General features: G+C 43.2%; 2 long non-coding RNA genes across 2 annotated transcripts; one reads left to right on the top strand and one right to left on the bottom strand.

Annotated features, from left to right (window-relative positions):
• Positions 1 to 8353: 8353 nt before the first annotated feature.
• Positions 8354 to 31890, bottom strand: LOC140704129 (uncharacterized). Its single transcript, XR_012083252.2, has 3 exons — positions 31709 to 31890; positions 17469 to 17574; positions 8354 to 16136 (listed from the first exon to the last, which is right to left on the bottom strand). It is a non-coding gene; the product is annotated as an uncharacterized LOC140704129 (long non-coding RNA).
• LOC140704130 (uncharacterized) lies at positions 22433 to 40505 on the top strand. Its single transcript, XR_012083253.2, has 2 exons — positions 22433 to 24380; positions 40130 to 40505. It is a non-coding gene; the product is annotated as an uncharacterized LOC140704130 (long non-coding RNA).
• Positions 40506 to 55680: the final 15175 nt, after the last annotated feature.

Raw genomic sequence — 55680 nt, 5'->3', positions numbered from 1 at the left:
GCTTTTTCTGAGCGCTGAGATATCCAGACAGAAAAGAAACTGCTGATGGATGTTGTGAAGTGATCTGTTGAAAATATTTTGTTTGACTGTGATAAGTGTTACTACTTAAACCAAAAAATTTTAGTCTCTCTTTTCTGCTACAATACTTCAGCCAACCGTGGATGAGTTTTCAGGCTAGACATTCAGATAATTTTTCTGTGTGCTCAATGGGGTAAGACACGGACAATGATAAATAATGGGTGTGCTAGAATCTGTGGACAGCAATGCCTAGAAAAGCTGGTTAGAGTAAAAATGGCACCAGATTTCCAGAACAGAAAACACTGATCAAGATTTCAGTCTGATCAGTTGTAAACATGTTTTAATCATGTTTTAATATAGCCTTGATAGTGTTTTGAGTCACCTATGAAACAGAAACGAGACTTCATTCTTTCAGCTCAAATGAGTTTAGTATTCGCCCAGAGTAGAAATATTCTAGATGGGTGGTATATAAATATATATATTGGCCATTACAAAATATGAAATAGCTGATAAGCCTTAGATAAAGGTTGTACAGTGGTACCTCGGCTTACAAACTCCTCGGTTAACATAATTTTCAGTTTACAAATGAAAATCCATTGAAAATAATGCCTCAGTTTACAATTTTTTTCCGCAATATGAAGCAAGTTTGCATTGTGGCTGGGAGGTTTATAGTGCTGCCCCTGTGCATGCATTCCCATGGGAAACTGCATTTCAGTTTGCAAATTTTTCACATTACGCAACGTTCGAGGTATGCCTGTACAAAGAATTCTGAAAAATAAATAGTATTGCAACTTTGCAAACAGTGGATGGGGACTTTTCCGTCTCTCATACAAGTGCGGGGTTTATCTAATAAACTTGCTTGATGGGCAATTCTGGATGAATAACACATGTGATTGTTGTTGTTTGCTTTCAAATACCATCTGACTTATAGAGGTTCTCTTTTTCCAAGGTATGCAAAATATTTAAGCAGTGGTTTTTACAAGTGTCACCTAATGTTTCCATGGCTGAGCATGCATTTCAACCCAAGTCTCCTGATCCGAGTCTGCCACTCTATTCACTATACCACACCAGCTCTTATATAACACAGCATGTAACAACTCTGGACACATCGTGTTTGTTTGAAATCTGTACATTTATAATGTGCCAGGTATATAGATTCATAATAAATGCTTTCCCCAATGTGCAGGACGAGACATGAAATGAGATTAAATCAACCACAGGCTTCAAGGGAAATTGGCAGCTACAGGTATTGGCTCCACCAAGTGCTGCAAACAAGACAGGAAGATGTTCATGCCAACTGCCATAGTAGTCTTTCTGGCCCAGGAAGGGTAGGCTCAAACTGTTATCCAAAGCCTCTTATAGTAAAACAGATCTGCAGTTCTCTCCCAAAATGATAGGTACTGTTATCACACAAGTAGTGGCCTTATCTCCTGCCAACCTAGCAGTTCGAAAGCATGCAAATGTGAGTAGATAAATAGGTACCACCATGGTGGGAAGGTAACAGTGTTCCATGTCTAGTCACGCTGGCCACGTGACCACAGAAACTGTCTTCGGACAAAACGCTGGCTCTATGGCTTAGAAATGGGGATGAGCACCACCCCCTAAAGTCGGACACGATTGGACAAATTGTCAAGAGGAATCTTTATCTTTTTAGTGGTCTTATACACACTGTTCTGGGAGGAAGCCATGCTGAATGTAAGGTACAGTTGAGTATCGCTTGTGAGTAGATACACAGACTGCCCTATCATTTTGTCTACAGCAAGTGTGAAGGGCCATTTTCCAGTCAAGACTCCAATCCTTGAGGGGAAATGGTGATTTGTGGTGAATGGACCCAAAGTCAAAAGTAGGTGAGGGCAAAGCTAAAAAGTGGCTTGTGTCAACTGTCACACATGGCTTGTGACCAAAGCAGGTGGGTAGCTGGACCCCTTACCCTGAAGTGGCAGACTGAGTCTTCACTACACACATCCCTCCATCCATCCCCCATTAACACTCTACCCATTGGCACAATCCCCATAATTGACACACCCATCAATGCAGGTGCATTCATGTGTACACACCATTTACCATTCGTATCCATGGCTTCCACAGTGGATTCTCAGAAAGTAGAACCTCCCTCTCTTAGCCTCTGCCATGCAGATGCAGCCAGTAGAGCTGCCAATGCAAAAAAAAAAAAAAAAGAAAGAGGTATTGATTCTTAAAATGAATATTAATGCAAGATAAGGCTAGAATTGTTGACTTGGAGCAGAACTCTGAAACTGCACTCTCCCTTCCATGCAATACCCACTGAGCAGTAAAGCTCTTGTGCTCCACAGAGCTGAGTAGTGGGGAAAATTGGGACTGAAGAAAGTTGACACAGGACCAATTGGTTTTGGACAGGAAAAGAACAAGGGCCGTATCTCCCCTTCCCACAGTTGCATTTCTGTCATCAGGAAGGCTGGCTTTTCTTCCAAAAGCCACAGGTTCTGCTCTAGCACAGGGAACTCAGTGCCTCAGTGGCAAAAAAAAACCATTTAATTTCCAGAGCAATTTGGCTTTGGGCAACACAACAAACAAAACACCTGATCTCAGCAATCGCTGCCCACTGTGATGGTATCTCTAGCAGCCCTGGCTTTGCTAATCTGCGTAAAATGCAATTCAGTGCCTGGAGCAGCAGGGCTCAAAAGGAAAGGGAGAAGGGTTGTTTGCTGGCAATGTTTTGATTTGTTTTATTTATTCTGTGGCCTTTCCCCCCCCCCCATGGATCCTTTCCCTGCTTCACAGTGATAAGCCATTCTCTCTTTGCTCTATCCTGCTCCTGCTGGCTTTTGTCAGTCGAGTTTCAGCTTGGCCTCCCTGATTAGAATGCTGACTGCATTATGAGATGCAGGGGGGCTTGCAAACACCATCTCTCACCGTCCATAACTAAGCCCACAGTTATCCTGCATAAATGTGTCCCTTGGAGACAGTGCTGGAGAACCACAGGCCATCGGGGGAGCCTACCCAGCATTCTGTTCCAATAAGATGCCCAAGAGAAGCCCACAAGGAGAACATGAGCTCAGTGGCATTATCATCTTAGTGTTCCTCATGAAATGATTGGCAATGACTGATAGGCGTGGTCATCTTTTCCATCATGAACCTGCCTGGTCTACTTTTAAAGCTGCCCACATTCTGGAACAGAGCTTGTCATGGTTTGCCCACCATGTGAAGAAGGACATCCTGAATCTCCTACCCAACAACTGTACTGCATGGCGTCCACTTGGAGTATTATGAGAAAAGCATGAAATGTTTCCACCCCCCTTATCTGTTTACTCCACTTACTTCTCCCCATCCCCTCACTGATCATGCCTTCCCTTACCAACCTCTTTTATATGCTACAAGGCCCAAAGTTGTAACCTTTACCTGTCTAGAAATCACTCTGGCCTTTTAACCATTTGGCCGTTTTTCAGGCTTTACACTGCCCTTTTTGAAACACAGTAACCAAATGGTGGGCAAAATAAAGGATTACCTCCAATTAAGCAGAATGGATTTATTGATTTATTATTTATTTATTTAACTGATATGCCACCCACACTACCCAAACGTCTCTGGGCGGCTTATGACAATTAAAATACAGTTAAAAAAGATAAAATAATTAAAATACAATTAAAATATATACTCTAAAAATTGCCATCAAGACCCACAGTTAATATTATTTCAATTAAAAGCCTTCTGGAACAGGAAGGTTTTGACCTGGCACTGAAATGTCATCAGCGTTGGTGCCTGTCGAATCTCAACTGGGAGGGCATTCCATAGTCTGGGGGCAGCTGCCGAAAAGGCCCTTTGTCTACAAGCCGTCCCTCTTACCTCCATGAGGGATGGTTCTTTCAAAAGGGCCCCCTGGCTAGATCCTAACTGCTGAGTAGGTTCATATGGAAGGAGGGAGTCCTTCGGGTATCCAGGGCCCAAGCCATTTAGGGCTTTATATGTCAAAACAAGCACTTTGAATTGGGCCCGGGCAGCAACTGGTAGCCAAAGTAATTTAAACAGAATTGGCTTGATATGTCCCCTAGCAGGCCCACCACTCACCAGCCGCGCAGTTCGATTCTGGACCAGTTGCAGTCACCAGACTATCTTCAAAGGCAGCCCCACATAGACCACATTGCAGTAATCTATACAAGATGTTACCAGTGCATGTGTAACTGTCATGAGACTCCGCTCATCTAGGTAGGGTTGTAGCTGGTATAATTTCCACAGCTGAAGGAAAGCACCCCAGCCACTGAGTCCACCTGGGCTTCCAGAGTTAGACTGGGGTCCAGGAGCACCCCCAGGCTGTGGACCCTGTCCTTAGGGGGAGTGTAACCCCATTCAGGGCAGGGAAATGGCCCTCCAGCCTATCCGGTGAAGCACCCACTAAGAGCACTTTCGTCTTGTCTGGATTGAGTTTCAATTTATTAACCCTCATCCAGTCCATTATCAGGTCTAGTCACGAGTTCAGCACAGAAACCGCCTCACCTGGATTGGTGGAAAATGAGAGGTAGAGCTGAGTGTCATCAGCATATTGCTGATTCCTCAGCCCAAGCCTCCTGATGACCTCTCCCAGTGGTTCCATGCAGATGTTAAGCAGCATGGGGGACAGTATCAAGCCCTGAGTAGCTCCATGACATAAACATCATGGGGCAGAGCAACTCTCCCCCACCATCACCCTCTGGACACAGTCAGCCAGGAAGGAATGGAACCACCGTAAAGTGGTGCCCCCAACTCCCAACCCAGTCTTCCTATCGAGAAAGACACCATGGTTGATGGTGTCAAAAGCTGCTGAGAGGTCCAGAAGTATCAACAGGGTCACACTCCCCCTGTCTCTCTCCCAGCAAAGGTCATCATACAGGGCAACCAAGGCTGTCTCCATGCCAAAACCCAGCCTGAAACCCATTTCATCCAGCAGTGCCTGGAGTTGCCCGGCCACAATCCGCTGCAATACTTTGCCCAAATAAGGGAGGTTCGCCACTGGTTGGTAGTTAACCACCAGCCTTGGGTCCAGATTAGGCTTCTTTAGAAGTGGCCGAATTACCACCTCTTTCAAGGTGGTAGGGACCACTCCCTCTCTCAAAGAGGCATTTACGGCCTCCTGGACCCAGGTGCGAATTCCCCTGGCAGATCTTCCAATTAGCCAAGATGGGCAAGGGTCGAGCGGAGTGGTGGTAGAACGGACAGATCCAAGCACCCTGTCCACATCCTCAGGTCTCAACAATTGAAACTCATCCATTAATACTTGACCTAAGCATGGCACACTGGACACATCCTCTGATTCTGCAGTAACGGTGGAGTCCAACCCACTGCGAATCTGAATGATTTTTCCCTCAGAATGAATGGCAAACTCATCACAGTGAGCTGATGAGCAGTCTGGGACCTCCACCAGAATTCCCGGTTGAAGAAGATCCTGGACCACCCGAAACAGCTCTGCTGGACGACATTCTGAGGGCAGATCATCTTAATAGATTTCCCACCCTTGCAGAGGGGAGAAGGAGCTAATAGACTAAACTTGACCAGGAAGTAGTCTGACCATGACAATGGGGTCAAAACCAGCCCCTCCACATCCAACCCACTATCTTCCAGTCCTGTTGATAAAACCAGGTCCAAGGTATGGCCCTTCTCATGTGTTGGGCCGATGACACATTGAGACAGACCCATGGTTGTCATGGTGGCCATGAAGTCCTGAGCTGCCCCAATCAAGGCAGCCTCGGCGTAGATGTTGAGGCCCCACAGCACCAACAACCTGGGAGTCCTCAACACCAGGTCCGAGACTACCTCCGTCAGCTCAGGCAGGGGACTGTTGGTACGCAGCAGGGTGGACGATACACCAACAGAATCCCCAGTCTGTCTCGCAAGCCCAACACACAATACAGGCCCTCAAGACCTCCTCTCAAAGGGATAGGAAGCCTGGTCAAGGAGGTAGAACTCCTACAGACTATAGCAACTTCCCCTCCCCAACCCTCCGAGCGACATTGCTGCTGGACCGAGTACCCAGGCGGACACAGCTGGGAGAGAAGAATACCACCCTCCTCTCCCACACAGGTCTCAGTAATGCACACCAGGTCAGCACCCTCATCCAGAATTACATCCTGAATAAGGGCAGTCTTATTTTGTACTGACCTGGCGTTCATCAACAGCACCATGTGGCTCGAGGGTTTGCTGATATGGTCACCTGACACCATCTGGTTGGGAGTAGGACTAGAAGAGGGGATAGATGTAAGATATCTAACCTCTCTTCTCCTACGCAAGCATGTTCTACCCCCACCGCCATTCCTTCCCCTACCCAGCACTACCTCAATGGCTGCCCCCTCCAACACCCTCCCCCCTTCCTGTTCCCTCAGATCCACTGTGGGTCTCTAGGTATGTAACCCCATGGCAATTGATAATCACAATAAAATCCCCTTCTTCCCCCGAGCCAGGTGGCTGATGTTGAGGAGAGGGTGGGGCAGGCAGAGGCAGCAAGGGCCCAGCCCTGCAAGGCCGAGGGAGTCCAAGCCAAACTCTCCCTGGAAGGCTGGCAACCAGCAGCAGCACAGCCACACGGTCTCCCACTCAGGGCCTGAGGGAGGGCAGATGATGGAGACTCCCCTGAAAGCAGGAATGTTGGTCCGAATTTACTGTCCTCTAAACACATCCAATAAATTTCACAGTCAAGTCCAGTTTCAGGACTAGCCTTTCTATCAGCCCCAGCTACAGCCATTACTCAACAATTGATTGTCACCTCAGCAAGCAAGATTTAAGTCCTATTCAATCATTGACAAGTGTGGTAAGTACTCAGGCATAGAAAAGAGCACTCTAGTATTGCTACCTGTCAACACCTTTGGTGCTCTCTTACATATGGAAAACAACTAGTAAACAGAGGGGAAACATCTGCTGTCCCTGAGGTCTCTCTACATGAGCCAGAGCTCTGGAAAATCAGACTCCCAGCTCACAAGGAGAACCCTCACAGATAGCACAGCTCTCCTTCTTCGTATTAGTCACCCTGCAAGGATGGAGGCAATGGGGCTAAAGCATTCTCCTCCCTGTCCACTATACAATTAAACAACTGAATAGGGCTACAGAAGGGAGAAAAAAACATTGGGTAGCATCTTTTTGTCTAAACATGGAGGGGAAAAGAAATCTGGCAGGCTCCTTTTCCATGAGGAGTTGTGCAATCATTGTGAGGATAGTCTTGTGACAAGGAGTGCACCAGAGAGAGAAGGGAGGCACTAATGTGATTTCCCTTCTACTCTGCAACAGGATACTGACCTATGTTCCTTACAATGTATTTGTTAGATGAAAGCCACAATTTCCATGAACTCCTGGTGTTTATTAACCCAGGCAAACATAGTACCATGTTGTACTGGGGCAAAGGCTCACCCTGTCAAAGCAGCAAGACCTTTTCATTAGCAGAGACAGTGCTGTCATCTGACACATGCCCCTCAGGCTACCCTGTTTCATGTAAACTTATCTGCAATCCTGCTCTTAGCTGGAGGGGAAGTGCATTATGATCTCACCCTCGCTCTGCCCCCCCCCTCTGTTTCATATATAAATGCCATAAATCTCTCTCACAGAGAGACGTGAACCAATGCATCTGACATGATCGGTGAGCTCCTTCTGAGGAGGTACTGTGGGGACCGCCATGAAATGCACCTGCACTTCAGAATATGCCACTGCCCCAGTGGTGATGGATCCATGGCGACAGAAGTGTACAAAAGTACTTATTCCATAATAAATGCTTTTTATGGATTATATTGCTTTATGTCCCCTGAATGGCTGAAAAGTTTCAGGGACAACCTTTTGTACAGGTGAAAGAATGAGAAGAAATAAAGTACAGACCATTCCTGACAAAGAGAAAGTGGCGTCTTTCTAGTTTCTACCTAATTCCCGAAGAAACAGTATCTAGTTCTAGTATCTACCTAGAATCCTTGAATCCTAGAGGTTAGTTTCACTCACATAGATGCAATGACAGAAACTGTAATGGCGCTCCTAGTTAACCAGTCACCTTTTCCAGCCCTTGCCTCACATCAGTCATACAAAGTGGGGAATGATAAAAAATGCAAGGAGTGACTCATTAACTACCACCAATGTGCTACTGTAATTTGTGCCCTTACACGTGAGCCAGTGTAAAGAACCGATAGGATTCTGGCCATTATTTCAATGGAAGAAGTAAGGAAGCACCGTTGATGTTGTCCCAAGATCAGCCTACCCTCTCTCACACTGAAGGCCCTGAGCAATGGTAAACTCGCAGCTTCTCGATATCGCTTCTTTCCAATTGGCGCATTGTGATTTGTGTATCTGCACGGTCCTGATCTACTTCTGCCCATCTTTTCTCAGCCAGATAAAGGAAATGCTTTCAATGAATGAGTTTTTCATTGGTGAAGGAAATAGCTTCTCTCATGCCAAACCACCACCAGCATTTCCCAATAGGTCTTCCCTTGCCAGAGGATGGCAAGACAGCTCAGCCACTCTTGGCAAAGAGCTCCACAGCCTGAAAGAAAAAAGCAAAAAAAAAAAAAAAAAAAAAAAAAAAAAAGCCCTGGGTGGCTTTCTTGTTATGTACCATATAGTGACAAACATGGTGCTATGCTTATCTCTCATCATTATTTGCACCTGCATGCCCTTTGCCTACTTGGACATTCACATAAAAGGACTGAGGCCATCCCTAAATCTAGTTGTGTGGCAATGGCTACTGTTCTTAAAGAGGCCCGGGTTCCTGAAAACATGAATTAACACAGAGAAGAGGACAGAAGGCAGGCATCTGCTGGAACTCAGCTCGGAGCAGTGTGTCCTTCTCACAAGAAACACCACAAGCAACAGCAATGGGAAGAGGCAGAGAATGGTTCTTCAAAAAGAAGTGGGTGGGCAGCGGCGGCGGCAGCAGCGATAACATAATAACTCTTCTCCAGAATGCCTCATAGTTGTGCCTCAAGATCTGCTTAAAATGACCCGAAGCAAATGCCAACTATTTTGTAGCTCTTATTGATCAAGTGAGTGTCTTAGCAAAAGTTTGAAGTTTTGTATAAATCAAGTTTATAGGCAGCCTGGCACCCCTTCTCCCCCCTTCCCCACCAAGTGGGTAGCAAAATATAGCATTTCTCTTTCTCTCTGCTTGCCCCCCACGCAGGCACACACGCCGTTCTTCCTTCAACTCAATCATGCCTGCTTTTGTGTTCTCAGCTCAGAGCTGACAGTACAAGTACTTTGGTTTCAATAGAGAGGAAAAATGGTGTTCTTCATACTCTGCAGTCCACCCACTCCCCCTTCTGGTAAATAAGAGCTAAACAATCAAAGTATATTACATCTTCCGCACAAGAGACAAAGAAAAATCAAAGAAAAAGACTGACACTGCACTCCATCAACCACAATGGATTTAAATAAAAGAACAGAAAGAAAATCATCTTGTTGCCTCAATTAGATTTACATAATGTAAAATCTATGTGACTGCTGCCTACCTGCTTCCCTGATTATGAGTTATGATCATAGCATCTACGCATTTAATTCTTTCCACATTCTGGTTGAAACTGAACCAAGAGCTATAATCCCATGAAAATGAACATCATGCAGAAATGGTTCTGAATTGAGGTGCTTCCACACATAGACCTCCTAGAACTGCTAATCAGAGGCATTGTGGAGCAATTCTATCTTTTCTTTGCTAATATTGTGGTTATTTTAATGGTAAGAACGATGTGATATTTTCTTTCTGTTTATGGTATTGTCTAGTGTTTATCTCCTGCCAACCTAGCAGTTTGAAAGCATGTAAAATGTAAGTAGATAAACAGGTACCACTTCAGTAGGAAAGTAACGGCATTCCGTGTCTAGTCACGCTGGCCACGTGACCATGGAAACTGTCTTCGGACAAAATGCTGGCTCTGTGGCTTGGAAACAGGGATGAGCACTGCGCCCTAGAGTCGTACACAACTGGACTAAATGTCAAGGGGAACCTTTACCTTTACCTAGTGTTTATATTAACTATATAATTTATGTTGCATATTTTTGTGGTGCACTACCCAGAGAAGCAATTGGTTAGATGGGTGATATATAAATCAAATAAATAAGAAGGGAGGGGGGAGGATGATAGAAGTAGTGGCAAAAGAGGGCTTGCAAATTCATGGCCATGGTAATATCTGGAGCCTCCTTCTGGTTGCCATATTTGTAAATGTTCCTGCACAGAAATTTATTTTCTCAGAACATACTCCCATAAACTTTCACAAATGCACACATGTGTTGCCTGAGAGGAACCACTAGCAGACCTTTAAACTGGTACTAGTGATCTCATTTATATGATATCACTCATACCTAGTGCTGATATGGAGGTACTTCATCCATTCCCATTAATCTATGTGTTGAGTCCCTTACAGATGTTCTACTGCTTCTGCAGAGTCCTTCTCAGACAGGAATTAGCTTGGGCATCAACATAAGTAATATTGCATGATTCCCGTAATGCCTCCATAGGTGGCCAGAACTGCCTGATGATTGTAATTAAAACTGCTAGCTAAGCTGGGACACTGACATTTTCAGAATCAGCATATATGGACAAAGGTGCACATCCAATGTGTCGTAGTTTAGCAATGTAATGTGGGAAGCGTCTCTGAAAGGTCTGGGTCCCTTTTCCAGACAAACTCCCATGTTGGAAATAGTACATATGCTGTATAGCCACATTGATCCCCTACTCAGCCAGTGTTGGGGTGAGATGTGCATCTGTAGTCTATGGGTTCACACAGTAGAAATCCATTGTGCTGCTCCAGCCTATGTTCTATCTCCATATTTAAACTATGCAGACTGCCTCTATAGTCTGCAACAAAGTACCCACAGCGGCAAGTCTTTAGAACTGCTACATGGCTTGAAGATTCACATCTCCAAGTGCCCCAGCCATTGAGACAGTGTTTACATTTGTTAAAACATATGGGTTGTTTGAATTTGAAGGTATCCATTTTATAGATCTACAATGTCTGGCATCATTTTCCATGGTAGCATGTCTGATTCGTAATTCTGCCTTCAAAGAAAATGACAGTAATGACTTAGGAATGAAGCTTCCTAATTATTGGTCTGATTCCAGAAACAATGTAAGCCTTCGACTACCAGTTTGAATTCAGATTTTTATCACACTTACAGTAGACCCATTGGCCTACATTTACTATATTATGCAAGCAGAGTGAAAATGGTTGTTGTGGGTTTTTCGGGCTCTTTGGGCGTGTTCTGAAGGTTGTTCTTCCTAACGTTTCGCCAGTCTCTGTGGCCGGCATCTTCAGAGGACAGCACTCTGTGACAATGCCCACTACTACAATTGCATTGGTTTGATTAAGTAAGCATGCGTGTAAACTCTGGCACAAGTTCATACCTGCTTGCACAGAATTGCACTGGATACCCTTTCACTAGTTCTAAAAATATAGAGCCACTATCACAAGTATGTATTGTTTTAGTGCAATAACATCATTAGATCTAAGTTATTGGAATTAGTGGGATTTAAGTCAGGCACACCTACCTTACGTCTTTGAAGTAAAGGGCAGCCATGTGGTCCAAACTAAATTAAGTCCAAGTGCCTTTATAGACCACAAAAAAAATTACACAATAAACCAAGTTTTCAAAATCCACGAAAGCTCAGTATGTTGTGTGGTAATTTTTTTTAGGGTCTATAAAGGAATTGCCTATTTTTACCTTAAGTCCTGTTGCTTTCAATCAATCTGTTTTAAGCATATTTGTCTACTCCATTCCACTGAACAGAGTAGGCAAATAGAACGGAGTAGGCAAATCAAAGGGCTGATCTGGGGATCTCTTCACACATTACACTTTCAGAGTCTCTTAGGTGTCCATCTAAACAAGTGAAGTATGACTGCAAGAGAGAGTGTCTCTAAGTTATAGTGACCCTACAAATTAATGACTTCCTGTCATTAACTCCCAGAATCAAATGGACTATCATTAATTCTCAGAGGTACTATCATTAACTTCCTTGTGGACTTCACAAGGAAACATGGACATGGATGGCCTTTGCATAAACTCAGGTAGGTTTCAGAATAGCAACATACAACTGCAATATTGCAAGCTGCAGTTACAAATCAAAAGCTGTTCAGAACATGGCATGGGGAGGTGCTCTTGGAAAAACAGATATCAAAAACACAACTGGGTTCGTAAAACAAATTGAGTAGGGGTTTTTTTTTGGATTAGGTTTCTTAGAAAGGCAAAACAATGCAGTGTTGTCAGGAAAACACATAAAGTGAGGTGTTTTGTGGTCTAAAGCAGGGTTAGGAATCTCTCCTGCTGGATTTTGGGATGAGGGGTCTTCCATGCTGGGATCATGGGCTGCCTATATATAGGGAAGAAATTTTGGTGTTTTTTTTGCAATAGAAAAATGAATGTGACTAGATTTTCTTTTCTGTCTTTTTATATTGTAGCACAGTACAGGCAGTTGAAGAGAGAGAAGCGAAACATCTTGTACTTGCCCTGGGATTTTTTTAAAAAACAGTCCCATGATGTGTGAAATTATTACTAATTATGCAATTATTTTGTTCCCTAGCATTTTGCAAGAAAAGGACTTGGAGAGCTTTCAGCAATTGGTGATGTGGAGAAAATGATACGTTGCTTTTAAAATCATAGCTTTTTGTTTCTTTTATTTTTAGACTGCGGTTTTATTTTATTACTGTGTTCTCCTTATATGTGAAACAGGACCCCACCCCCACCCTTTCTCATCAGTAATCTGACCGACAGATTTTCTTAAAAAGAAAAAAACCCTACCAAGAATCCTTACACACAGAGAGAAACACACACACAATGAGCCGTGGTCTCTATAAACTTACTTGTTTGTGTATTGTGGTTGGAAATTGTGGTGTCCACCCAGGTCATGAATATGAATATATTATCTGCATGGACCAATGAGAGTGCTGGAGAGGCCAAGTCACAAGAGTCTCTGCAGGGGGAGGAGAGAGCTAGATTGAAAGCTGGAGATTAGAGGGAGATTGGAGAGTCTAAGTTTTGGAATTTGGAGTTGAGAGACAGTTTGGGGAGGTGGTACAGAATAGAAAGGAAGATTGTTTTAGTTGAGACTTAACAACCAAGGGACAGGCAGGAACATGACAGAAATATACAAGTGGGGTGCTATAATGAGGCCCCTTGATGTGCACGTGTCATTTTAACCCCATGATGGTTAGGACTGTAAAAATAAAATTTGGTATCAAAGGCAGGAATCACTTATTTAAGTATTATTTTCTGTAAATGTCTTATTTCTTTATTTTCTTGAGGAGAAGGACAACAGGTACTTCATTTATAAATTCAAGTCTGCAAACACATCACTGGGACACACGGCTTCCATATGCTACTGAATGTATCATTTGGCTTGAGAGGAAGCAATTTAATTAAACTGACCTCTGCTGAAGCCTGACAAGTGTAGGGGATTTCTGTTGGGGAATGAAAACCCTACTACAGACATGTGATATTAGCAGTGGACAGCTGTGCAAAGCTCCTGGAAGGCACTGTCTATTTTCATAGCCCTCCTGGCTACAACACAGAAATGAAACTGAACTACATACAAGCTTGCTGTATCCTGGTCTTTCAGCCATGATCAGCCATGGTTTAAGCAAGGTGAGCCTCACGACAGTACTTATATTCTGTAGCTACTGAGCTTGCTTAGTCATCCTTAGGCTCTTGTGGGGAACAGGATGCTCCTCACCCCTGGTGGTTTTAACACCAGCCCTTCTGTACACCTTGATGCTGCCCTGAGCTTGCCTCTTGACACCTACTTCTTGTGGTTCCCTAAGGTGGGAGCCATTAGCTGGCTTGCTGTCTAGCTGGTTAGAGGCCTGGGGTGGAATTCTAAGGCTAAGAGATGGTGGACCCTTGCAAATGATGGGATGTAACCAGAGCTGGAAAACATTGCCTGCTTAGATTACAACTCCCAGAATCCCCCCCCCAACAGCACAGATGCTACTTGTGCTTAAAGCAGATGATACTGGGTGAGACTTTGTCATGAAAGAGGGTACCCTTTTGATGTAAAACTCAAGCCTGGATCTTATCTCTCTCCAAACAGCTATTATGGACAATGTTGCTCCAGCCTGACTCATTCCCATTTCGAAATCAGGTGAGGAAGAGACATCCAGGTGGCTAAGAGTGGGAACGAGTCTAAGAGAGGAGGAGCGTACAGCTAGCCTCGTAACATACTGTATCTTTATCTCTCTTCAAGCATGCACTTTTCAGGTTGCCTCTGAGTATATGTTGATGGGGAACCATCACACAAAGGAAGGTGCTGCCGGTGAGCTTCTCTGGGGCATTTGGTTCACCACTATGAGAAACAGGATGCCTGGTTACGGCTAGATGGACCTACAGGGTGAGCCACCAAGGCTTTTCCCACATTCACCTTCATGTGCATGTTTAATATCAAACCTACCATTACAAATAATGAGTTACTTATCATTAGTTCCTTTTTTCAATGAGTAAGTTTTATTATGACAGGAGCTTCATGACTCCCCCCTTCATGAGCACCAACATACATTGCAGAGTAAGGATGTAATCACACGGGAATCTAGTTCACCTTTCAAACCACTTGTGGCACAGTCCAGGGTGAGCCATTTCCCAGCAATCACATGATGTGTGTGCAATGGTGCTCTTGCCCAACTCCAGCCCATGCCCAAGCTGGACCTTTTGGGGTGGAGCAAGCTGGGGCAATTCCCTGAGGGACAGAAGGGTCACTTTAAAGGAGATCACTCCCAACAAAGTGACCCTTTTGGGTGTGATCCAGCACACATTTCCCTTGCCATCTGACCACACCCTAAGTGTAACTGTAACAGTTACTCTTGTAATAACAGGAATCACTCCTTAGCTGTAGAGTATTTTATACCGTAAGGCAGCAGCATGTAGCATTCTGGTGGGGAGTCCCCCCACCCCAGGTATCTGCTTTATATGAGAATAGGGAATAAGTCTAGCTGCTGTGATCACGCCAGCTATAGTTGACCCAAAGAGACAACAATAGTGCAAATGCCAGAAAGAAACATGGTCACTTCAGAGAAGTGAACTGCTTGTTGTTTGCTTTTGCAGGGGCATTCCTCCTCATGTTGTCACCTTCTCTGGAACGTTTCACTTCAGGCCAGCATTGACGTTCTTCTCCACCCATGCCCCCAGGCTGTGCATACAGCTGGTAGAATGCAGAAGAGTCAGAAAGGGTCTGAAGGAAGGGAGCCCTCTTCTTTCCTGACACAGCAGGTAATTGCAGATGTTTTGAAAGCAAACCTCTGGAGACCATGGGAGGGAAGACCTGTTTGCACTACCTGTTTGCTGCTCTTTTGAGCTTGTGTGATCAATCCACTGGGATTGGAGAAGAGAAGCAGTGTGTGGTATATGAAGGGGCATCATTCTACACAGCATTCATAAAAACTAGGATTTTTTCCTTGAAAAAGAAATTACACCAAACCTATCGTACTTTGCAGAGAGACTCGGTCAGCTAAAGAAACTGTAGGAATAGAGGTTTGGAGAAAAGTTACATAATTCTCCAGAGGAATAGACAGCCTGAACAGGTGTAGGTGTCAATTCTCCCCTCCTGTATAGAACTCACCATGCTTCCCCCACCCCCAACTACAATGCCTTCTCTTGTTTCCAAGCCACAGAGATCATCTGAAGCAACTAGCAGATGCTCCTTTTAATGTCTTTTCCCCATTTTACTGACTAATATCAGTGTCATGATTTGGAGGCCTCAGAGAGATCTGGGCCATCAAAAAATAAAAATTAAAAAAAATTAAAAAATTTAAAAAGGCCTTGGAAGCAGTATGTAGCTCATGAGGTATAAATTGCTCAGTTCCAAATTATAAAGTATATTGCTTTCACCCCACCCACCTATGCAGATCAAATGATGGCATCTACATTGCCCACAACCTCTGAAAAATAAAAATAAAAAACTGTGCTTCAAAGCAGCTTTATTAGGAAGTAAGCCCTACAGAACTTCTGAGTAAATATACCTTGTATTCCACTGTTCATCAGTTTAGAAGGAGCCATGTTAACCTGGCCTTTAGAAATATTTCCTGCATCCACAATTTTCTAGCAAATAATATTGTTACACTATCCATACTTCCCATTGCAACAAGGAGTTTGTGAGGCAGGACCTGCTCAGGCTTGGGTTATTCTTGAAGAGAGATCGCTGAAGACATATGGCTGCATTATCATTTTCATCACTAGTAATACAAAAGAGAAGAAAAAGGAAAAAGGTAGAGGTAAGCAACGTGGGCATTTCTACAAATACCAGATCCATTAGCAAAGCTAAGAGCCCTAGTCTTTATGTCTAGAATCCTATTGCCCTATAGGGATCTCATAAGAGTGATTGCACAAGCTTATCTACCTCATTTGCAGGCCATCTGTCATGCTCCCCCTCACCCATGGTTAGCACAAATGACAGCATGCCTAGTCACACACCTGGCAACATGGTAGGCAGCAAACGGGGAAACCATTCACGTGAATGCCCTTATAGTCATGGTTTTCCCCAACAGGATTTTGGCCTGTGGGATTTAATTTCTAAGGCATTTCCTAAAGAATAATTCCCAGGAAGAGACATTCATTACACATCAGTGACACTATCTGGCCATTTTCCTGACAAAATGCATGGCCTAGCTGCCACTATTAGCAGTATTATAGTAGCTCTCCTGGAAATACTGTAAATAGTTATTGTTTATTTAAATTATCTCTTTTTCCTCTCTCTCAGTTGTTCTGTATAAAGCTTCATGCCAATGTGAAACTTGATCTATATAGTTTGGGGGTTGGAAATTATAATAATATTTTATAATATTATAATATATAATATTATAAATTATAATAATATTTTATTATAATTTCCAACCCCCAAACAATATAGATCAAGTTTCACATTCACATTTTTTAAAATAAATAAAATATTATTATATATTTCTGAGAAAAGGAGCTGAAGGTTCTCTGGATAAATTATTGCCCTATAGGAATCTCATAAGAATCTCATAAGAGTGACTGCACAAGCCCATATAATAGTGAGAAAGCTATTTTGTTAATAGTAAGGCAAAGCATGACTCGTTCGGACAGCTGTAAATATAATCCAAATGTCATTTCATTTCAAACATCTATTTTCCTCACCAAGTTGCTTTGAATTAATAATTTAAAATACTTTTATCTGGCCTGTGGGTTGTGGACCTCAAAGCAATAATCAGGAACAACAAAATAATCAGAAAACAGAGGAATCACTGTTAAAACACAGCAGACACAGCTATAAAATTTGGAAATAGGTAAAAGCCAGAAAGGAACAGCACAAGCCAGAACAGGCACTCGTTAATAAAAACTGATGCCCAAACTATCAGGATGTGATAGACATACGTTAGGGATGGAACTACATGTTTGTGGTACGCCAGAGAAAATATATTTACTGAAGGTTTAGCTGCAAACAGGCATGAACCTGCTAATAACACACAACTTTGTTTTAATCGTGTTTCTGGCTGGATTACGAGAAGGCACAAATGTTCATGGCTTCTTTAAAAGAAACTTACTTCTCTGGTAGTGTGCCTTTCTCTTCCTCCTCCTCCTCCTCCTTTCCCATCCATCCTTACATTTTGAATTCAAATTTCAGAAGAGACCTTCACTCAGTCAAAAGGGCTGTTGATAAAGAACACACTGCAGGTGATCAATTGATGGAGAAATTATAGGGTTCTTTTTCTTTATAAAGTTATCAAAGTTTTTGTGCAGCTGGGTTCAGGTATCCAAAGTTGCGTCTTCTTAGCCATGAACGAACTCTGAGGTATCATGAGAACTATGCACTAGCTGCAACTCTCTGGGGACTTCCTTTTTCCCCACATAGAACATTTATAGCATTTATCCCTGTTCTTTAAAACAGAAAATCCTCCACAGTGTGCATTTAGAACATGTCTCTCTCCATGTAGAATTCAGGGAAAGAGGTAGGCAAGTCAAATAGGGGAAGAGCTGCACTGCCTGAAATATAATGTATTAAAACTAGAGCAGAAAAGAACCACAGTGGGGTTGGTGCTATTTGATATGTCAGGAATCACCACAGATTTCCTCAGCTTTTTGCTCAAGGTGTAATTTCAGGCCAGAAAAAATATTTTAAATATCAAACCCGTCAAATAGTACTCTTGCATTAACCCTTTAATGCCTCAAAAAGCACATGGAATAGAACAAAATGGCCTGGGACCGCAATTTCCAAGTAGGATTAAACAACCAAATTCACAACAGCCATGTGACTAGAGTTCAAACACTGTCAATTAATTTTGGAGCTGGTATAGACCAAACAGGGTAGCAGAGAGTATAAAGAAGCGTACTCCTGAAGAAGACTTCGCCGAAACATGTTGAGCCAGAGGTTTTTTACGACCCATTTAAAGAATACAGAATAAAGAACTCGATTCTATTTTCTACATCCTGAGACGTCATCTCTCATTTATAATCTGGACTTCTGTGGATATACCAGTTCCTTTTATTTTGTTATGTGACTGATGCTACCAGCCACAAAGCATGCCCTGGAACAACATTCCAGTGTCCATTCCAGACAGAAAAGCTGATACTGTGCAAAACAACCCAAAATAGTGACTTCCAAGTAGACTAGAGGGCACTGATGTAACATACCTCAAAACAACCCAAGAAGCTACATTCCAATAGCTGCTCTGGGTAGAAAATCAGCATTGCACAAACCAGCCCAAAACAACAATTACTGAGTGGGACAACAAAACAAAATGCACTTGTTCTCTTAGACTGCTGTTGTTATGTGCTATCAGGTCACTTTCGATTTATGGCAATACTATGAATGAGAGTTCTCCAAAATGTCTTGTCCTCTGTTCTTATAAACCAGAAGGAACTGACTGTTGAGCTAGAGGGAACTAATTCACCTCAAAATAGCCCAGAATGGCAACTTACAAGTATGATAAGCAAACAAATTCATGACACTTGTGACGAAAGGGAGTGATGCAACGAGTCCTAATACTTCCATGGGAACCACATTCAAGTAGATGTCCTGGACAAAGGAAGCATACGAACAGACCATATATTCCACAAAACAGCCTGGAAGAACAACTTTCAAGCAGGACAACTCAACAAAATTCACCTACCCCTTCAGAGTAGACAGAATTCATGCAAAACCATTGGGAGGAAAAAGCCCCTCAAAACCATATTGTCTGGGTGGCACAGAAGAAGAATCCACAAACTGAATTATCCCAATCACTACCCAGATCAGGAGACAAGCAATGTTGGAAGAAGTGTTTTGTTTTGTGTAGACTCCCCACTCTATTCCAGCAGTCTGGTTTCCTGCCTTTGTCCAGGCCAGAGCTGTCACCTTGAGCAGGGAGTTTTTCAGTTTCTTTTATAGACCTCCTTTATTTCACCCCTTGACAAGAGGAAGCAGGAGTGAAAGACCACCAATCCCAAGTAAAAGTAGGCCCACCAGAAGGACAGAAATTGCATGGCCACGAAAATGGCTGCTTTGACACCTGTCTCAGAGCCTATTGATACATTGGACACTCTCTGTGAGGATCTCTTCTAGTAGGTGAGGAATGAAAATCCATCCTCATCCAAGAACTTTACCATCACGTAGACCTTCTCTAACCAACCAATAGCTGCTTTGGTTCTTCTTTTTAATTTAGCTGTTCTGATTCCTGTTCTGAGATTTAGCTGAAGAGAGGGAGACTGCTGAAAGAGAGTGGCAAGCCTACCAAACAAATGTCGCATGTTCCCGACCTTCTGATCTGGGCAATTACGGTAAACCATATCCAGAAAAACTAAAAGCAGAATAAAATATAAAGAAGACAAAAAGACTAATTGTGCTCTCGCTCTCTTGCTCTCTGGACTCTTGTCCTATAGGTTTTCTTCTCCAGAATGGGCGGATTTTGTAGGACTGTCACACTCGGAACTTGTAGTTACAGGATGCTTTGCACAGTATCAATTTTCTTTCTGGAAAGGTATTGGAATGTTATTATTTTGAATGTTTTATGGCTTGTTGCATCAGCCTCATCTAGTCCAATGGGGTGGCTGAATTTTGTTGGCCGTCCTTCATGAAAGTTATAACTCCAGGCTATTTTGCACAATATCCATTTTCTCTCTGGAATGGGCTCTGAAATGTTGGTCTTGGATTTTTAATATTTTTTTATTTTATTTTTTTGGGGGCTTGCCGCTTCAGGCTCCTCTGTTCTGATGGAACGGGTGAATTTCATTGTCCTGCTCAGGACAATGCTGCTTAGGGCAATATTGTTTTTCTCCCTAAACAGGTGCCAAAATGCTGTTCTTGGGGACATTTTGATGCTTGTTCCATCAAAACTAGACCCTCTAGTTTAATATGACGGGTAAATTTTGGTATGCTGTCCTATTCAGACATTGCTGTTCCAGGCTGTCTTGCATAATATTGATTTTTGGCTCTGGAGTACTGTTCCTGGGGACGCTCTGTAGCTTCTTACATCAGATCCCTCTAATCCAACGGGACAGTTGAATTCTGTTGAGCTGTCCTACTTGAAGGCACACTGTTCTGGGTCATTCTGTTCTCTCTGAGATCTTGAAGTGCTAATGAAAGAGTTCTGATTTATATCCATCACATCCCACTAGTTCGGGCATACCTTTTTTATGTACAAGTAACTGTTCCAGACCATTTCATTCTGTTCTGTTTCAGCTTTTACCTAGTCCCATAAAATTTATACACTCCAATCCAACAATGACAGAGCCATGGTTGTGTCCAGTGCTCCGGACTTATGTCATAATTTATTGGATGAGTTTCAGTTGTTGCGACCTGAGGATGTGGACAGGGTGCTTGGATCGGTTCGTGCCACCACTACACAACTCGACCCTTGCCCATCATGGCTAATAAAGAAATCTGCCAGGGGAGTTTGCACCTGGATCCTGGAGGTCATCAACTCCTCGTTAAGAGAGGGAGTGGTTCCTGCCCCATTAAAGGAGGCAGTGATTCGCCCGCTCCTAAAAAAACCTAATCTGGATCCAGGTCTAGTGAACAACTATCGTCCAATAGCAAACCTCCCTTTTCTGGGCAAGGTGTTGGAACGTGTGGTGGCTGAGCAGCTCCAGGCTCTCCTGGATGAAACGGATTATCTAGATCCATTTCAATCGGGTTTCAGGCCGGGTTATGGGACGGAAACTGCCTTGGTCGCCCTGTATGACGACCTTTGCCGGGAGAAAGACAGGGGTAATGCATCCCTGTTGATTCTCCTGGACCTCTCAGCGGCTTTCGACACCATCGACCATGGTGTCCTTCTGGACAGACTGGCTGGGATGGGAATTGGAGGCACTGTTTTACAGTGGTTCCGTTCCTACCTGGCTGATCGAGTCCAGAAGGTGGTGCTGGGGGACAGTAGCTCTGACCCATGGCGGTTGCGTCATGGGGTTCCTCAGGGCTCTATACTGTCCCCCATGCTGTTCAATATCTACATGAAACCGCTGGGGGAGGTCGTTAGGAGGTTTGGGCTGAGGAGTCAGCAATATGCTGACGACACCCAGCTCTACCTCTCATTTTCTACCAATCCAGGTGTGGCAGTCACCGTTCTGAACTCGTGCCTGGACTCGACAATGGTCTGGATGAGGGTCAATAAACTGAGGCTAAATCCAGACAAGTCTGAAGTGCTGCTGGTAGGTGCCCCGCCAGATAGGTTAAAGGGCCATCTCCCTACCTTAGACGGGATCACACTCCCCCTAAAGGATAGGGTCCGCAGCTTGGGGGTGCTCCTTGACCCCAGTCTGACCTTGGAAGCCCAGGTGGACTCGGTGTCCAGGGGTGCCTTCTTACAGCTGCGGAGAATATATCAACTTCGCCCTTACCTGGATGAGCAGAGCCTGGCAGCACTCACTCATGCACTGGTAACAACCAGACTGGATTACTGCAATGCGCTATACGTGGGGCAGCCTTTGAAGATGGTCCGACGACTGCAACTGGCACAGAACCGGGCTGCGCGGCTGGTAAGTGGTGCCGCCGCACGGACTCATATCACGCCGGTTCTGAAAAATTTACACTGGCTGCCGGTTGCTGCTCGGGCCCAATTCAAAGTGCTTACTTTGACATATAAAGCCCTAAACGGCTTAGGACCTGGTTACCTAAAGGACCGCCTTCTTCCATATGTGCCTGCCCGTCCTCTAAGATCAGGCCAGGAGGCCCTTCTGAAGGTGCCATCCCTGAAAGAGGTGAAGGGGATGGCATGTCGGAATAGGGCCTTCTCGGTTGTTGCCCCCCAACTTTGGAACACCCTCCCTAGAGAGATCCGCCTGGCTCCGACACTCTTGGCCTTTCGGCGCCAGGCAAAGACCTTTCTGTTCACCCAGCATTTTAATTAATTACTTTTAATGTTTTAATTGTTTTAAGAAATATTTTAATATATGGTATTTTATACTGTTTCTTAAAATGTTTTTAATGTTTTAGGTTTTAATGTTGTACGCCGCCCAGAAGCCACTGGCAATGGCGCGGCTAAAAAATATTGTAAATAAATAAATAAATAAATAAATGACAGCAACAGAAACATTCATTTATTGAAACCCATCCAATTCCTCAGCAAACAAAATAGAAAGTGCATGGGGCCTAGAAGTCAGTTCAATGAATGCATGACACAACTTCCAAAATCTTGCAGCCAAAGTGTTAACTAGGGCTCATTCCAGGGATCACATAAACACGATGTTACAGCAGCTCCACTGGCTGCTGGTCCATTTCCAGGCACAATTCAAAGCGCTAGTTCTAACCTATAGAGCCCTAAATGACTTGAGTCCAAGCTATCTCAGGTAGTGTATCTCCCTTTATGAACCTGCTGCTGATGTTAAGATCATCAGGCAAGACCTGCCTCCCAGTCCCATCACCTTCAGAGGTACATTGATAGGGACACAGGAGAGGGCCTTCTCTGTCACTGCTCCCAGACATTGGAGCTCCCTCCCACAAGAAGCCAGACGGTCCCCGTCTCTGCCGTCCTTCCACAAGCAGAGAAAGACCTTTCTCTTCACACAGGCTTTTCCTGAGCGACTAGCTGCCTGAGAAGGGTTTTTTAAAAGAATTTCTCTGAATGTGTCATTGGTGTTAATTTCGTTTACTGTTTTAGTGTGGTATTTGTTTGGTTCTTTTAAATATTTGTGTACTTACTGTTTTTAGCGTTTAAATGTGGCCTGTTACCGATGAAAGCTGCCTTAGCTCCTTTTTTAAGGAGAAAGGCAGAATAAAAATATTTTAAATAAATATAATTCTTTTTACATGAAAAAAATTAGCATTAATAAATATTTAAATAAAGAAACTTTAAATAAATTAACTCTCTCTTTTTTTCTAGAGTTTCAACTTCTCTCCATGCAGAATAAGAACAAACGGGAGCATAACAGTACATTCTTATCGAAAAAGAACTGAAAGAAATGCTCATTCGTTCCTAGAGTTTACAAGGAATCCTATGAAACAGCAGCTGGAAGGAGGGGGAGGTTCCAAAGAGAAAACGGCAGGTAGGCAAAGTGCTCAAGACTGTGCCCTCTCTGCTTCTCCACCTACTGCGGATGAAAGAGATGTCCCAGCAGCCAGAACTGAGGATAGGATTGGACATCGTGTGCCATGACTGTGGGGGCAGAGTCTCAGCCCCATTTAGAAACATCTCACTACTGTCTTCCTATTTTAAAGTTTTCAATTATTGTAAGTAGCGATTGTGATAAATGGTGGTCATGGAAGAATGTGAGGGCATTCTGAGTACACTCTAGTTGTGCTGAGCAGCTCCAGAGATTAAATTATATACTCTTTTGTTCTCACAGTGATCTGCAGGTCAATTAGCTTTTGTGCTGGATCATTGTGCAGCTTCCACTGCTATTAATACGGACATTAGTGCCTGGAAACTTGGCCGTGTTGGCCAGCTTCAAACAGAAGAGAACAAGAGTTGAACATTTGCAGCATGCCCATTAAGATTAGCTAATTTCAGTGGCATGAGCCCTCATTAAAACATTCTTCTTGGTTTGCAAGCAAATTGATTCTGATGACGCAAAGTGAGCTTTCTTGTTTCAGCCCTAATTTCCTCCAGAGGACAAACCAGCACTCATTTCAATTACAAGACTGTATCCAACTCCCATGCACTTCTGTGACCCAGTTTTGGACAAAGCTACACATGCTAGGCAATAGTGGTGCAAGCTCCCTTTTGAACATCCCTCCTCTGTGATAAAGTTTTTTCTCTGGAGTAATCATTTGTGAGGCCCTGGTCACATGAGAGAAACATTATACAGTGGTGCCTCGACTTACGAAAGTCCCTACTTAACAACCATTTAGAGTTACGACTAGCTCCAGCCGCAAAATTTTGCTTCTACTTGCGACCGGAGCTTCCACTTACCAACATAAAAAGGCTGGGGAAAAAGGCAGGAAATTCAAATTCCTAACTGTAGGTGGCGAAGAGGCTGCTTCTTTGTAGCTCTTTCGTCCCAGCAGTTAGAGAGTGTGTGATCAGAGAAGGCTGCCTGGTAAGGTAAGGTGCTGTTTTCTGCTTTTTCAAAACTGCTCTGGGTGTTTTTGCAGCGTGGTTTTGGACTGGGTGGGTTATGTTTCTGTGCTGTGATGGGTCTTGGTGGGTTTGTTTGTTTTTGGGGTTTCCCCCCACTTCCGATGGGTCTTGGGGGGGTTGGTTGCTTTTTGGAGTGTTCCCCCCCCATTTCCGATGGGTCTTGGGGGGTTGTTTGTTGGTGCTTTGCTCTTTCCCCATTTCCAGTCTGTCTTGCATGCTTTGCTTGCTTTTTGCACTGCTCTTTCCCCATTTCCAATCTGTCTTACATGCTTCGTTTGCTATTTGCACTGCTTTTTCCCCATTTCCGATCTGTCTTGCATGCTTTGTTTGCTTTTTGGTATGCTTTTCCCCCATTCCCGGTCTGCCTTGCATGCTTTGTTTGCTTTTTGCTTTGCTTTTTCTTCATTTCCATCTGTCTTGCATGCTCTGCTTGCTTGTCTTTCCCCCCTCTCCCCTTCAGCCGGAAGGGATTAATCATGTTTCCGATGGGTCTTGAAGTGATTTCGTGTGTGTGTGTGATTTTTTTCCTTTGGCTGGAACAGATTAATTGCATTTCAATGGGAAATGGTGCTTCGATTTACGAGCATTTCAACTTACAACCATCTTCCTGAACCAATTAAATTTGTAAGTCAAGGCACCACTATATAGTTATCCATCACTTATGTCGAGGGGGGGTGTTTCCTGGTCACACGACTCAGGGTCAAGACTGAGACATTTTCCTGGCTAACTGAGAAACATTTCCTCATAGCCAGGAGGGTTGTGTTATTTTGTACCTTTGTTGTACTGATACATTCCTTACTAGGATTGCCTGTGTGTGTGATCTGCCATGCTTCTTGAACCTCATGAAATAAAAATGGGCCAAATATGGCTTGTCCTGTCAGCAGTTGAATGCAAAAGGAACTATAAGAAGAACACACACAGGATACTTAAGAGAAGCAGAATGATGAGAGGCCAGCGCAATAGCAGGCTGGAGGTAGATTGACCCAACTCGGTAAGGTACATAAGTAATCTCATCTCCCCTCAAACCCTACTCCCCAGTCCAAATGTATACACCCTATGCAGAGGGGTATAATCTTGAACTTTCCATTTGAAACTCATGTTTGCAATCGGACAGCCCCAACTGTCACACATCTGTGGCAAGAAGGACATCCCATATACAGTATTTTAATGCAGGGTTTAATGTGATGTGTCCAGTGGCATTTCATTCCCCCACCTCCCACTGTATCTTCATTTCAGCTGAACGTCATGAAGTAGCAAGATGCGTGGGGGAGGAGTGGGTGTGAAGATGAGAGACTGAGAGGAGAGGAGAAAGCACTTTGTGATTTCCTGATGAAACAAACACTTGGTGATTTTCATCCTCATCAACAGTAAATTGCTTGTCAAACAACTCCCAAGGGAGCAGCTACTGCTGTTTAAGCATGACTAATAACTGGATCGTAGGACTGTTCCCCTTCGACACGGCAATCTCCCAAATGCTCTTGCTTCTCATATTCGCGGGTGACAAGCTTTGCTTCTTCTCACCCTGGCAACGTTCAGAGCGTGGTTCTTCCATGTCTTTTCCCCAGATGCTAATTGCAACAATTTTCCTTTAAAAAAAAAGCTTTAAGAAAAGGGGGCTACAGAGATAACAGGGAGGAATCAAGGCAGAGGTTATGGGCTTGTTTTAAACTGAAAAGATTGACAAGACATTATAATCAGTAGCTGGAACTCTTTAAAGAGAAAACAACTAGAAGATTTCACATTGGTAGGATGGAGAAACAGATTGTCCAATTTGCAGGGTTGCATGGAGCGGGGAGACAAAGGGCCCACGAACCACATGTAGATCCCCAGCCTGCTTCCTTCAGCCTCCAAATGTACTATGAATCTTCTCTCCACTGGTCCTATTGATGGGCTAATGGTTCAGAAGTAGGAGTATTGCCATTTTCTGGAGTGACTCATCTTCTAAACCATTATATGGAAACCTTGTGTTAGCATAAGACTTTCCCCAGCTGTTGTTGTTTTTTTAACTTCCAAGCACTAGCCACAAACCTGGGGATTGAAAAACAAATTCATAGTGGTGGTGCAAATTGCAGAAGATCCAGAGAGGGTCAGACTTCACTCTGGGACCCAACATAGTTGGCCACTCTAACCTAATCACCAAAATCTCTTGACTCTGGAATGGTATGAAAATATATCAGTTAAGTAATTTATCACAAACTAAAAACTTACAATGGGTCTCTGAGAACACTAACATACTGTGTGAGATATCCGTGTAACCATGAGGAACAAAAGGCCAGTTTTTCCACCAGTCATCACAATGTGAGATTGTTTCATTTGGAATGTCATTAAAGGAGATATGAGACTGCCATGTCTCCTCCTTTTTCAATGACATTCATTCATTCATTCATTCATTCATTCATTCATTCATTCATTCATTCATTTTTACCCAATCTTTTTCCTTTAAAAGGAACCAAGGTTGCTTACATCATTGAACAACAATATTTAAAGCTCAGAAGAATGAGTATACTGTACAGAGACAGCTTACATAAGCAAAAGATGATAGATTGTCTTTTAATGATTACAATGATTATAAAAGACATATACATCATTTTTTCCATGTATAAGATGATACCTTTGTCTAAAATGTTTAGATTAAAAATTGAAGGTCGTCTTATACACAGAAGTAAGGAGGGGGGATGGATTGAAGTGCTTTGATTCCTGCTTTCTCCCTCTGCTTTCTTGCGAGGAAAGTGCTTTCCCCCTCCACTTTCTTTGCAAAAAATGGAGGAGGAAAGCAGGAATCAAAATGCTTTGATGATTCCTGCTTTTCCCCCTCTAGTTTCTTTTCCCTTCCACTTTCTTGTGAGGAAAGGGGAAGTGAAAAGCACTTTCCTCACAAAAAAAAGTGCAAGGAAGTGGAGGGGGAAAGAAAATGGTGGGGGAAAGCAGGAATCATCAAAGCACTTCGATGATTCTTGCTTTCCCACTCTACTTTCTTGGGAGGAAAGTGATTTCCCCCTCCACTTTCTTCACAAAAAGTGGAGGGGGAAAGCAGGAATCATCAAAGTGCTTTGATGATTCCTGCTTTCGCCCTCCACTTTCTCGCAAAGAAAGTGGAGGGGGGAAAGCACTTTCCTCACAGGGAAGTGGAAGGAGAAAGCAGGAATCAAAGCACTTTGATCCCTGCCTTCTCCCTCCATTTTCTTGCAAAGAATGGAATTTTGAGTTATAAAAGTGGGGGGCATCTTATACATGTGTGCGTCTGTGAGGAAGGTCCAACAGTTAGCGCGCCGTCTTCTCCAGATAGTTTGAGAGTACAAAAAGCAGAGTAATGGGAGAGTGAGTCTAGGGAAGAGAAGGGACCTGAAGGGGTTAAAACTGAGATCTGCTTGTCAGAGGATGGGGTGAAGGAAGGGGAGGAGCAATGGGTGGAGGTCTGGGAAGAGAACATAAAGGAGGGAACTTTTACGTGGGAATTTAGAGTGGTAACAGGCAAGAAAAGGAGAGAGAAGGAAGAGGCTGCAGTGTGAGGGGTGAAGTCTTTGATCGATGACTTCCCTAACCTAAAGGTCGAAGGGCTACTACCTGATCCACATCCAGATCCTGAGGGAGTTGTGGTCCAAGAGACTCTAGAATGGACGGTAGTAGTTTTCCCCCGCGGACGTGGTCGTTGGAGGAAGGCAGTATGTCCGGACCAGATCGTCAACAAGCCACCCTTCAAGGGGGATTGGGCTGGCCACCCTTGCTGCGGGACCATTTGTGCGGTAAGGAGCGCCCCATTACGGAAGCCCAACGACAAGGAGTGATTTGGGCCAGTTCCCCCCTTTTGACACAACGTTATCAAGTTGATCATCATGGACACGTTGAAAGAACTTTTCCTCAGTTGGATGCGTTTATGCCAACTGAAGTGGTTATTGATACTCCTATGTTAAATGTTAATAAATCTTTACAGTTGCAAGAATCTATAGATTCTTTTCCTCTGTACATGGGCCAATCACCTAATGAAACCTACAGATATTTTGACAGTGTCTTATACACAGAAAAATATGGTACATTTAACATCAATAAATCTCTGTTATCCATTCATAGTTTTTAACTGTTTGCATGGATATAAGCCAGTTTTCACCATAATAGGTTTTAGGATCTTTAGGTTAGAAGTGGGATTCCCCCCCCCACATGATGGGCTATTAATACACAGGAAATCTTAACTGGACACAATAGAAAATGGGAAGATGTAGTCAGTCCAAAAGGGTTAGATCATGCAGCAGTGCAGGGCTATGTACCTTAGTTATGTTCACTCTCTGTGCTAGCACACCTCCCTTCAGATCACTTGCTGAAGTCTTAGGGAACTGCTGTGCTTCTCCAGGTGTTCAAGCAACACAGGAGGAGGCAGAAACAGGAGACTGATTTTGTGGTGTGATGTAGTTTTTAAAGACCAGGCATGCTTTCATTACCGCTTCTGAGCTGGTACCAAGTTACATTTTGCTACCTGTCTTAGCACCAAAAAGAGAAGGAAGGTTTCCCTTCCCCAGTGCACAGTGACCAGAGCTGTTTTTAACTGAGATGTTTAGCCCCATTACTTGGATTCTTTCCAACCCGCCCTGCCCTGCCCTGTGACATCGTGTGGATCAACACCCTGGTCTCCATTTTTGGACCCAACATCTCAGGGAATCAGGTGCTTCTGGCCTGGTAACCCATCTCCTGTTGCCTTTGTGCTTCCTCATACATCATAGGCAATAGAAAACAGAGCAGAGGGCCTCCCAGCCTGAGATGCTGCAGTGAGATTCCCTACTGCTGAGCCTAAAGCAAAGCGGCTGTCTTTATCCATTATCTGTTTTTTTTTTTTAACTTTGCCATCCTGCATGGAAGGATATTGCAAGCCACAAAAAAAAGTATCCCAAGGGCCTTCTCCCCATCAAAAGTAGATAACTGATTCTGGGACTGTTGTTGTTTAGTCGTTTAGTCGTGTCTGACTCTTCGTGACCCCATGGACCAGAGCACACCAGGCCCTCCTGTCTTCCACTGCCTCCTGGAGTTGGGTCAAATTCATGTTGGTTGCTTCAATGACATTGTCCAACCATTTTATCCTCTGTCATCCCCTTCTCCTCTTGCCTTCACTCTTTCCCAACGTCAGGGTCTTTTCCAGGGAGTCTTCTCTGGGACTACTTCATACCAAATGCTAGAAGTAATGTATTCTAGAAGGCTTTCATGGCCGGGATCTGATGGTTGTTGTGAGTTTTTCAGGCTCTTTGGCCATGTTCTGTTCTTCCTAATGTCAACGAACTCTACCCAGCCACAAGGACCGGTGATCACTGCACACAAAAGACCAGCTAATAACACCCATCAATCACAGTGACAGATAATATCTCCCCCTTATCACAAGAATACACCCACAACAAAAAACACACTGATCACCATAATCACCCATCTCCTGAATAGGACAAAAGCTGATCCCACAGCTATAAATATTCAACTATCCAAACAAACTGCACCAGAGCACAGACAGAGATTTGATTCCTGTCCTCTGAAGATGCCGGCCACGGAGACTGTTGAAAGTTAGGAAGAATAACCTTCAGAACATGGCCAAAGAGCCCGAAAAACCTACAACAACCATCTAGAAGTCATGTTTGTGATATCAGCCACTGCCCTTTCATTACTGGATTAAAACCATCGGGACAGAATCTCCTAAACAATTATTACTTAGGATTCCAAAGCAAAGGGAACCAGATTAGTAAAAGATAATGAGAATCTCTTTGACAATGTCATCCTTTATTATCTTACTCCAATGGACCAAATCTACATCCCCCCCCCAGTTCCCCTTGGATTTACCTCTATAGACTGAAAGATAATGCACATACTGGTACCTAAGAGCTAACTAGATACTTTTATTTTGCTTTGTCTCTTTGCATGCCCAGCTGTCCAGAATGTATCAAATGTTGTAGGACCAATGCTAAAACAGGAAAAGCAACAATGGTGCAAAGGACATGAAAGCAATGCATCAGTTATTTTCATACATGGGATTCTGTAAAACGATTTGATAGCAATTAAAGGAAATTGTCACTTCCAAGGATTTTAACACCCTTCTCCTTGCACTTCAAAGGTCAGTTTTAAGAAGCTTTCAATAGGCTTTTCAACAAGTGTCTGCATGATGCTGCTGTCATCATGCAAGATATACTATGAACTGAATGTGGAAAAGTGACTTTAGTAAGAGAATTTATGGAGAAATAAAAAGTAGGAACATGAGAGATGTAGTGGCTAGTGTCAGACTAATATCCAAGAGACCTGGTTTCAAATGCCTGTTCAGCATGAAATTCAGGAAGGGAGGGATAGGATGCCAAAAGTAAACCACTCCTTAAACATCTCACATATCCTGCAAACTCTATGAGGGTTGCCATAATTTGAAACCAACTTGCCTGCACATAGGAACAAGAGCAGGCTGGAATAGTAGCAGGTAATTGTGAGCGATTAAAGTAACCTCCAGAGCTATGGTTCTCAACCTCTGTCCATCCAGATGTTCTGGACTTCAGCTCCCAGAATCGTTTGCTGTTGTTTGTCCATTGTTTTTACCTATATACTTCCCCACAGTGTTTGGAACACTCTCTGAGCAGTTTACAATTTAATTATGCAAAGAATAACTTGCCCTCCAATGAGCTGGGCAGTCAGTTTACTGACCTGAGAAGAATGCGAGGCTGAATCAACCTTGACTACCTGAACTTGTCCGGATTTAACTCAGATCATGAGCAGAGGCTTGATTGCAATTTAATCACTGTACCACAGGGCTCTATAACTGGACATAATGGACGATTTTTTCTGGGAGCTGAAGCCCAAAAGATCTGGACCATCAAAAGATGACATGTGCTAATCAAATTCTTGTGGTTTTTTGTTGTAAACAACAGAGGAACTGGGCGGGAACTTTCTGTCAAGACAGTAAAATGCACTCTGTATAAAACATGTGTTTGCACTTAAAATAACAGTATGCCAAGAAGGTACCTGAGCCAGAGTTCTTCTCCCTGCTGATCTGGTTTTCTACATCCAGTGCAAATTTGCCTGTCTGAAGTGGTAAAACCCAGACACAGGTTTATCCTCTAAGCATGTAAACTACTGGATTTGGGGTTTGAAGATTGCCTAATCTCTAAAAGATGTCCTTGTGATAGTATTGGTTGACACTACTGCTTATTGATACAACGTTATAGATTAGCAAGAATACCAAGTTTCACAAGAGATAGCTCTACGACGTCAGCGCCCATCACCCTTTGCTCCAACCCCTCAATCCACGTTCATGTGGGCACTTTCTTTTCCCACAACCCCCTTACCAGGCTGCAGGACATTCCCTCTTCTAACTGTTTCAAGAGTTTGATGGCCTTTCAGAAAAAAGCACCATGTGAAACTGCCTAGAGGTCCTCTGGATAAATTAATACTCCACTCCGTCAGCAGCTTCCCGTATACTGGTTAGGAAAGAGTCAGCGTTTCCTAGTTCGGAATGGGTAGGAAAGCCATCTAGTGGTTGGCTGTGGTACTGCATGTTGCAGACACATTTAAACTAGAACTAATTAAGCTACAGTATTTTTAAAACAGCATTAACGCCATCTGTGTCAAATTTCAGGTGTCTAGGATTCACAGTCATGAACTTATGCCAGGAACAGGCAGAACACACACATTCTCTAAGAGTGTTTTAAATTTCTGGGGGTTTGCCTCTTAACTTACTTTGAATGAAAAAAAGCACACATTTCATAAGAAAAACCATCACAAGAACTACTAGCGTCTACCCAGAGCCTACCAAGTATTTTCACTAGTGTCTGGAATTCCTAATGCTACCTGGTATGTACTCACACTGACCAGCTCTCCGGATTCCTAGGGGATTTTTCTAATCTTTTCTCTGAAATTTCCCAGTGGGGCTGGCCAGATCAGACAGCCAAAGGAAATACTACACCCCAAAGATGAAGGACCTTGGAGTGCCTTCAAATAGTAGGGTTTCATGCATTTCTGCTCCTCATTACTCTCCTGGCAATCTGCTACCATGGTGTTTTCTGCTTATGAGCTGAGATGCTCCCCACTTCCTACACTTAACAATAACCCATGTTAAAGGGTTGATCACTTGTAGCAGATTAGGCTGAGTTGTTTCCTCCCACACCTGATTAGAGGTATCCCTCTCCAGATGGGACCAAGAAGTGCCAATGTAAAGTCTATTGACCCCATAAAGGAAGCAATGCACTTGGGGTTGCAAAAGCTGAGCAGGGCTGTTAATGATAAAAACCTTTCGGAGGTCACTAATTCATAGGACTGTCCCATAAAAACAACCCTGCAGTGTCACACCTGAAAAAAACACCTTCCCAATATTAGGCTACCCATGCACTGAAGTTTCCCTCACTGGTCCTCTTTCGCATGTCTCCATCATTTAGTTAGTTAGTTAGTTAGTTAGTTAGTTAGTTAGTTAGTTAGTTAGTTAGTTAGTTAGTTAGTTAGTTAGTTAGTTAGTTAGTTAGTTAGTTAGTTAGTTAGTTAGAGTATATAATATTGAACTGGGAGCAGGCCACAATGGTTTACAAATACAGAAACAAAACTAGCAACAAAATTAGAATTGGTTGTTGTGGGTTTTTCGGGAAAATTAGAATTGTTACAAAAAACATATGAATGCCAAAAACAAAACAAACCCTAGAGTGGTCTATCGACTAGATAGGCGGGATATAAATAAAATAAATAATAAATAATAATAAATAAACCCACTACTGTGGTGAGATGGGTGGCAGCCATAGAGAGAACTCAGTGGTGAGCTCTCTCCATGGAAGACAGAAGGTGTGATCAGAAGGCAAGAAAATGTGTTCCTCTGATCACATTGGAAAGGGTTGCTTTGCTGGGAGTGATCTCTCTTAAAGCAACCCTTCCATCTCTCCAGCTCAGGCCCCAAAAGTAGTAGCTTTGCTGTTGAGCCAAAAATGTCCAGCTTGAGTACAGATTTGGGTAGGTCTGATGTGCCACAGTCCGTATGTTTTGTGATCACTGGGAAATAGCTCACACCAGACCACACAACTAGTTGACCAACCTGAAAGCCATATCCACTGGACACCACAGAAAATGGGAAGAGCAAGGTCTTTTCACTCCCAGGCACACTGAGAATTTGAGCCCCAGAGAGGCCTGACTGACATCTTCCATTCAAATCTTGCAGTACCAGATTACAGTTTTGGAGGAATCACAGTCCACAGTTGTTGTTTTGCTGACAAGAGACTTCAAAAATCTGTCCTCCAGAATGGCAAGACAATAAGTAGAGCAGGAGTTGTTTTGCTATATTCCAGTGTCTGGCACATATTTTTGTATTGTCCTAAAATGTGTTGCATTTTATTTATTTATTTATTTATTTATTTATTTATTTATTTATTTATTTATTTATTTATTTATTTATTTATTTATTTATTTATTTATTTATTTGTTGGTTGGTTGGTTGGTTGGTTGGTTGGTTGGTTGGTTGGTTGGTTGGTTGGTTGGTTGGTTGGTTGGTTGGTTGGTTGGTTGGTTGGTTGGTTGGTTGGTTTATAAACATGCTGCTATATATCCTCTGGTATATCTGGGTTATTTTCTAAAAGCCATCTAGGAAGCTGTATTAAGGCAGGAATATAAATCATTTAAGACAGCTTTGAATGTAGCTGTTCGAAACACAGATATCTGCCTTTTCAGACTTCAGTTGCTTTTCTATTTTTGCTTATTTCTCTGCATATCTGGAGCTTGCAGTTTCATCCTTAAACCCCTTGACTAAATCCAGGTAGTCCCTCTTTACATAAGAGTTTGGAAAAGCTATTTTTGGACTATAGACCCCAGAATTCTCAGCTGGGAGGATTCGCATTAACTTTATTTAAAATTATTTACTGATAAACAATATTTAGGTGGCTTTTAAGAACAAAACCAACATACAACCTTTTCCATTTGCTATGGATCCTTGCTTTAACATTAACCACGTGCATAGAAACATAACATATGCCGCCACTCTGTTCCCCTGGCCAGAAGAAGGTATGGCAGCTAGAACTGAGAAATGAGGCTAATCTGGACCATGATCTCTAGGAAAATTATCTCGGGGGGGGGGGGCTATGATTTTTTAATCCAAAGTTATACAGAAGAAGGCATGCACATATATGCATTTCACTTTTTAAAAATTACATATGTGTTTCACTTTTTAAAAAATTCTAGAAGAAATTTATGCCTCAGCCTTTAGTTGTTTTGAATGATTTTTAATGCCATTTTGGGGTGTTCACTTGAAAGCTCTTATGGGGAGACTTGACAAAATACTAGAAACACTCCTGCTGGCAGTTTGATGGATAATTTAATGCCTTCTTTCTCCCATGACTTAACCACAGATTGAGGCAGCTCATGGACTGGGACAGAAGGGTTCCCCACCTCAAAATTTCAGGGGGCTTCCCTCCTCCCTCCCATTGTGAGCTGACCTTGCCCCCCAGACCCTTTATACCCATTTCTTCACTTCTCCAACAGCTCTTGCAATGTCATTTCCGAACGAGCTGCTAAAGAGCTGATTCCTTCATTTCAGAATTGACCTTTCTTCCGTTTGTCATTATGCTCTGTGCTGAGCAGCTTGATTCCTACAGTCAGTGACACATCGCGATCTCTATTATGCTTCTGTTGATTTGGTCTTGCTGTGACAAACAGCTGTCTTCATTCTGTCAGTTGAGTTAGCCAACAGTCATGACAGAAGCACATGGATAGCAAAGGGATGGAGGGAGAGTAATGTGAGCACTTTCTCATTTGTGTTTCCCATTTATTTGCTGTCCCTTCCAATCTCTGTAGTACTACTAAATCATTCTTCACACTTTCAGAGTCTTGGATCCTCTCTTTCAGGAAGCAGAATGCCAGCCCTCCTCTGTCCTGGAGCTTGGTTCCAAAGGGCTGCCTTGGCTGAAGAGCTCACGCTCAAGAACCAGAAATAGGACAGTATCTCTTTTATACATCATCTCCTGTATAACTGCTTCTGCCTCATTTTTACAATGTATCTTAATTTGCACCTTGCTCATTACAGTTCTTTGAGAACACACACACTCACACACAGAGAGACAGACAGAGGGAGGGAGGGAGAGAGAGAGAGAGAGAGAGAGAGAGAAAGGGGGGGGAGAGAGAAACAGAGAGAGACCAAGAGTCGAGATGTAAGGATTTTCTTTCTTGTTCCCCGTTGTTTTAATTATCATTATTGTCAACTTGTTCCACGTAGGTTGCTTACATATTACCAGAAAAAGAAAATGTATTTCCCCTTCCCTGCCCCAAAAAAAGACAAAAAAAAAGGTGTAAATGTGCATATGTGCTAATTTATACAGATGGATGAAGAATTTGGAATAAATATTATCATTCAAGTAGAAGTACAGCAGAGCTCATCACAGTGGAAAAAGGATGTAATCAGTCGTTGACTTTCATGCCTGTCTCAGGTGCTAGCTGCTGATCAGCAACGTAAAGGCCTCATCGCATACGCGTTTATCTGTAGACCCAACTTGAACTTGACTGTACTTAAAAGAGAGCCCTGCCCTCTATAGAGAAGGCCGTGTCCACCCAATCCCATGGCTCCAACAAACTCACTTCCAGATCTCTTCTAATAATTTGTCATTAAAAAGGGATTGGGATGTTAACATCCAAATTGTTTATGAGATATCTGAGTTGTGTTGTCGAGTCCCTATGGGCACACCTCGGTTTCTCGCCTCTGCTGCCATCGGCCTTCCTGCAAGCGCATGCCCAGAGACAGCGGGGCTGCTCTGGAACCGACGGTGGCCTGACATCTCTGGGCATGCACCAGCAGGCAGGCCAATGATGCCAGGGGCAGGGGCGGGCAGCAGAAGGCACCCCTAGGAACTCATCAATGGGTCCAAGTGACCGGTCATGTCACGAGTTCCCCCCTCCTCCAAACCCTGTGAGTCAATTCACCAGTGTGACTGAAGTCCGACTCAGGTGCCCATCCTTGGTGATACCTAGGGGGCCAGGTCTCAGGACATAGCTAACATCTCAGGAAATGGCTTCTCAAGCTCTGCAGGCAGGAATAAGTATACGCCCCCCCAATGTATACGAGAACCCCCTAATTTTGTCCCTTGCCGGAAGTGGAGGAGCAGTCAATGGGCAGCCGCAAGGGGCAGCTCCACCTCATCTCCTGTGCTGCTGCCTCTGCCGCCCAACCACGTCACTGCCTTGTCCCCTGCCTGAAGGGAGCCCGCGGGTGGTGCTGGAGGAGGCAATCTGGCAGCGGAGGCAGCAGGAGGTGGAGGCGGAGGCAAAGGAGTAGCCGTGCTTGGCCACCTCTCGCTGCTTCCCATTGACTGCTGCCACCACCAGATTGCCTCCTCCAGCGCCACTCGCAGGCTCCCTTCAGGCAGGGGACAAGACAGTGATGTGAGCTGGAGGTGAGCCCTGGCAGGAGGAGGAGGCAATCTGGCGGCGAAAGCAGCAGTCAATGGGCAGCTGCGAGAGGCGGCTGAGCATGGTTGCTCCTTTGCCTCGCCTCCTTCTGTGTACAAAACGACCCTCAATTTTTCCTCTATTGATTTTAGAATCAGCCTATCACAATCCAGGAGCATTTCCCCACATTTTTGCTACTCTGGTCAAAGACCAAGGGCTTTTATTTCTCACAATGGCCTTCAGACTTTGCTCAACTTTTAACAATTCCTTTTCCAAGATTAAACTTTCTGATGTCCACATCTTACCTAACCCTTTGACCTCTACACTATTAATCTTTTCACTCAAACTGGCCAGAAGCAAAACAGTACCAACAACCATAGTTCTGTCTCGTGACACTCACATAATTCATAAATGTAAGACCCTTTATCAGAGTGTTACATAGTCATCCTTTTTCTACAGTTTTTTTTTTAAAGGTTCAAAAGTTTCCACCTTTCTTCATGGGAAAGGTGGCTCAGTGTTGAATGTGAAAGAAATGTGATGCACATTTTAATGGAACAAGCTGCCCATTCTAAGCTCTGCTGCTTGTCCATTTTCAACAGGAGGTGAAAATAATGAGCAATCCCCACATTTCTTGACTCTCACCTCACTTTCAGAAAGCATCTCTCTTCTTTGCTCTTCATTCCTTTCTCACATGCCTTCCAAGGAGCCAAGGATTTCTTAAAAGTCTCTTTTCCCATGTCTGCCATTGTGAAATCTTTACTCTTGTTTTCAATAATGGTACAGCAAGGAGAGCCAGGAAGGGGAAATGATGCATGTTGTTCCCTTTTGTTTTAAATCAAACCATTTCCCCCTATATTCTTCGAGAGGGATGGATGAGGATAGCAACCGGAGCTGTGATTTGATCTTGTTCAAATATTGAACAGCTACAGAATAGCTTCAGATTAATTTGACCATATTTTAACATGGAAATACTCCGCCTAATTCCCTTATCTTTTCCATTGCACCTGGCACTGTGTCCTATTTAAATTTTCAAATCCAAAGCTCAGTACTAGGTAAATATTCAGATATCAGTCAAATTAACCACATATGAAAGGGGGGTCCTCTATGTTGGGTCATTAGATTTTTTCCCCTTCCTGGTGTGTGTTTGGAAGGACAAGGGCTGATGAAAACTTGTAGATTTTGTATATAAATTGAAAAGCATGACCTTGCACAGTAATCTTTATAGCTATGCATTTAGGGAAAACGCTTAACATTGGGTTCACTGCTGTTTTCTTAAATGCCTATATAAATATTTAGCAGAGACAGGCATGAGGGGAAAGGCTGCAAATCAGTTTTTAATGGAGGGTGCTGAGGCTGCTAGGATATGAAAGGGCTCTTCAACTGAGCCAGCCATGAACATCATTTATGGTGAAAAGGATAACTGGACACCATTTTCCAAGTTTTAATCTGGCCTCTTCCTTTTTTTCCCCTGTCTTCATTTCCTCCTCTCTCCTGCCACTTTCTGATATCATTGTTATTCTAAGGCAGGTACTGTCTTTTTCAGAATAGAAGGTCCAAGTTCTTCCCAGCTGTTCAGCTGAAAGGCTATAGATGGGGCCATGACATTGGGAGTCCTCATTACTCAGGGTTCCCATTTGCACGTATGTCTTCATTTACTCACAGCTATACAGAGTTATAGTTATATTCAGTTGAATGGGAAGGTGTCAAGCATGTCAAACACCAGAACATGAAGCAAGTGATCTGAACCTGGGGAGTGTGAAGAACAGACAAATACATGGCCAGCTCAGCTGTATTTTCTTCTCTTCTTTGTGGCTCATGCCAACTGGTACTCCCCAGCTTCCTACCATCCTCCTTCATGCTCAGAGGTCACTTTTTAGTTCTTCTTGCTGGAAAGAGAGGCAAGAGCACATTTGATCCTTACTGACTATCTGAGAAAAACTCCCAACATGGAAGCCAGCTGTCATGGCTTCTAGAATTAAGTTTGGAGGCTTTTCTCCTGATTCAAAATCAGATTTCTTAAAACTATGGGATGATTATTACTTTTCAGCAATCATAACCTCAGTCATAGGCTCCTGCACACTGTCAAAGAATCCTAACAAGGGAGAAATTATCTAACAGGCATACCAAGGTCCAGCAAGTCATAAGTTTGTGCAGCCTTACATTCTACTAAGTCATTAACTGAATATGTCAGCCCTCTATCTGAAGAGGACTTAGGTCACACTTTCCAGTTCAGCAGTGTCTATAGTGTGTTAATCATAAATACTCCTCAAAGATTGGGTGAGGGGAACCCTGCATGTTACAATAAAAAGTTATGGCTGACACTATAACCCCCCACCACCACCAAATCAAGGAAACTGTTCCTCGTCCTCACTTCGAAAATGGGTGTGTGGGTGATTCTTGAATCTTAATTTCCATCCAAGGTCAGCCCAAGGTCAGGCAGGAAACAATATTGTCTCCCGTAGTCATCGTTGTCAGTGTAGCCATAGCCACTGCTGCCACTTCACTCAGCCCTCGAGAGGAAGGCAGCCCCCACTGGCGACAGAGGAACTTCCACACTCTTGCAACCTCTTGTGTTCACTGCCATTCACACTTGTTGAAAAACAGCCCTGACAATTGCTTTGTGTTTAGATAAGAAGTGGTTAATGATGAAAAATGAAGTAAGCTTCTGGGATTTTCCCTTTGCTTATTGTCACTTTCTGAATGGAAATGAGCACAAGAGGGTATCCTGTAGGCCAGTGGTCCCCAACCTTGGGCCTCCAGATGTTCTTGGACTACAGCTCCCAGAAGCCCTCACCACCACCTCTGCTGGCCAAGAGCTCTGGGAGCTGAAGCCCAAGAACATCTGGAGGCCCAAGGTTGGGGACCGCTGCTGTAGACCATCTTGATGGTGACCATTGCTGTTGTCAACATTCTGGCTGCCCTTTTCTGTCTAAAGCTTAGCATCCTTTTTCCTGCTGGCAATGCAGGCATGATGTTGTGCAGTAATATCGGGCCATTTGCTGGCTATTTGAATCATAGGTACAGAAGCACAATATTCCACATTCATAAACCAGAGGGTTTTGTTTTTTTTAAGAATTGATTTTTTTTTTTCTGTTTTCACTATAAAAAGCACTATTCTATTCCCTGGTGGCCTGCTGTTTGGCTCTTTCTTCCACTAACCACCCAAGTTATTTTTCATAAAGTAAAAATGATATCCTGAGGGAGAACACTTTTTTTTTCTGCACAAGCATCTTTTCTCAAAGCTTGAACTCATTTGTATGGGAGCCACACTGGAAATATTAATGTGTGTAAGATTTCTTACAGCTTTGAAAGAAGTGAGCTCCATTTGATTCTGATATGCAAACTTTTCTTGCTCTTTCCAGGTCAGGCTTGTTGCTTATTACAATGTGCTCAAAGTGAGGGTTGGAACGGCTGGATAAAGGCATCCTCAGTACATAAGGCGTTAAGTGTCAGAGAGTTGAAAAATGGGTTTCTCAAGGATGGCTTTTGCCTGCCAAGCCTTGAAAGAAAGAAAGAAAGAAAGAAAGAAAGAAAGAAAGAAAGAAAGAAAGAAAGAAAGAAAGAAAGAAAGAAAGAAAGAAAGAAAGAAAGAAAGAAAGAAAGAGAGAGAGAGAGAGAGAGAGAGAGAGAGAGAGAGAGAGAGAGAGAAAGAAAGAAAGAAAGAAAGAAAGAAAGAAAGAAAGAAAGAAAGAAAGAAAGAAAGAAAGAAAGAAAGAAAGAAAGGAAAAAATTCAGGAAGCTTTGAATGCATTGCCAGTTTTTCCCTTTGCTTGTCAAAGTGGAATTCAGTACAGAATAATCCATCAATCCAGACTCTGAATGCTGCTGTTCCAGGGAAGGCCAAAGACAACTATAATTTTCTAGTTTGCTCCGACTCAAAGCAGACAAGCATCTCTTGATACCTAGAATGTCTCACCTAAGTGCACAACATCAGATCTCAAATTACATTGGTTTGCCCTGAGGCAAACCATGACCCAAAAACTATCCTGTTAAAATTACACCACTATGAGGTCGACTTAATGTTGCCAATACCAAGATTTAGGGCACTGGAGATCTATGCTGCATTTTATTCCAGAGTGTCCCATATCTTCAATGTAAACTGCCTGCAATAACATTCTGCTGTCACACGTGGCAATTCCCTTAGTGCCAGAGGGAACTACTGTAGTATGGTGGAGTGGTTTGGTGCAGTGGGATTCGGGAGAGCCATATTCACACTGCCACTGAGCTATGAAGCACAGTGGCTTCCTCCGGGCCAGACAGACAGACAGACAGACAGACAGACAGACAGACACTCTCTCTCTTCTCTCTCTCTCTCTCTCTCTCTCTCTCTCTCTCTCTCTCTCTCTCTCTCAGCCTGACCTACCTCACTGGGTGGTTAGGAGAGAAAATCTTGGGGGAAGGGATCTCACGGGAAGAAAGCCATGCTGTAATTGCAACCAATGCACAAACAAACAAATATCTGTTCTTTGAAGCTTTGCTTAGGAGAGCTTTAAAAAAGAGAGAGAGATTGCCTGCCTATCTCTATTTTATTACAACAGAAAGCATTGTTCATACCACAAACAACACAGAAAATAGTCCCAAAACAAGAAGAGACAACAGATAATTTGTGAGCCCATAACCTGAAATCACACAGAAAGACTTTCATAATAATGCCTAGGTAGGTCACAATCTGTATTATTTATAGACTGCAATCCTGAAGTCATCTGCCATTGTTTGTTTATTTATTTTAATTAAATGTTTTCAACACACACACACACCCAAGGCCTTCAGGCTCCCATGGAATCCCTTTCATCACCAGGAAACCATTGGGGGCCTTACGATGGGAGGGCAGAGTCTTCCCCATTTATTGAATATTGCTATCAGGATGACTTTTCCCCCCTCCCGGTATAGGGACTAGAGAGACACATTATTTTCAGACAAATGTCCCAATACAGACTAGTCCAGGGGTATTTATGTTGTTTACACAACACGAGTGTTGCTGGTGTCCCCCAGGACTGAGCAATACCCCAACAAATATTTCATATTTCATCCAGTACTTGAAGGATTAAAAACTTTTATACAACAGAAACAAAACTGAAAAGGTACAGCAGCTAAGACCAAGTTGCTCTGGTGCATGAGACAGAAAAATTCATAAGCATCTCTCCCTTCCATGACAGTGGAAGGGCAATAATAGCAAATTAATGATTGGATAATTCACTGCCCTTTGAAGAGCCCCAAATCTGCGAGCTGAGATAATCACCTTCGTCTGTCTCGTGCTAGGGTGAAAAACTTTCAGTTCTAGAGGAGGCCAGAGCCACCCACCCACTCTTGCATCTTGGAAGGCTACACCCTGTCCTTTCCCTCCCCTCAAAGAACTTACATTTTTTAGAATTGGAAGCCCTTTTTGCCCTCTAGTGGCCAATTTGTTATTTTTTAAAATAAAATATTTGGGAAGGAGCAGGGCTGCTGAAGAGCCAAAACCTGACAATGTTTCCTCTGTCACCCCTTTAAGAAGTGTAAGGGAAATTCTTGTACAATTTGAGCCGGGGGAGAGAGAGAGAAAGAGAGAGAGAGAGATTGTGTCAGAGCTCAGGAAAGATCAGAGCCTGGACTACTTCCCCCACCCCCCATGGCACCACAGGCTATCCAACCAGGATACTGGTAAGCAGCAATGCTGGTTGAACAAGGAGAAGCCTAATCAGCCCAAGACCCCACCCAGAAAAGATCTTTCACTGAGGCATCCAAGTCTACCTGTGACAGGTGTTCTGGAAAGAGAAACACCCACCACCAGTGTTAAGGGTTACCTTAGGGAGATTTGAGTGGAAAGGAAGGCCCAGTGACAGGGGTGGCCCAGTGGTGATGAGAGTCACCAGGGAGAGGTGATGGTGGTGGGGCAGAAATCCTAAAAAGGAAAAAGCTAACAAAATGGGATGGGCTTGGGATTTGGGGAGTGAATCCAACAAGAAGGATGTCTGGGTGGAAGTTCTGGACTTGACCACTTTGGAGTCTGTGATGCTACAGGCTTTGTGTGTGATGATGGGCTGGCACCTGACTGTGGACCAACTAGCCACTTTGACCACCAGCCAAGCCCAAGCTTGAAAGTCTTCTGCCATGGCCACACTGACACAGAAATGCAGGGCAGCTTGCATGGCTCTGGACCCCTGGGCCCAGCCTGTCAACCTGTCCAAAACAGCAGCTCAGGAGAGCACTCGCAATGTCATCGTGGGAGAGTGAAATAAACCACTCCTGGACTGGAGTTAGGGGTGTGAAGCTCCACACCTGCCCATATATATATAAATAATAATTTACATATTTAATGTCTATCCTACAGGGCCCATTTGACATAGCCTTACCCACAGATGATCTAGGAAGATGGACAGAGGTATAGGAAATTAGGGGCAAGGTTGTTGAGGGGGGGCTATTTGAAACCCTGTGGGCCACATGAAAGCTTTAGACTGCATTTGCTCACACCTGAACCAACCCAGGAGACACCTGGATAAATTTCTCTGTCACCAAGAGGGAGGGAGTGAACTGGTTTGGAAATGTGGGACTTGTTTATTGTCTCAGCATTGTGCTATTGCTTTTGACAGATATTTATAGCTACCTAACAGACACGGCCGCTGACACTATTCATCTAGGGAATGAGCAAAAGGGCACAAAACTAAATGCACGCCTTATTATGTTGTGCTTCAGTCAGCTGATAGCTGGTTTTGTTTGCCTTAGGTCTGCTTTTTGTTGGTTCAAAGTCTGTCTGCTTCTCATTCTTTCCCTTTTGTCAGCTAGAATCCCTTTTCCTACCCCAGCATCCTTATTTTCTCATTTATGCTGTTATTCTAATCAATATGCTCCTCTAAAAATGTGCATACCCAAGAATAGGTGGCCTTGGCTGAAATCCTGTTGCTTAGTATATTAAGTTGCACTAGAGTAGGCCCACTGAAGTCATGGGGCTTACAGAGGAGTTGCCACTGAAGCTGTTCTATCTCCTCAGTGACCAAATACAAAACAAAAGCAGGTGAATTTGTTAAATGTGCTTTGAGGCAAAATTGTGTTAGAATAAAGAGGCAGTCTATTGCTCTGTAGGGGGATCTTCTAATTACATATTTAGAAAGAGGTGAAGACCTTTCTGTTCAGGCAGGCTTTTCCTTAGTGACTGACTATCTCAGACAATAAACAGATTGATTTCTATTTTGTAGCTTCTAAACCTCTTTTAGCAATGTTTTTGCCTAAAATTTTTAATGTAATGTTTTTAATTTGTTAATATTTGAACAATTTACTGTTTTTAGCTTTTAATGTTGTGTTTTTGGTGATGAAAGCCACATGGGGTCATTTTTTTTTTCTTAAGGAGAAAGATGGGGTAAAAATACTTGAAATAAATCAATAATTGTGCCGTGAAGTTTGGCACTGGGACCAGCAGATGCATCATCCCAGCCAAGGGGGTTGATGATGACAAGTGCAAGTTCTCCTGCTCATTGTTTCCCTGTCGGAAGCAATCGCTTCACCCCAGCTGATGCCAGGCCTGTACTGGAATCAGAGTACTTAGATCTTAAAAATCTCCCCTTGGGTCTCTGTGTATTCAGCCACCTTTATGATGTTGATTTAGGACTGCCATTTGTTTCTTCTGAAGGGCTCATAATCTTTACCTATATGGCAGGGAGATACATTACTCTCTCCATCCTGGGAATAATTGTACCTATTCTACCTGTCAGAAGTCACATTGGGACTGAACAGATGACTGAGAATTTCTCTGGATTTGTTTTTTGATAAGGTCTCAACCAGAACTCATAAATTTCTTCATATGTTCAGTGAAAAGAAGGAAAGAGATGAGTAGGAGAGAAAATGAAATGAATGGCTTCTCCCATCCCTACCAAGATGACGTTGTAAATTCCCTGCTCAGGAAAGCACTTGCTCTGCCACATCCGCCTAGTGCTGAGCCACAAAAATCTTCTCCCTGACGACTCCCCTTTCCGAACTCTGCTAGCATGTTTTGTTCCATGGAGTTTCACAGTGAATCGAGGCCATTCCTCCTATCCTGTAATGCAGATCTGTAGCAACAAACAAGGGAACAAAAACACCAGTGATCAAAATGCGTTTTTAAGAGCTGATTTTTATTCATTTCTGCAGCATCAGAGTTCCAGCACTTTCTCTTTCAAATCAGTCTAGGAAACATAATCCCATCACCCAAATATACTTAGTTAATTGAGATCCCCAGAAGCTATCAACTGGAAGGCTTGAACAAATCTGATTAATTTATTTCAATTTACACAACATTTCCTCTCAAATTATAATTAATGGGGAGGAAACAATTAAGATAAACAGAGCAGCACCACAAGCACTGTCCCTGCTTTGGAAAAGTCCTGCTTTATTTGAATGGTGTTTTCACTTAAAACACAATGTTGCCGTTTTCTCAGGCTTGTAACCCTTACTTGCAGGGAACTCACTGGGACTTACTTCTAAGTAGGTACACACAAGATGAATCAGGACTATTGTTTTTAAATCAGAGCAGCAACCCATCCAAACTTCTTTTTGTTACCATTTCAATGATGTTACTTATGTTTAAGATACGTACTTTTAATAAAATTTGAGCAAAAAGGACCAATTGCTCAGGCAGTTTTAGGCAGGGAGGGCACACACATCAAACCAGCATGTATATACCTGCATCATAACCACCTGCCAATGGCTGAAATCTTGTTGTTGCATAAACAGGGTAACTTTTACAAGCAAGTTGTTGAAAGTCAGATATCTCACTAGATGTTATCTGTTGGAGACACATTCACAAGACTTAAGGTGCAACAGATAATGCCTATGGAAATCTCTTAATGGCAATTCACATCTGAAAGTTATACCATTTCCATAACTGTGCAACAAGGTTGTAACCACTATGGAAGAAGTGCCTTTGCATATCAAACCACAAATCATTTTCTCCACGGTTCTTCTTCATAGAGTCCCAGACTTTTGGAAGCTAGCTGGAAGATCACAAATAAGCAATGAGGTCTGTTTGTCCTTGTAGAGTCCTATTGTGGTTAGGGACCATTGTGGACCATTTTGATGTATGTTTGTTGTCTGTTTGCTGCATGGCCTTTCCTCCAATGAACCCAAGGCAGCGTACACAGCTGTTCTCCTACCAATAGTCTTGTGACGTAGGTCAGACTGAGATAGTGTGACTAGGTCAGTATTACTAATAGAATCCCTTGGCTCAATGTGGATTTGAAGCCAAGTCTTTTGAGTCCTAGTCCAACAATCTATGGGGAACATGTGGCTTGCTAAATGTGGTGGACCAGAACTCCAATCCTTCCTAAGTAGTGATCCTGCCGGGTGATGAGAAGTGGAATCCCAGGTTAAACATAGTATCAAAAAGAACAGCCTCCTAAAGCTATGCAACTTACTTTAGAGCAGATATCTGAAATAATGTGCTACAAGTAACACCAGTACTGATGTTACTTCAGGGCACAACAAGATCATATGTAACAATGTTACTCTTGAATGGAAGACATACAGACAAGTAATGTCATTTCCATGTGTGGTGTAACGAGTAGCAGTGGACCCGTAAAGAAAGCAGACCGCCGAAGAATTGATGCCTTTGAACTGTGGTGCTGGAGGAGACTTTTGAGAGTCCCCTGGACTGCAAAGAGAACACACCTATCCATTTTGTAGGAAATCAACCCTGAGTGCTCACTGGAAGGACAGATCCTGAAGCTGAGGCTCCAATACTTTGGCCATCTGATGAGAAGAGAAGACTCATTGGAAAAGACCCTGATGTTGGGAAAGTGTGAAAGCAAGAGGAGAAGGGGACAACAGAGGATGAGATGGTTGGACAGTGTCATCAAAGCTACCAACATGAATTTAACCCAACTCCAGGAGGCAGTGGAAGACAGGAGGGCCTGGCGTGCTCTGGTCCATGGGGTCACGAAGAGTGGGACACAACTTAACGACTAAACAACAACAAAAATTACTTTTTCCTGCTACCTTTTTTCTGGGGAAAATGTTTGAGAAGGCGTGAAGACAGGCCATTTGCAATCAATATGTTCAGCATGTCCCTGTAATAAAAGCAACTCATTTTGCTAGCTTGAATTCTTTCCAAAGTTTATTTTGGAAGCAGGTAAGAATTCTGCTAGATTAGGGCAAAGACCAGCTTAGGTCAGCATTTATTTCTGACAGTGGCCAGATGCACAGTCAGATACACAGTTGTAGATTTAACTTCTGACAGTCAGTCTTCCTTTAAGCGCTTTAGAGTGCCTAGCAACCTAGGTGCTTAGCAAAACCATTCATAAAATTGGGCTGTATTGATGTTGTGTTTCTTTCCCTTGCTGCATCTCCTTTGTTAAAAGGATGTGTCTTTATGAGAAGGAAGTGTTAATATTTCCATAATAAATTGCTGCAATTAAGCAGGATGAAATATTTATGGGGGGAAATGAATGCTGGCTTCCTCAGCCATCAACCTCTCCCAATCCTAACACCATGGTTAATTTTTCAGGCCACCTTTTCCTGGGGAATGATTGCTCACTAAAGCAGACTGTTGCCAGGCTAACATTACACAAAACTAAAAAGACGCATTGCAGATCCAGTGTCTGAATCAATGATGTTCTGTGTAGCTGTAAAACTGGCATGACACCTTGCAATCCTAACGCTGGCGTCTCTCCCCCAAGACTCCAGCTGTGCTAGGGCTTTTACAGTACTGAGGTGGGTCTTGGAGTGTATTGATGAATATATTTCATTTGAAGGGAGAGGCCACAGTTCATGGATAAAAGAAAAGCCCTTTGCATCCACAACATCCTCAGACTTCTCCAAATTTCTAGTTAAAACAGGGCCTAGCAAAGTGCAGCCTCCAGTCACCCTAATAATTTTGGGTCAATGTGTCAGATCTTGTCTCTAAACAATCATGGGAACAAGCTTTGTAACTTTTAGGTAACCCCTCCCCTCAAGCCTGTTTCAGTCCAACACCAGGCTGTTTAAAGATAAAGATGCAACTGACCTCTGGCTCAAATTGACCTCAAAACACAAATTGCCACAAATTGTACCTGTGACAAATGCTCACAACCTTGTTACTTAAATGCAGTAAGCAGACAACCACAAATATAAGCAGCGCTCCTTTATTTAAAAGCGCTTTTGCAAAAGCAGGTGTCCTAACTGAGTAGGCACACCCATCAGTACAGGTAGTATGATATGTATCCCCTATTCCTGGCCACACGGTCCTTCCCTTGTTTCCCCATTGGTTAGGTACTCTAAGGTGTACAGCCTATCTGGTGCACCTAAACCGATCACATGACGTCCCACCTCTGTTTACATCTCCCACTCCTCTCTTTACCTAGACCCCACACTCTTATTTATTTCTATCCTTATTTGGTATCAGTTCCCTTTCCTTAACATCACTGTGGTCATTCTAACTGACCCATTAAGTTTCTTCATTATTACCTAGGCCTACTCACTCAATCTTCTTGCTAGTACAATAGGGTACCTCCCTTATTTGCACTTTCCTCTTATAATTTCTCATTACTTCTCTTAATTCCTTGTGTCAGCTAAATAATTAACAAAGAGTATGTACTGATTATTTTACCATGTCCATTTACTCAATCACCCTGTCCTTGCATGGATTTGCAAAAGCAGCATTTACCTTCATCCTTTTCTCACACACCTTTTGGAGGTTTCCAGGATCACAATTTGCCATTTGTAGGGTGATTCCCTCCCTCTCTTCCCCTCTGCCGAGGATCATTTGTGACAGGTGAGTGCAGCCCTTATTAGCAAATCAGAGTGCAATTGGATGTGTGCAAGGGTGCACACACAATCATATCTGGAAAGGACTTTTTTGAAAAATGGGAATTCTCTTCTTTAAAGCAACCCTTCTGTCTGCCAGAGAATCAAAAAGGAGAAGCCCTACAGCTGAACAAAAAAGGTCCAGCTCAAGCATAGATCCAGGTTAGGCTGGAGCACCCTTGTATGTATATTGTTGTGTGAAACAGATTTCCCTGGACCACTCTACAAGTAGTCCAAATTGTAGTCTGCTTCCCCATGTGATCACACCCTCAGTCAGTCCCTCAGGCCCAGTCCTACCTACTCTGACTAGTGAGGGTTCTCTCCATTGGCTCAGTTTTAATGTGGCTGAGACCAACAGAAGGAGGGAAAAGAGACATCCAGCCCCCAAATCTTCTCTTTTGACATTTGTTCCAACACAAGGCTATTTAAAGACGAGGATGTATCTTTACATCCTTATCGTTAAACATCCAAATTGACATTTGGAATCAGGCAACGTGAGACCATTGGAAAGTATCATTACAGCCATAAAGAAATTAAAGTATCATTAGAGCCATACAAGAAACTGGGCCTTCTCGGCAATGGCTGCCCCTCTTTGGAATAATCTGCCCTCCAAGATCCACTTGGCCCCTTCGCTGGGTATTTTCAAAAGCCAACTCAAAACCTGGCTATTTAGACAGGCCTTCCCTCCGGGCACCACTTGATTTATCTTTTATCTCCATCTTGTATGATTGTTCACTGTTGTGAAATTGTTGTTTCACAACAGTGAACTGTTTTTATCCTATTTGATGTGAGCCACCCAGAGTAGCCTTTTGTTTCTGATCATGAGGTGTTCTTGGCAAAGATATTGGAGTGGCATTGCCAATTCCTACTCCAGGTAGAACATCTTGTTTTGGAGCTCAGAGTAGACACTGTCTAGATGGGTAGGATACAAGTTCAATCAATCAATCAATCAATCAATCAATCAATCAATCAATCAATCAATCAATCAATCAATCAATCAATCAATCAATCAATCAATCAATCAATAAACTAGAGACTTAAGCATTTTGTTCATTTATGGACATTCACTATGACAAAGAGTTCTGCCTCAATATTCTGATACATAGCCAATTTTCAACCTTGCCCTGCAACCCTGCACATGTGGGGAATAATGCTAAGAAGACAAAATGGCCTGTAAATGGATCCTCTCTGCAGTTAAGATATCTGCACCTGGATGGGAAACCACTTAGGAATCCCACCTAACCTGCTTTAAGCTCCTCAGGTCAAGGGCAGGTAGGCAGCATATGATTTCCATCACACCTGCCAAATTTGCCCATGGCTCTACTAGACTTGCCTTGGGACGTGGTGGCGCTGTGGGCTAAACTGCAGAAGCCTTTGTGTGCTGCAGGGTCAGAAGACCAGCAGTCGTAAGATCGAATCCATGTGACGGAGTGAGCTCCCGTCGCTTTGTCCCAGCTCCTCACCAACCTAGCAGTTCAAAAGCATGCAAAAATGTGAGTAGATAAATAGGTACCACCTCGGTGGGAAGGTAAAAAGCGTTCTGGGTCTAAGTCACGCTGGCCACGTGACAATGGAAACTGTCTTCAGACAAACGCTGGCTCTACGGCTTGGAAACGGGGATGAGCACCACCCCCTAGAGTCGAACACGACTGACTAAAATATCAAGGGGAACCTTTACCTACTAGATTTAGAGTTTGATAAATGGTGCTGCTCCCATGCCTTTTGAGCCTTGTACTGTAGTTAACCACTGCTTACCCCCAAGAATACTTGAGCTCCAATTCATATTCCTCTGTCTCTTCAGCTCAGCCCACAAAAACTTGGTTCTTTCATTCATACCTGGATTTAAAATACTCTCTCTCTCTCTTAAGTAATGTATTTCAAGTGTGAGATGAGCGAAAGAGGAGAGGCCACAATGTAATTATAGATAAGCAACCAAGCATACCATGCTATTAATGCCTGCCTGGTTCTAATAGAGAGGAAGAATGGAAGCTGATTCCTCTCCCTCCCTCCCTCCCTCCCTCCCTCCCTCCCTCTCTCTCTCTCTCTCTCTCTCTCACACACACACACACACACACACACACACAAACACACACACACACACACACACACACACACACACACACACACACACACACACACACACACACACACACACACACATGTGTCAATGTTTTTTACCAGGCAATTTAAAAAAAAATATCAGGTTCTCTCATATTTTGTTGACCCCAGCAGAATAGAACTGAGAGTCAAGTTTAAGATGGAAGAACAAAGAGACAGCCCCTCGGCAGCCTGTGGATAGTACCTTTAATGTTCCCTCTGCCTGTGGCTTTGAAGCCATGGCTATTGGCCCTTTCATATATGAAAGGGAGATGTGGTGGTTTCAAGGTCTTTGAAGAAGGACAGCCACCCAGAGCCTGAAAGGAGAATTTCAGATACCTGGAGGCAGGGATGACAGCTACCTGGGGTGCATATTGGAAGGAAAATGCAATGATTACACAGTGTACACTTCAGCCTCTGGGAACTAGGGGGGGCATCGGAATATTTAGCTGCACCATCTACTTCTCCCAAAAGAGAAAATCTTGTTTTGGAGGCCCCGTTCCTTCCTAGGCAGGGCTAAATTTGCCACAGTGGGCCATGGTTCTGTACTTTCCATCTGTTATTGCACTAAGCATCAGCCTCTGTCGTTTTGCTGCCCACAAAGTCAGGGTGCAGGATTCCTTAACTTCGTCAGGGCATTTTGCCCCCTGAGGTAGAAAAGCTTACGGACAGCACTGTCAGTGGCAGCTGATGCCAGTTGTGTTTGGCAGGGTAGAAGGTGCAGCAGCCAGACAAGAATGAGGGCAGGCATGGCTAGTGGGTCCAGGAGGAAAATCAGAGAAAATCAAATCAAATCAAACTCAAATTTGCTCAGAAATTGCCTAGTCCATTCTTCCATTCCACAAGTCTGATGAGCAGCAGCTCTCATTTAGAAATCTCCCTAACTTCTGCTCAGCCTTCACTTTGTGCCTGGTTTCAAAGCAAGACAGTTCATGGTACTGATCTGAAAATGTTTTATTCTTTTTAAATTAAACAAAAGGCATCCACAATTTATTCTTTGGATTAAACTTAAATAAATCTTCCAATTAATTGCACCTGTAAGTGACCTCATATTCTGCTTATGCCCTCCTAACCCATGAGGTAGAAAAAGATCTCATTTTTGCAAGCATGCATAGTTCATGTACCTTATGCTTATTACAGATTTGCCTCTGTGACAACTATTATGTAGTATTCTTTGTTAGACCCCAGGAGATACAATATTTGATAAGCAGAGAATGGCATCCTTCAGTCTCGAGAGACCATGGTAATGTGCTCTGTATGGAGGACTTGGAATGTCCTCTCCAGAGCACAAAGCCTGGGTAAAATAATGTGGAGGATAGGGTGTTACCTATCAGTGAAGTCCTCTATTCTACAATGAAAAGGACACCTAGTGGGAAAAGATTTCATGACACGATCAGAAGGGTTGATCTGAGCAGGGTTTACTTCAAGTGTCAAAATACACGGTTTAGCTTAATAATATGTAATATTGAAGCCATGCAGCAGGGTTCTAACATCTTTGAGCACACACAGTGAAAACACTTGAGGCTCATTGCAACATTTCTTGCCTCTTGTTTCCCAGTGTATCTTTAAATTGTCTCCCTGTCATGAGAACATAGACATCAAGGTAACTCAAAGTGCAAGCAGAATAAGTACACATTTTTGAATGCTGTGACAAAAGAATACTGAGAGGAAAGTACAGGACATGAAGCTCTTTGAAACTCAATGTAAGTGTCTTTGAGAAAATCCTGAGGAAATATATGTATAAACCTTCTGAAAATTAAAGATACAAGGCAGTAGAGGTTCGAAATCGGAGTATTCCTTCTCCTAGATGGGTTGCTTTCCAAGGCTGACGAGCCCCACCTACCTGGCCTGCTCCCTCATGGCATGGATGATGGCACCTCCCCATCCCTCTAGACAATGTCTATTTTAAAATAATTAAACTAGTATTACATTAAAAACAGTAATAAAATCAATGCTAAAACACATTTAAAACAACAGTGCACAATAATCCATTTAAAAACCCTTCTCAGATTACCAGTTATTGAAAGCCTAGCTGAAAAGAAAGGTCTTTGCCTGCTTGCAGGAGGATAGCAATGATGGGGCCAGCCTGGCCTCCTGTGGGAGGGAGTTCCAGAGTCTTGCAGCAGCAAAAGAGATGGCTCTCTCCTGGGTCCCCAACCAAGTGCACCTGTAAGGGTGACAGGACTGAGAGAAAGACCTCCCCAGATTATCTTAAGGACCGGGCAGGCCCATAGAGGGAGATGTGGTCTTTTAGAAAGCTTGGACCCCAGCTATTTAAGGCTTTACAGGTTAAAACCAGCATTTTGGATTGTGCCCAGAAACAGATTGGCAACCAGTAGGGGCCGCTGTAATGGAGGACTTACATATATGTTCCATGTAACCAGCCCCAATTAGCAATCTGGCATCAGCATTTTGGACCCTTTGGAGTTTCTAAACAGTTTCGAAAGGCAGCCCCATATAGAGTGTGTTACACAAATCCAGTCCAGATGTAACTAGGGTATATGTCATCAGATCAGACATCTCAAGAAACAGGTGCAGCTGGCACACTAGTTTTAACTGTGCAAAGGTACTCCTGGCCACCACCAAAATGTGGGCATCCATGCTCAGAGATGAATCCAGGAGCACCCCCAAGCTGCTCGCCCATGTCTCCAAGGGAGTGTAAGCCCATCCAGCACAGGGTGTAACCCTGTTCCCTGATTGGCTTTTCAACTGACCAGGAGCACCTCTGCCTTGTCTAGATTAAGTTTCAGTTTTAATTAATGAACAGTTTAAATTCATGAACAATTCAAAGATGCCATGGCAAAGGACTGTGTTGAGTTAGGGGTTTGTTAAAAGGGTCAGCTGGATAAACACGGAAGATTCAAATGATATAAAGGAGGAATGTGCAGAATGCACTGTATATAGACTGGGAGGGCTTGTATGGCATATTATGGTATTTCAAATATATATATAAAATATAAAATAAAATAAAAATAAAAAATAAATGAAATTAAAAAATAAATCTGGGCAACTGGAAGTCCTTCGAATGTGTGGTCAGTCCTTGAAGGGCTATAGGCAAACTGTTGATGTGTAGCACTATACATATGGTTGGACCATGAGCATGTCTCAAAGGCAGGCAAGGCTTGTATGGGATATTATGGCATTTACAATGGGATATGGTATTTCAAATTTTGTGTGTGTGTGTGTGTGTGTGTGTGTGTGTGTGTGTGTGTGTGTGTGTGTGTGTGTGTGTGTGTGTGTGTGTGTGTGTGTGTGTGTGTGTGTGTGTGTGCGTAAATATATATATATGTTGCCAGCCTTTGAGGCATGCTCATGGTCCAGCCATGACATACAATAAAACAAAAACCTAGAAATGGAACTAACATTTAAAATAAATAAAAGCATTTTTGTTTGTTTTAAAAAAACACAAAATGAATACATCAATGGGAGACAAAGGGGCTGGTGTGGCACTGTCCTCCATAGTTGTGTGTTGTAAGCCGCCTAGAGTGGTCACAATCAACCAGATAGGTGGGTATAAATAAATAAATAAATAAATAAATAAATAAATAAATAAATAAATAAATAAATAAATAAATAAATAAATAAATAAATAAATAAATAAATAGTGGTTGTTGTGGGTTTTTTGGGCTTCTTGGCCGTGTTCTGAAAGTGGTTCTTCCTAACGTTTCGCCAGTCTCTGTGGCCGGCATCTTCAGAGGACAGCAAACTGTCTGAAAGTGGTTCTTCCTAACGTTTCGCCAGTCTCTGTGGCCGGCATCTTCAGAGGACAGCAAACTGTCCTCTGAGCATAGTTTGCTGTCCTCTGAAGATGCCGGCCACAGAGACTGGCGAAACGTTAGGAAGAACCACTTTCAGAACACGGCCAAGAAGCCCGAAAAACCCACAACAACCATTAGATCCCGGCCGTGAAAGCCTTCGCGAATACACAAATAAATAAATAAATAAATAAATAAATAAATAAATAAATAAATAGGCGCCACTGGCATCTTATTGTTGGGGGCATGCTCTGAGTGCCTCCAATATGTTCCAACAGGAGCCATTTACTTCTCCAAGGTGGCATTATCATTTCCTCTGCACCCCTGGGAACGTTACTGCAGTTGCACATGACTGTGGCCATGGTGCAGCTGGGATCCCTGATGCTTTTTTGCAGGGTGTTCTTACACACCAGGGAAGTCATCCACTTGTTGCTGCAATTCCTCACCAACTCATAAAGGGCAATGCAGATTTGCCTCAGTGTTTCCATGGTGGCCTTAGTGAGATCCTTCACCAGCTGCACCTGCTCTATTGCTTTCTTGTTTCTGAACTTGGCAGTCTTTTGAGCGTATCTCCTTCTAAGTCTCCAGTGGGCAGAGCACAGTCTATTGATTGTCATCGTCACCAAATTTAGGATCCTGACATCACACAGTATCTGGAACAGTGCTTCCCAACCTTCTCCATTAACTGTGCTGGCCAGGATCTCTGGGAGGTGGCCTTCATAGATCTCACAAAGGCCTTTGATTTGGTTAGCATGGATAGCCTTTTTAAAATACTTCCTAAGATCAGATGTCCACCTCGTGTCCTTAACATCATCAGGTCCTTTCATGAGGGAATGAAGGGCACTGTAGTTTTTGATGGCTCAACATCAGATCCCTTTGACATCCAAAGCGAAGTGAAACAGGGCTGTGTCCTTGCACCAACCCTTTTGGGGATCTTTTTTCCTGTCATACTGAAGCACACCTTTTGAATTGTGATGTAAGGTGTCTTATCTCCAGACTAGATCAGATGGAAAGCTCTTTTATCTCTCTAGATTGAGAGCGAAGACTAAAGTCCAGCTGGAATGCATGCAGGACTTCCCGTTTGCCGATGATGCAGCCATTGTTGCCCGTTCTGCTGAAGACCTCCAACAACTCATGAATCGTTTTAGCAAGGCCTGCCAAGACTTTGGACTAACAATCAGCCTGAAGAAAACACAAGTCATGGGCCAGGGCGTGGACTCACCTCCCTCTATTACCATCTCCACACAAGAATTGTTCATGACTCAAAGATTTCTGACACTCTCTCCCTAGATGTCGAGCTGGATAAACGCATTGGCAAAGCAGCTACCATATTC

Source organism: Pogona vitticeps, chromosome 2 (assembly GCF_051106095.1).
Source record: "Pogona vitticeps strain Pit_001003342236 chromosome 2, PviZW2.1, whole genome shotgun sequence".
Taxonomy (NCBI): Eukaryota; Metazoa; Chordata; class Lepidosauria; order Squamata; family Agamidae; genus Pogona; species Pogona vitticeps.
The sequence above is the reverse complement of the archived record's forward strand: the minus strand, read 5'-3'. Positions and strand labels throughout refer to the sequence as shown.